Source organism: Nelumbo nucifera, chromosome 4 (genome assembly GCF_055504915.1).
Source record: "Nelumbo nucifera cultivar China Antique chromosome 4, China Antique-T2T, whole genome shotgun sequence".
Classification (NCBI taxonomy): Eukaryota; Viridiplantae; Streptophyta; class Magnoliopsida; order Proteales; family Nelumbonaceae; genus Nelumbo; species Nelumbo nucifera.
This window is the reverse complement of record NC_142652.1, coordinates 68264957-68337045: the sequence shown is the minus strand read 5'-3', so window position 1 is coordinate 68337045 and position 72089 is coordinate 68264957. Positions and strand designations below refer to the sequence as shown.

The following is a 72089-nucleotide window of genomic DNA, read 5'->3' as shown; positions in this document are numbered from 1 at the left end:
CCACACTGCATGTACCTCAGGTCTCACCCTAGCAGCTGAGACAACCTACCCCAACCAACTTGGCGGCACATCAGTGTCAGCCTTGGCAGGATAAATCTCCCCAGATCTATCCAATGGCTGTAAAAATTCTAAACTAACACGAGTCTCACATGTGTCTAATTTAAGGGTATAACAAAGAAACACACCACAATAACATGAATCAAATATTTACTTTACTTTATTCATTTACAATAAATGTCATAATGTACATTTTTCTAATTGGAGCTAAGGGCATACCGTGTCTAACAGGGACCCCGGTTATAAATCTTCACCCGAAAAGGTAGTGGTGGCCATGCACAAGGCAAGTTCCCTTTGAATGGTGATCCTCTCCTTGTACTCATTAGGATTTGTAAGAACATAACTAAGAGCACGTCGAACCCTTCTAGCAATTGTAGTTATATATACAGACTAAATTGTGTTGGAATTTCATTAAGTTGGTTAAGGACTTCATCAATATCCATAATTTTTCCATCTTTACTTGATCCTAGTTTTGGTGATTCATCCTCTTTTGGGGATACATCTTCCGCATGCATGGTGTAACATCTTACCATATGCACCTCCGCACATTCTCTGGAAAAGAAGTTTGCTAGAATATACTCTCATAGAGTGATTGGGAAGCGGGGTGTCTATTATAAGTTTTTCCTTGTTAGCTCGCATGTTGACTGAGCAAAAATACTTTTCTCCCTCACTTTCTTGCTCTTGGGTGGTATATGTGATTGAACCCTTCTAACTTGCTTAGGTTGCTCACAAGGTAGGTTAGGTAGACATGTAACACGATGCTTCCATCAAGTAACAATAGTCCAACCCTCATCATCTAAAAGTGATATGATAGAACGGGGTGAAGGAATTTCCTCCAAACTAAGATCTTGCACTTGTATTTAGCTTAGTAGTGCCCCTGATGTAGGATCACATACAATGGGGTTAAAAGTACCAAACACTATTTCGTATGGCGGTACGACTTATGACTGGTGAGTTTCTAGGGGGGACTTAGTATTAAGGGACCTAAATGTGACAGTTGTCATGTTGGTAGCTACTGTATCCTCATTTATATCTAACTTAATCATCCCTAATTTAGTCAACCACATTATTTTGTCTTTGAGAACAAAACACTTTCCGACTGGGTGACTGATTTTCCGATGGTAGCGGCAATACTTGGGGTGGTCAGTCTGCCCTTCTTCTTCTGGGCACTTGCAGTCAGGTAACTTTATTAATTTATGGGCTAGAAAAGCATCTAGCATCCCTAGCACATCGGATTCTGGAATGGGTACACCTTTGCATCTAACTCCTTAAGAGTGAGCTTTGGTTTTTCCATTTCTTGGCGAGCGATTGACTTTGTCTCTTCCATTCCCCTTTTGCTCCCAGAAACCCTAAGAGGGGCTGTTGAATTTGTTAGAACTTCCTTTAGTTTAGATGCCTTTACCTCCCTTTTTCCATCTTTCTTCTTTTTCTCCTTTCGAAAGTCTTATGATCATTGCTCTCCAAAAGTGGCTAAGCTAAGCTCCATGTCATGGGCACGGGTAGCTAGTTCTTTGAACATCTAGGGTTTTATTCCCCTCAGGATGTAATGTAATCCTCAATGCATACCCCTAATACAGGTATCTATGGTGTACCAATTGAATGCGTTCCCTCGTGGGGATCGCACAAACTATTTTACCATCAAATCGCCATAGGTTTCAGCATTATTACATGTCTCCACAAAGTGTGCAATGTGTTTCCTAGGGTTACCTTTCTTGTTGAAATGTTGAAACTTCGGGGGTTGGTACCTTAATGGCATAGGCACATGATCAATGCGCTTAGTGTATGGCTTAGTATACACTGAGAATGACTGTGGAACAGCCCCATACTGAGCACGTATTGTATCAGCTATCATGTTTTGGAGTTGCTGTATTGAGAGGGAGGTGACCAAGGCTTGTTGGGCATCTCGTATGTTAGTACACTCCGACAACTCCTCTCGAGGAGGGTCTACTTGCGGGGTGAATGATAACTCTGTATTTTGATGCCTTAAGGGCATCAATTCAGGGGTATTTTTGACCTTAGAGAAGTTAAATTGTGTCATTTTCCCAGTTAATTTCAATGTTGTGACCTCTGAGGGTCACTATGCAAATTCTATGCAAAACTGAGAAGTTTTCATTGCTGAAATGCAGATTTTGGGAAGTTGGTGTGAAGTCCAGTTGAGAGAAGGGTGTTTTTGTGAAAATCTGAAAGCAGGAGGGTGCCTCCTATCTGCTAGACTCAGTTTCGCGCCCCTCCTACTATATTAGCATGCTCCCCTTGCCATAGAAAACCCTAGGGCGCCTTTTAACCCATTCTTTTCACTCTTAACAAACCCTAGCCACCCATAACTACTAAATCCTCACCTTCCATCCCTTCTAATCTCTACCATCCATTTTAGGGCACTTTCTTTTTAGCATTCTAACCCTAGGAGCCACTTAACTTCTAATCCTCATCATTCAGCTCCCCGCCATTAAATCTAAGCCATTCCCACCATCTAATATCTTAACCATTCAATCACTTATTCTTTTAATCTTAACCCTTCAACCCTAGATGTTCTACTCTACACCCTCTATTTCTGGGTGCCCAAATCTCAGCCCTACATAATATTGGGTGCCTTTTCCTTTTATTTTCAGCCATAGAATCACCCTAAAACCATCTTATCCATCCATTAGAAACCCTAGGGCACCCATATTTTTGCTAAAACCCAGCTGCTGCCCCCCTTTCTCTCTAATTCTAGTTATATCCACCATTCTCTATAAAAAGGACCCCAGGGGCCCTGGAAAAGGGGTTGGTCAATTCACCCAGTTAACAAGGCTAAGGTTTATTGGGGAGTTCAAGGGTTGTAGAAGGGGGGACGCCTAAATCTTGTCAAGAGGGGTTCTTGCAAGTTATTCAACCAATCTGTAACTACCACCACTGAATCTGATCAACCATTCTTTTCTTTTGTTTATTTTATTTTCTGTTATGTTTATTTCTGAAATCTTTTAGATTTAATTCTTTTTTGTTTCTCTGTTTTGCAGATTTGAATTCATTCGGTTCAAGCTAAGGTGTCTCGAGGGGTTAGAGGGTTGTAGAAAGGACGGACACCCGGTTCTTGTGGAGGGGTTTCTGCAAGTTGTTTGGCCGATCTACAACTACCGCCACCGGATCTGGATTCTGGATCATTTTTTTATTTATTTATTTTATTTCCTTTTTTGATTCCCATACTTTATTAAATTCTGATTTTTATTTATTATCTTGTTTAAATTCGAAACATTTAATTTCAGAAATAATAGATTTTATTTTCATATTTTTGCCATTCCCGATTACATTCTCTTGTTCGGATCTAAGTATATATTAAATTTTCACTTGCTTCCCTGTGGATACAACCCGTTCTCACCCATTTACTACGTTAGTAGTTGTTTGAGAAACAAAAAAAAAATTATAAATAATTAAACTGGTGTTCCGAAGTGGTTAACGACACGCTTCCGGACACACTAGTGAACCCTGGTGGGTGTGAAGGCCCTAGCTGGATGTCGTTGTCTGCATTTGTTCCATCCAATTCATGAGAGAAACAATCTAAAAGTCCTTATCTTCCATTGTCTTTGTTAACTTAGCGATGGCTGCAGCCATCTCAGCGAGTTGTTCTTCCACCGTAGTAGCTCCCGTCATCATGATAGGTGCTACTAAAGTGTAGGAGCAAGTCTGCATGTAATCAAACCCTCTAGTCTTAGGAGAGTTAGGACAGGAGCCAGACCTTGACCCGATACTCGATTCCGCGTCCGGTAGGGGTATTCCTCCACTTGGGTACTCAAGCAGATTTTTTATGATGATCACTTTCATCGAGACTACCCCCTTCATATTAACGTCCCTTGCTGTTGCCAACCTTGAAGGTCCCTTTTTGGCATTTTGGAATTTTGAAGGGACCCCTTGAGTTCCATAGAAGGCAAGAGGTGCAACCAGTTGGGAATCCTCAGACCTTGTCATAAGGCAGATGGTCGGCCTCTCGTAATTGGAGGATAAAAATGCACTTGATCTGGATGAGCTAGAGCTATATGTGGTGTTTTTCTTGTTCCCGGTGACACTTGAAACGGTTTTCTTTGGAGCCATGCGTCCAAACCGTTTGTCAAAAACAAACTTGATGTGTTTACTTGAAAGACGAGAGGAAAGAGAGGTCCCACCAAGTGTGCTAGAAATTTGTCAACAAAAATTTTGTGCGTAAATTTGGAACACAAAGAAAATGTGGACAATTTCAAAGAAATTTAATTTTTTTGCATAAATGTAAGCGGGATACAAACTCTTTTTTTCTTGACAAAGAAAACCCTATGATTCTCTTGTTTTGGACAAAATCCGAAACCACAACTAGAACTTGCAATTATGAGGAGCAAATAACGCCCAACCATGTGTGAAAGAAAATTTCCTCATGCTCAATCAATGATTAGAACGTGAACAACTGAAAGCAATATCCTCGCTTGCAAAATTGGCAGAAGCCTTTTGGATCGCAAGAATTTGAAAAATTGAAATTTCTCCGGTCCATGTGGTCTGAAGTTGCAGCAATTTTGATGCTCCGACAGTTGAAGAGTTGGAGTCTTTGTTCTTTCTTCCTTGATCTTGGTGCATCCCCGCCCAATTCTTCATTCAGATCTGAATCAAGCATTTAATTTGGGGGACCCACAAGATTAGCTTTAAATAGTTGTTGGCAAGATTTCCTCCACGAATATTGGTGTAATCCGATCAAGATTGATTGGCAAAACTTGCTGAAATGGCTAATTGGGAAGAGTTTGACCCCAAGATTTTATTAATTCGGTTAAGCTATCCCTCTTCATATCTATTGGCCAGCCATCTTACCTTTTCTATAGATTCTCATTTAAGTTTGATTGCCATTTAATTGGGCCCCACTATGCTGAATTTGTTAATTAATCTTGTAGGATGTAGTATGCCGATTTAATGGGGCTCAGCATGTAGTGAAGGATCTCATTCATTTATTGATGAATTGGATTAGTGGGCCCTTACACTAGGTCCCATCATGATGGGCTAAACATGCACGCCATCAAGACTTTGACATTTCCTTCTCATTTTTTTTAATAAATAAATAAATATATATATATATATATATATAACATAATTATACATTATTTATTGATAAAATGTGTATTTGTACATATATATACATACACACATAGGTAAAAATGGTTTGGTCTCTGGGTTGGTTTTTAAAACATCAATAGGCATTATTGGAGTATTACTTTAAATTTAGCTATGAACAAGATGCATATTTGGATGAAATTAGAAAGGCCCAAGAAATTTGTGTTGACTTGGTTACTCAGTATCAATCAAAGTTTAGTGGTGGTAGCTATGAGTTTAAATCTTCAATGGCTACGACTTCTCAATTAGGGATTGTTGGTCTTGATAAAATGAATTGCATGTGGAATTATGACTTGTATATGGCTTCGAAGAGTAATATTGCATATGTCAAGTCCAAGTTAGATCAATATTTGGAGGAACTTGTTATATTTAGAACGGTTGATTTTAACATATTGAAGTGGTGGAAGATAACAGGGATTAGGCATCCTACTTTGCAATTGACTGCTAGAGATTTCTTGGTTAATCCATGGGTATTGTGGCTTCAGAATTTGCTTTTAGTACTAGTGAAAGATTTGTTAGCCCACATTGTAGTAGACTTCATCCAGATGCATTGGAGGAATTAATGTGTGCACAAGATTGGTTATGGGCTGAAATACAAGGTATTTAAGTATTTTAGTATGATTATTTAGGAAATTTATATATTTTATAGAATGCATGGCTAATTAACATGAATTGTTTTTTTATTAGATACTTGTTCCACCACTTATTTAGGATGTTACACTTTTTTCGAAGATATAGATATAGATGACGTAGATCAAAATTTATTTGTTTTCTATGCTATCTTTATTTTTTTGTCACCTCTCTTTAAGTATACTAAATTTAATTAATAATGACTAAATTAAATTTTTGGTTTTTTATAATATTGTAGCTCAAAGAATCATGTTGCCACAATGCTTTGAGTTGAAGGGTAGTTTTTGAATAAAGGAATATTGAATGGAGATGTTAGGCACTTGAGCTCACTTTGATTTTACTAGTTTTTTATGGAATATAAATTAGATTGTTATGCTCTTATATTTTTCTTGAGACTTTTGACTAAATGTGTTTATTTCTTAATTAGTTTCTCATGGATTAATTGTTTTTTTTTACATTTAAATATTTTTTTGTCACATTTAAATAATTTTTTTGACATTTACAAAGAAAATCATGTATAATGAGTATCAAGTTTATAAACATTTAGGCGAATATGTATGAGTCGAAACATAATGGGTTGAGTGAGTTCTTCTTAACGAGTATCAAGTTTGCTGCATTAAACTGATCAAATGAGTCATTAACCAAGTTAACTATCTTTTTGTAACATAACAGATTGGAAGAGAAAGCAACCAATTTAAGAAATGTACTTACAAGTTTGTTCCCTCCCTGTTGCTCTGAATTCTTGGACAATGTTAGGCTATTAAGGTGGTATGAGGTTTGCATCACCCAAATAGATTCCTGATAATCCTTCCAAAACATGTTCTTCTTCCATGGAGTATATAATCAATCAATCCAACTTCAACTTCAAACATTAAGGAGCTCACAACATCCTTAACATCTTATTTAGTAAAAGACAAGGCAATACATCATTCAATTCAGCCATTTCAACAGTTATCAAATAGCCACTTAATTATTAAGAATACTATGTGACCCTAATAGGTTCTTGACTGTTCTTTCAACACTTACGCTCCTTCCATAGAGCATTCAATCATGCCCTGTAAAATTTGGTACATTCAAGGTTCCAAAACAATCAGATGCCTCGATAAAGTTTGTTCGTTTATGTCATTGTAATACCGATTTTATGTGTAAGATCATACATATTTTGCTCAATGTGTTGGCGGGGATGCCGGGGAGTGGTGCCCCCGTAGGGATGGGGATAGCCTTGTCCCCACCCCGTTGCCATTCCTGCAGCTTCATCTGATGCGAAGGGGAAATATAACATAGGGAAGAAAAGGGTAGGAAGAAATCGCCAGTGGTTAGTGACGTTGGTAGAGGAAAAAGGGAAAGATAAGAAGGGGGTAATAGATGAGGAAAATGCTTCGGTTGAGGTAGGGGAAGTGGTGCCTTTGAAAGCATAAAAGGATGAAAAGAAGGGTAAGAGGCAGTCCTTAAAGAGTAGTGAGGAAAGGGATGCTGCGGGTGAGACCCCAACTAAGAGAAGGCAAGCCCATGTTAAGCCAACATAGGGGGTCATCCCCCCAACAAAGGAGGAGGCCAAGACGAAAGGCATGACAAAGGCCAAGAGGTCTCCGTTCAAACCGGCCAAGGAGCAGCCTAGTGTTACGGGCGATATTATTCTTGAGCAACATGTTATTTCCCCTATTGAAAAGGAGAAAATCTATGAAGAGGCCAGGGTTTAGCTAATGAGTGATAAGGGTAAAGAAAAGGGTGTCCCTCAACATTACAACAATGAAAGAAAGCACCCACGTCAAAGCGATGTACATTAGAGGTATTGTCTTGTATAGATAGAGTTATAGTTATTTAATTTGCTATGATGATTATAGTCTTTCACTATTTTGCTATTGCATTTCAAGAAACAAAGACTGAAGAGTCCATAGAGGAGGGGGAATATTGGCATGTCTTTCTAAGAATGTGGCCAAGGAGAGTGGTGAAGGGATGAGAGATCCATCATATGGATGGCCGAACCTTATAGGAAGGTAGGGCAAAATTTCAAAAATTTCTCTCTCTCCCATATGGGAATCGCATTCCCTGTTTTAGAAAATCTGCATTTTCAAGGATCAATCTTGAACGAAAAACCGAACCAGATCTGAAACCAAAAGGTAGGAGAGAGAGGTACCTGATACGAAAAAATAATATCTCCCAATGAAGGTGTTCACACCAAAGGAAAACTCCAAAGACTGCTCCCACTGAATATGACACAGCGTAGGGTGGAGTAGAATCAACAGGTTCTTCACAAGAACCGAATCCTTCAGCAAAAATTCGATGGAGGGTATGTGAACACAACTTCAGATCAGTTTTTCTCCAAAAACTAATATCAAGAACTCTTCTTAATCGTTTCTACAGTGGAGATCGAACTGGCAATGGCGGCAGCGGGAGGAGGGTGAAAGAGCAGAAGATGGTGCAACCTTACTGTAGTTGTCTTCTCTCTTTCTGTGATCTGAGATCTATTGTGATGAGATGAATGGAGGTTTGCCCTCCTCCTCCTTTTATAGCCTTCAAGAGAGCTCCTAATCTCGTTAGGAGTTTCCTAATCCAAATCTGTATTTGGATCAGGACTTCTATTTAAGAGATAGGGATGACTCCCTATCCTATCTGCTGATCCAAATCCCAGATCCGCCCCCTTCTTTAACTAATCAAATTAGACCAGTTCGAATTGGGCTTTAGGCCCATTAAGTCTATGTACTCACTAACCTTCCAAACTGCTGCCCAGTTGGGTTTCCTTGGACGGCGTGGGACCCAAATATTGATCTACACATCAACCACATGGGTTCAGCCTAGCCTCTGTTACAAGGCCTGGCCTAATTCACTGTTATGGGCAGTGAACTCCTGAGCCCATCACCATGGGCTCTTAATGGGCTCAACACTTACACTAAGTGGTCCCTGGGCCAAGCCACCTTATAAAAACCCAATGATTGTGGGCAGATGCAAGATTAGCCCGTCAGGTATTACCCTCAATGGTCTTACACTTAACCTCTCAGCCCATAATGATCAAACCCTGCCCGACAAGAGAGGACCTCTCCCTCGGCTGCAAGGAACAGTGTTGCACTCTCTACTCACATGGATCTCGGTAATTAAAACCTTTTGCAAATATTTTGAACCGTAATATATATGTATATCTTTATATAAATATATTTTGCAAAAATAAATTTCAACAATTGAAATCGGTTTCCGGTAGCTTTGGTTTCCATTAGAGAGAGTGCATCCCCGATCATTACCTTTGTCCGACAAAGGGGCTGATCCTGTCACTGTGATCACCCACTCAGATGAATTCTTAGATTGTCCCAACATACCCAGGTTTTGACCCCCTCTAAGGATCTCACTGATTGAAATATCAAAGACAGCCCAATCTGACACCTTGTGCAGTATCATAATCGAGTCTAGGGGTCCGGTGTAACATTCCAGTTTTGCCCACTAATCACCAAGGTCCAGGGCAATACTGGAATTCTGGTCCTGTTCAGGGTTTCAAGTAAACCTACACTGCATGTACCTCGGGTCTCACCTTGGCAGCTGAGACAAGCTACCCCAACCAAATTGGCGGCACTTCAGTGTCAGCCTTATCAGGATAGATCTCCCCAGATCGATCCATCGGCTGTGAACATTCTAAACTAACACGAGTCTCATATGTGTACAGTTTAAGGGTATTACACAGAAATACACCATAATAACATGAATCAAATATGTACTTTATTCATTTACAATAAATGTCATAATGTATATCATTCCGATTGGAGATAAGGCCATACACTGTCTAACAGCTCCCACTTGCACTTAGGTCTAATCTGGTATAAGCCAGAGTCCCATACTTTCCACGTGTTTCTCAAACACTTTCTGTGTCAGTGGCTTAGCCAATGGGTCTGCTACATTCCCTGCTGATGCTACCTTTTGAATCAGGACATCCCATCTTCCAATTATCTCCCGCAGTACATGGTACTTCCTCTCGATGTGCTTCAACATCGAGTGGGCTCGTGGCTCCTTACCCTGAGCGATAGCTCCATTGTTGTCACACAACAATGGAATGAGTGATGTGTTGGATGGAACTACTCCCAATTCATGAATGAACTTCTTTATCCATATGACTTCTTTGGCAGCTTCACTTGCGGCATTGTATTTGGCTTCGGTTGTGGAATCTGCAGTGGACCCCTGTTTGCTGCATTTCCAGCAAACAGCACACGATCCTATCGTGAAAACATACCCAAATGTAGACTTTCTATCATCTGGATCTGACTGAAAGTCGGCATCAGTATACCCCTAGATCTGTAGTAAGCTACCATCGAAACCAGACAAAACTCTTTTGTCCTTCGAAGGTATTTAAGTATATTTTTTCACAGCGGTCCTGGGTTGGCCTAGAATCTGCTTACCACACTCACTGACTGAGAAATGTCAGGACGAGTGCACAACATGGCATACATGATGCTCCCTACGGATGAGGCATAGGGAACACCTTTCATGCCCTCAATCGCTTCGGGAGTCTTGGGAGACATCCCCTTGGAGAGAGTGACTTCGTGCCTGAAAGGAACATTTCCTTTCTTGGAGTTCTCCATGTTGTATCTCTTGACTATTTTGTCAATGTAAGCAGATTGGGATAATCCTATTATCCTCTTCGATCTATCTCTATAGAGTCGAAGACCCAGTATATAGGAGGCTTCTCCAAGATCTTTCATGGAGAATTGCTGTGAAAGCCATACTTTCACCGTAGTCAAAATTCCTACATCAATCCCAATGAGTAGAATGTCGTCTACATACAGAATCAAGAACGTAACCTTATCCCCACTGGATTTCTGTAAACACAGGATTCATCCGGATTCTGCTCAAAGTCAAACTTTTTGATAGTAGAGTCAAACCGGATGTTCCAACTCCTTTAAGCTTGCTTAAGTCCATATATGAATCTATTTAATTTACATACCATGTGTTCCTGACCCGTAGCTATGAAACCTTGTGGTTGCTGCATATGGATTTAAGCATGGCCACCGGAGAAAAGGTTTCCTCATAATCGATGCCCTATTTCTGAGTATACCCTTTCACCACCAGACGATCTTTGTATGTCTCAATCTTACCATCGGGGCCCTTCTTCCCCTTATAGATCCATTTGCAACCAATTGCTTTTACCTCGGGGGGCGGATCTACTAGAGTCCAAACCCCATTGGTCTTCATTGAGTTCATCTCAACTCTCATGGCATCTACCCACTTTAAGGAATCTATGCCCAACATAGCTTCCGTATAAGTCACGGGATCCTCCTCACTGGTCGTAGCTTCCACCAGGTAACTATCCTGGTCATAGCTGAAACGAATTGGAGGCCTGGATACCCGGGTAGATCTTCTAGGTTGGGCATTACCTGAAACTTGTGGGACAGCTCCCACTGACCCTGAGCTCTCCTCATCAAAAACAACTTCCTGACGATGATTGTTCAGGATGTAATCTTCCTCCAAGAAATGGGCATTTCATCTAAATAACACCTTCTGTTCTCCTGGGTCATAGAATAGGTAACCCACAGATCCCTTGGGGTAGCCTACAAATAGGCAACGACTGGTCTTGGATTCCAATTTGTCCACACTCGTTCTTTTAACGTGTGTTGGACAACCCCAAATCTTCAAGTGTCTTACACTTGGTTTCTTTCCGGTCCAAAGCTCATAGGGAATCTTCGGAATTGATTTGGTTGGAACCCGATTCAGTACGTATATCACAGTCTCCAATGCGAAACCCCAAAAGGATGTGGGCAACTCTGAGTGCACGAGATGTGACTGAACCATATCCAATAAGGTCCTATTCCTCCTCTCTGAAACACTGTTTAGCTGTGGTGTAGCAGGAGGAGCTAACTGTTATACTATCTCATTGACCTTTAAGTAGACCCTGAATTCGTTAGAGAGATACTCGCCACATTGATCCGATCGAAGGGTCTTAATTTCTCTCCCTAACTGTTTCTCGACCTCTTGTCTAAACTCTTTGAACTTTTCAAATGATTCAGACTTGTGTCTCATTAGGTACATGTAACCATACCGAGAATAATCATCGGTGAATGTAATAAAATACACGTGCTAGTTACGAGTCCTAACACTCAGGGGACCACATACGTCAGTATGTATAAGGTCAAGCGTGCCTGTACATCTTTTAGGCTTACTGTTAAATGGTCGTTTCGTCATTTTACCCTGAAGGCAAGATTCACAAGTGGGAAGATCTTCTACAGTTAGAAAATCCAAAGGACCATCCTTTACCAACCTTGTGATACGATCTATATTAATATGGCCAAGTCGGTAATGCCACAGGCACGTAGGATTAACTGTATCACGGATTCTTTTCTTGGGGATATCAACCGACGTAGTTTCGGCTATGTTAGTTTCTAGAGAAGGATGGAGAACATAGAGACCATTCTCAAGTTCTCCGTATGCGATTAATTTTTTATTTTCTTTAATAGTAATCATATTACCAAAAAGAATAGAATATCCATCTGCACACAATTTTGAAACAGAAATCAAATTTCTTCTCAAATTTTGTACATAAAGACAATCTTTCAGTACAATTGATCATTCACTGAAAAATAACTCTATGGTTCCTATAGCCGTAGCTGCAACACTTGCAGAAGTCCCCAAGTAAAGAGTTACTTCTCTGTTACTTAATCTTCTGCCTATCCTGAACCCCTGCAGTGAGTTACACGCATGAGTCGATGCCCTAGAGTCAATACACTAGGAAGCAGAAGTAACCAACAAATTGATTTCTATGACACAGGATTTGGAATTACCTTTCTTGGATTCCAGGTACTGAGGACAATTCTTCTTCTAATGGTCGGTCTGTTTGTAGAAGTGACAAGCATCTGATGCTCTGTCCTTCTTCTGCTTCTTGAACTTAGTGGCTTTCTTCTGGGGTTTCTTCTTTGCCTTCATCTTTTTCTTGCCCGACTTGCTAGCTTCAACAAGCACAGTAAGAGGCTCATCCTTCTTAATCAGTTATTCGGCCCTATGCAACATATTGTTGAGTTCCTGAATGCTGACATTCAGTTTGTTCATGTTGTAATTCATGATGAATGGATTGAAGGAAGGAGGCAAAGAATTCAGAATGGCGTCTACCTTAGTGACATGGTCCAGCCCGGATCCAAGAGCCTTAAGTTCATTGATATAGCCCATCATCCGAAGACAATGGTCATGAACCTACTGGCCCTTGGACATTTGCGCGGTCATGAACTGTTTCAAGACCTTTTGCCGAGTAGAACGGTTCTGCTCTTCGTACATTGTCTTTAGATTGTCCAATATGTCATTGGCTAGCTCGATCTGATCGAACTGCCTCTGTATCAGATTGTCTAGGGAGGCAATAGTGTAACACCGGGCCAGGGAATTTTTCTCTTCCCATTCTTGGTAGTCCCTCCTGCGGGCCTCAGAATTCCTATCTCCCGGACACTCCGGGGTAGGGTTTTTTGCCACCTTGTCCAACTTCTCAGAAGTTAGGACCAGCATAAGGTTACGGTACCAGTCAGCATAGTTTGGTCCTTTCAGATTGTTGTCATCCAACAGCTTTGCAAATTGTTCGTTTTCCATTTCTAGTAAAAAGAAAACATAAGTCCACAACCTAATTTGATCCATGTTATCTACATAGATATGGCTTTTAATCTATGTTCCATTTCCATTTATTCATCTCTGAGATTTCTCTACTATCTCAGTGACGGAGACAACGACTTATGTCTCTAGAAATGTGGGAAATCACATAGGGTGCATGGACCCAACTGTTTCAGCTGCATAACCCCACCACCTTTCTGTGAATGATCATATCCACTCATCATATGAGATTTCTCTTTGGCCTCTGTCAGACAAGGTTCATTGCCATTTTAGGTTAAACCTTTCTGTCCAGTGAGTGCTCACCCATCATATTTGTGAACGCCAAGGTACCGTGAGAGAGTCTTCCATTTTAGAATAGGCCCCTCCCACATCGGTCTATGACGCCCCTATCATCTTATGAAACATTCCAACAGATCCAACAGCAAATGGATAGCCCAATTTTATGGTGCATTTCCTCATTACTGAATGACCCATCTTCATGCTAATGATGGAAGGCCTTTACAGAGTTCATCATATGAATCTCCCTATCACATGCACTCATATTTCAGGAGGGAACAAAAGTTATGCCCTAGTTTAATTTAGGTCAAACCAAAGTGGCTCCCACTGACTTTCATAAAGCCAGATTTCGGTGGGCCTTAAACGGCTAGGGTTCTGCACGGTTCCTCTTTAGGGGAGGTGTAGAGCCCACCATGAAGGGAGAACATCCAATGATCTTTAGGGACACCATGGCAATGATGTGCATTCAGCCATGGTGCGCGCAAGAGCCACTATCGTATCTGCATGGGCCAAGTACTTATGGCCCATGTACGTTGCACATCACACATCCATACATCACATGCAAGGATAGAATTGATCCAATCAATTAATATCTGTAAAGCCCATTATTAAAGCCCAAAATTATCCATAATATTACTGATTAATATTATCTAGGTATATGGGTTGAATAGCATTAAGCAGTTCAGCCCATATAGCTTTTCTGCAGTTGGTGGGCTTTAGCAGTTTTAACTCCTTAAAACTGTGCCTTATAGGTGTGGCCAAATTTAGTCTTACAATTAAACATCAATCCCTTGACCCAAAAGTGGGAAATTAGGGCTGAGAACAGCCCCCATTGAACCACAGATTCGGTCCAACTAGTTTGGTTCAATCTGGTTCAAATGGGTCTAGGGTTTGATTTTTAATTCAAGAATTAATTCAATAAAACGATCTGAAATTAATTACCGATCAAAGACAATCAAAAATCAGTAACAGGGCTGTTCGCACATCTCCCAACCTGCAAAACGGATGTTAGATCACAGTTTGCAGTTTCATAAACTTTAAATCGCAGCTAGCGATTTCTTTATCTACGAAATCTCCTTCTCCTGCGCATCCAGCTTCGATCTTGAAATAAAATAAATAGAAAAACCCTAATTTTCTTTTAATATTACATCAGATCGAATTCCTATACATTCAGTCTAAAAATAAAAAAAAAATATATTAATTACATACCAGAAAGTAAAATCTGCAAATTGCAGATATCCTATGCCAATAAAGAGTTCGATCTCTTTTGTACGAACAACCCATAAATCAAGAAAATTATAAAAAACAATTCTAAATATATTTCAAATTTATAAAGAATTAATTTCATATCATTTGCCCTTGATCTGGGAAACAATTTCCCAGAAAAACCACAATCTGCGCAAATCGGGTAGAACGCCTTCTGCCCATTTGCGCAGGTTCAGATCTGATCTATTTCGGTTCAAGATTTGAACCATGGCTCTGATACCACTGAAGGGATGAGAGATCCATCATATGGATGGCCGAACCCTACAGGAAGGTAGGGCGAAATTTCAAAAATTTCTCTCTCCCATCTGGGAATCACATTCCCTGTTTTAGAAAATCTGCATCTTCAAGGATCAATCTTGAACCAAGAACCAAGATCTGAAACCAAAAGGTAGGAGAGGGAGGTACTTGATACAAAGAAACACAATCTCCCAATGAAGGTGTTTACATCCAAGGAAAACTCCAAAGACAGCTCCCACTAAAGATGACACAGCGTAGGGTGGAGTAGAATCAGCATGTTCTTCACAAGAACCAAATCCTTCAACAAGAATTCGATGGAGGGTATGTGAGCACAACTCCAGATCAGTCTTTCTCCAAAAAATGATATCAAGAACTCTTCATGATCGCTCCTATAGTGGAGATTGAACTGGCAATGGCGGCAGGAGGAGGGCACAAGAGCAGAAGATGGCACAGTCTTACTGTAGCTGTCTTCTCTCTTTCTGTGATATGAGATTTGTTGTGATGAGATGAATGGAGGTTCGCCCTCCTCCTCCTTTTATAGCCTTAAAGAGATCTCCTAATCTCATTAGGAGTTTCCTAATCCAAATCTATATTTGGATTATGACTTCTCTTTAAGAGATAAGGATAAGCCCTTATCTTATCTGTAGATTAGATCAGCCCCTCCTAATCTTATTAGGAGTTTCCAAATCCAAATCTGTATTTGGATCTGGACTCTTTGAGTGGATAGGGATGACTCCCTATTCTATCTGTTGATCCAAATCCCAGATCCGCCCCCTTCTTTAACTAATCAAATTAGACCAGTTCGAATTGGGCTTTAGGCCCATTAAGTCTATGTACTCACTAACCTTCCAAACTGTTGCCCAGTTGGGTTTCCGTGTATGGCGTGGGACCCAAACATTAATCTACACATCAACCACATGGGTTCAGCCTAGCCTCTGTTACAAGGCCTGGCCAAATTCACTGTTATGGGCAGTGAACTCCTGAGCCCATCACCATGGGCTCTTAATGGGCTCAACACTTACACTAAGTGGTCCCTGGGCCAAGCCACCTTATAAAAACCCAGGGATTGTGGGCAGATGCAAGATTAGCCCATCAGGTATTACCTTCAATGGTCTTACACTTAACCTCTCAACCCATAATGATCAAACACTACCCAACAGGAGAGGACCTCTCCCTCGGTTGCAAGGAACAGTGCTGCACTCTCTACTCACATGGATCCCGGGAATTAAAACCTTTTGCAAACATTTTGAACCGTAATATATATGTATATCTATCTTTATATAAATATATTTTGCAAAAACAAATTTCAACGATTGAAATCGGCTGCTGGTAGCTTTGGTTTCCATCAGAGAGAGTGCATCCCCGATCATTACCTTTGTCCGACAAAGGGGCTGATCCTGTCACTATGATCACCCACTCAGATGAATTCTCAGACTGTCCCAACATACCCAGGTTTTGACCCCCTCTAAGGATCTCACTGATTGAAATATCAAAGACAGCCCAATCTGACACCTTGTGCAGTATCATAATCGAGTCTAGGGGTCCGGTGTAACATTCCAGTTTTGCCCACTAATCACCAAGGTCCAGGGCAATACTGGAATTCTGGTCCTGTTCAGGGTTTCAAGTAAACCTACACTGCATGTACCTCGGGTCTCACCTTGGCAGCTGAGACAAGCTACCCCAACCAAATTGGTGGCACTTCAGTGTCAGCCTTATCAGGATAGATCTCCCCAGATCGATCCATCGGCTGTGAACATTCTAAACTAACACGAGTCTCATATGTGTACAGTTTAAGGGTATTACACAGAAACACACCATAATAACATGAATCAAATATGTACTTTATTCATTTACAATAAATGTCATAATGTACATCATTCCGATTGGAGCTAAGGGCATACACTGTCTAACAAGTGGTGATGCACAACTCATTAAGCTAGAGGTAGGTGTGGAAACAAACTAAGTTTTTCACAAGCTAAGTTGGCTCAGTTTAAATTGAGATTTGAGTTGAGCTCGGGCCTGATATATATGATCATTTGCTAATCAAGTTGAGCTCGAGCTCAATGATGCTCAACTTGTGAGGCTCATAAGCCTAATTGAGCCTAATATATATAATAAATAAATTTATTATATGTATAATACATACATACATGCATACATACATACATACATACATACATACATACATACATACATACATACATACATACATACATACATACATACATACATACATACATACATACATACATACATACATACATACATACATACATGTAATAATAATTTTTACTATATAATAATATGTTTATATATAATATTTTTATTTTTTATATGTAAAATAAAAAATAAATTTTTATATATTTAATTTTTATTTTTTATAGGAAGCTTGGCTTACAATCGAGCTTGAGCTCGAGCCGAGCTGAGCTTGAACTTATGAGCCTTTGAGCCGAGCCGAACTCGAGCTCAAGTTTCTAGCTCAAATAAAAAATAATTTTTTATATATTTAATTTTTATTTTTTATAGGAAGCTTGGCTTACAATCGAGCTCGAGCTCGAGCCGAGCAGAGGTTGAACTTATGAGCCTTTGAGCCGAGCCGAATTCAAGCTCAAGTTTCTAGCTCGAGCTTAACATTGTTTTGACAAGCTGAGCTCGAATTTGCAAGTTTTTAAGCCAAGCCAAATTCGAGCTCAAGTCTCTAGCTTGAATTGAACTCTCTAGCTCGAATTAAGCTTGAGCTTGACATTGTTTTGACGAGCTGAACTCGAATAGCCAGGTATGTAGCTTGACTCAGCTCGAATAGCCACGTATGTGGCTTGATTTGGTTCGAATTGCCAAGTATGTGGCTCGACTTGGATGTAATGAGGTAGGTTTGGGTCTTATGATATTTGTTCTTTACCTATTATGCTTGTTACTAATGTTTAATAGTTCTAGGTTCTTGTCATGCACCATTTGCTATATATGGTTCATCCTGCCATTGCACACTAGTTGATGGCGGCATTGCAATGGCTAAATAGAGGTGATGGTAATGCGAAGCAGTCACTGCTTGATCTAGCCACTGGTTCTAAGAGGGATGCCCACAAATGAGTCATCATCAGTTGTATTTGGTGATGCGATGTGAGAAGCACAAGGATAGGTCATTCTAGCAGCAGTGTCATCCTCAGATTGTGGCATCCCAAGCAGCAAAGAGTCAACCTTGGATGTTGAATATGCAAAGGTCCTCTGCGCACTTTGTGAGGAACACCAACACCATGAATTGGTTTCGCTCTCGATAGACGTTAAGGACCCCATGCGAGGAGCAAGGCTAGAGTAGGGTGAGGGGAGCACTAAAAGGGGCAAGAATATGGATTGCTAGGGCTCTTGTAGTGATCTTGGGATGAAATTGTAGAGGGCTTCGAGCTTCCCTTCTTTATAAAGGAAGAGGAGCCAACTATAAGAGGAAGTGAGGAAGAAGACAGAGGAAAACTTTTCTGCTTTCGGGAAGGTGGTTAGTTTGTTATATCTAATACAGGTAAGCAACTTTGAGTTTCGCCACATGTCGATGAGAATCTCCTAATATCAAGAATTCCACCCTTAGAGTCCACATGTGAGCACATTCATAGCTATGGCCCCTTCTACAATCTCACCCATAGTTCCGTGGTGTGATGTCTCTCATGGAAACACTTAAGTGTTTGGGAGTGGCATTACGAGTGACTTGATGCCATGTTTACATCACGTCATTTAAATAATCTTTTGTGATGTCAGATTAGGCATCGGGGTTGATGCGATGGCACATGAACTCTATCGCAAGTGCAGCATTGAAGATGCATTGTGGTGTTTTGCGATTCGTTATTCGTGCTATTGTGTCCTAAACTCCCTATTGTCATCTTAGTGTCTCTTCTGGTAGTTGTGTGTTCAAAGTGGCATCACTAACCAATGAAAGGATCAGTGTGATATCAAAACCGGCATCATAGGTTTTCTAGGGTTTGGGAGAAGTGTGAGTCTTCAATTTTGGTTCCTGGTTATGCAATTACATTTGCTCTAGCAATGGATAAAACCTTCATCGTAGGTCATCCAATAGTTATCTTTATGTTATCATGACTTTCATCGCAAGTTCTGTAATAGTTGCCTATATGTGCTTACACCCGACGTAAGTTCATTTATGTTCTTTTATTTTCCAAGTAAATAAGAAAATGACTTTTTTAGTCATAAAAATCCATTATTAAGAAGGGTCATTTTATCCCATCCAAGTGTTGGTAAATTTTTCCTAGGTGGAAAAGTTACTTACCACCTAAGAGATGGGCAAGTGATACCTCGAGAAAATAAATTTTCAGTGTACCCCACATAATCTGAAAAAAGAACATGAATATATTGGTTAGTGGGAACCAAAATCCCATTGACTAACTTTCTCTCTCTCAAAATGTAAAAAGAAAAAAGATAATGAACCCTTAAGGTGGCTGCCCCTCCACTTGGAGTAAGGTTTGGGTTAAGAGGAAAAATTCAGATAATGGTAATACTATTTGCAGCCCTAATTAGACTCTTTTAATTATTGGTTAAGGCCCTGATCAATATTTGATGCCATGGACAAGATGGATTTAGTGGATTGTCCCCTGACAAGACTTCAAAATGACCTACCGGAATTCTGAATTTACTACCAGTTGATGAATCAATTTTTTGTGCTAAGTACCTCGTCATTTGGTCTGAGTTGGGGGCAGATTAGGTGTCGAGTTAACTGGGTCAAGCTGCGCAGGTTAGGTGCCGAGCTGACTGGGCTGAGCTAGGCAGGTTAGGTGACGAGCTAACCAGAGTGCCGATCTGCCTGGTGGCGAGCTGGATTGATTATTGAGCTTCGTAGTTCTTTAGAGACCTGCAAGGAATCAATGTCAGAGGACCCAGGGTGGCTAACCCAGTGAGGTCGCTTCGATGCTTAAGTCAATATTCTCATAGTAATCTGCGAGCTAAAAATCACAAAGTATGAGAACTAGAATATGCTTACTTGCCCCCCTCATGTCATTGGGGTTGGTGCCTTTATATAGACATTGTTTGGCGTGGGCTTCATGCACCATATCCGAGATTTCCGAGAGTTGGCCTAAGTGGTCAAAGATTCCTGGAGGCAACCGCCTTGCATGTTGACCACCCTTTGGATCGTTCAGTACGTGGGCCAACTTCCAATGTTCGTGGGAGTGTTGGGATATGCATGCCGAATTTGTCAGCGAGCATGTCTCCCAGGTCGTCAGGTCGGCGCTTGTGCCAGGTCGGTGCCTACGCCAGGCCGCCAATTCGACGTCTGGGCCAGGCTTTCAGCTCGCGCCAGGGCCAGGCCGCCAGGTCGCACCAGGGCCAGGTCGCACATTAGAGCTACGGCTGTGCTACATCAACCTCGTTAGTGACGTCGGTTACCCACTCTTACAAGAAGCTACTAGGAGCTCGACCTACGGGGGAAGCACTACTGACTTTAGGTCACCAGCTCGCATGGAAGCCTTGGAAGGCTTGACTGGCAAGGGTGTCCATGCAGTCTGTTGGCCGCCTACTCCCGCGGAAGCCACGAAGAGCTCATCTTTGTAGAGGGTACCTCGCGAAGAGGACTGATGAGGCTTTATCCGAGTTGAAATAAAGTTGGTAGAGCTGCTTAGTCTGTTGGACATCAACTTCCTGCAAAGTCTTTGAGTTCATAAAAAATGGAAACTAGAAAGTGAGAGCTTTTAGTTTCTAAAGGTGAGAACTTAGCTTTCTGGAAGAAGAGGACTTAGTCTTTTGGAGAATGAGAACTTAGCTTTTTGTAGCGTTTCCCAAAGACGATGCCAATTGATGAATTAATTTTTTGTGCTAAGTACCTCGTCATTTGGTCTGAGCTGGGGGCAGATTAGGTGCTGAGTTAACTGAACCGAGCTGGGCAGGTTAGGTGCCGAGCTGACTGGGCCGAGGTAGGCAGGTTAGGTGACGAGATGGCTGGGCCGAGCTAGGCAGGTTAGGTGACGAGCTGACCAGAGTGTTGACCTGCTTGGTGGCGAGCTGGATTAATTGTTGAGCTTCGTAGTTCTTTAGAGACCTGCAAGGAATCAATGTCAGAGGACCCGGGGTGGCTAACCCGGCGAGGTCGCTCCGATGCTCAAGTCAGTACTCTCATAGTAGACTACGATCTAAAAATCATAAAGTATGAGAGTTAGAATATGCTTATTTGCCCCCCTCATGTCATTGGGGTTGGTGCCTTTATATAGGCATTGTTTGGCATGGGCTTCACGCACCATATCCGAGATTTATGAGAATTGGCCTAAGTGATCAAAGATTCCCGGATGCAACTGCCATGCACGTTGACCACCTTCCGGATCGTTCGGTACGTGGGCCAACTTCCAAGGTTCGTGGGAGTGTTGGGATATGCATGCTGAATTTTTCGGCGAGCACGTCTCGTAGGTCGTCAAGTCGGCACTTGTGCCAGGTCGGTGCCTGCGCTAGGCCGCCAGTTCGGCGCCTGGGCCAGGCTTTCAGCTTGCCCCAGGGCCAGGCCGCCAAGTTGCGCCTAGGCCAGGCTTTCAACTCGTGCTTGGGCCACCAGGTGGGACACCATCAACTTAGCTAAGGCAAGTTGTTGCCTAAGTGGTTTCGGGTGTCACCTATTTGTTCCGAGGTACCATGTGTCACAATATCATTGGAGGGCCAAATCCGCCCTCATCACTGGTCATGGGCTCATGGCTACGAAGGTACAAAGAAAAAAATAATTGAACATTTTATGTTTTATGACAATAATTATTAATTATAAAATTTACTTCAGTCATTAGAAAACTAAAGGAGACATAGAAGTTAATTTGTTCCGAGAAGGTCCCATAAACGGCTCCCGTTTAAAGAAGTTGAGATAAACGGGTTTAGGGGTAAGTGGGTAATCAACATGAAATTGAGATTGTATATTCTCCTTAATGTAATTTCACTTTTTTTTTGTTGTATTAATCATTCATAACTTTCCCATTTACCCTTCAGCTAACACACCAATGATCCAGTCCTCCATTGGTAATGTACTTTCACTTGAACGTAAAATCATAATACCTCATCAGAATGTGTGCCAAAAGCAAAAAAGCAAAACAAAAAAAAAAAAAAATCTAGAAGATTTCTTGGAAGGCCCAAGGAATAGAGAAAGACGGGCAACGGGGCAATGGAAGGGCCCTCCATTGGTTTGGAACAACTACTTTGTTGATTATGTACTGCGTAGGGACTAGGCAATGATCAGCAGCAATTTAACAATTTTAGTTTGGACTTTGAAGCAATTAACCTCGTTTTGCTTTAGTTCTCTGTTTGTTTTTTCATGGTTGAATTTGATCTGAAGACTTTCATTTTTTTATTAATGTATGTTTATCGTTTTTATTTAACATCCATTTTTATTATTTAATTTAAGAGATTAAATTAAGTTTTATTTTTATGGAGATGAGAAACAATTATTTAGTTGTTTTCTATTTAACTATCCTCTTTTGAAAGAGTAGTTTGACACTTGGCTAAACTTGAAGCCTCCTTATTGAAAGTAAAATTAACCATTATCAACTTTTTTTAGAACGATTTGAATTTTGTCTAAAAATGGGAACAAATCAATTCTGAAAATGTTATTTCCTGAATTAATAGGAAGCCGTGTGTCTGAATAGGGGAGCTAGTTGCAGTTGCACCAGGTCAAAGCTGTCATGTATGTAAGGCCCAAAGGCTAAACTGGGTTAGGCCATCTTCTCTATTAGAAGCCCAAACACTCTGGCCTAGCAAAAGTTTACATCCACCGGTTTTGGGTTGGACCCATTTAAATCAAAATCAATGTGGATGAATTGAACGGACCAATAAGGCATATTGAAGTGGACCAGTCCAGATTTAATGGTCCAAAGCATTTATTAGATTGGATTGAACCTAGTCCATCCATAATGGATTTGTATTGGATTGGATCAGATTAAACCAATATCCAGTCCATTTATAGAAGATAGGAATACAATCATCAATGGACCAGGTTTGTATTGAAACAAATTTAAATTAAAATCAATTTAAACAGATTGAATGATCTAGACATTGAATTGAATTGGTCCAAAATGGTCCAAAGTATTCATTAGATCGGATTGTATTCATATTGGACGGGACCGGATTGGACGTACTTGGATCCAATAGACACCCCTACCCCTACAGGTAAGCCTATCTACTATCAACCCAGTATGAAGTATGAACTAATCCCGCAAATGCACACCGATGCATACAGCAAGGAAGGAAAGATGCTTTGGCAATTAATTGGCATTAAACCAAACTAATTTCAGTAATTAGGTGGGCTGGCACAATTGGATTGGGTAAACCATCCGACCCATGAGCTGACCCACCACCAATCAAAACCCTTCTCGCTTCTACATGTACTCCAAACCCCTCCCTTTCCCTTTCTTTCTTTAAGGAATCCAAGGATGGGTTCACGGTCCACTTCTTTATCAACAATCATTATGGAGTCAAAAGGCTGAGGAGGAAAAAGAAAATAAGGGAAGGGATTTGAATTCAAGGTTGAAGGTTAAGTCAAGAGAACTGAAAACAAGAAAAAAGGGAATAAACTGTAAAGAAATGCTTAACAACCCTCACTTCAACCTCCACGTGTACCCACAAAATAAAGCCCAAATTAGTTGTCTCATTTTGTAATTAGTAGGAAAAACACATTAAAAGAGTACATCTTACTCTTTAGTCTGTGTATCTTATCTTGGTAGATCTGGAGGGAGGAAATTCCCAGATTTGATATAAAGAAGTCAAGTGAAAGGTACTGATCGTCCAAATTGCTTTCGCTTAGTGGTGTTTCTAAGGGTGTTGGCTATAGTGTCTCTCTCTCCCAAAATTTGAACACGTTGACTTGACGACTGCAGCTTTGTCCCATTTGTTCTTGCAAAATTCTTCAATTCTAAGCTACGTTCCAAGGGTGGGTGGGTGTGGATGTTTGGGGTTTGTTTGTAGATTGCTGCTGTACTGTACATCGTCTTTGTTGTGTTTGTATTCAACAAAATAACTGGAATTACTCTCTCGTGACTCGTGACTCGTGACTCGTGAGATGATATTTGCTTGTTTAGTTTAGCGATACGAGCTTAACAAATCTGCCTATAGTAAGGCTAAAATGGAACTATTTTGTTTTAATTAGTTTTTTTATGGAACTAACTAGTTTTCTAATTGGTTGGAGAATGCTTCTCAGCAGGTGTCGTGTAGGGGTGAGAAAAAAAACAGAAAATCTGAACCGATCAAAACTGAACTGAAAAATCGATTAATCAAACTGGATGGTTTGGTTTCGGTTAACCAATATAAAAATCCAGCGGTTAATCGAACCAACCACTATACATATATTATATATATTTATGTATATTATATATATTTTATATATTATAAATTAATAAATATGTATTATATATAAATATATATTTATAATATATTATATATTGTTTATTATTTAAAATATAATTGATGAAGGATGATTTGGCCCGACCTATGAAACGGCGACACGTGGACGCTGACTCAGCGTAAGCGACAGCTCAGCATTGTGGTCCAGTACGGCTAAGTGATAGGCCCATAAAGCAGCTCGCTACATGGTAGCAGGGTAAAGGAGGGGCTCGCTACAATGCGAGCTCCGGGTCCCCCGAGCTACCTCAAGGGATATTCCGAGGCAAAATTTAACTTGCGAGCTAAGAAAGCCAGCTCGCCCGAGCTCCCGAACAAGGCAAGTCATCCGAGGACCAATTCTACTAAGGGTACTTCTGAAGTATTCGAAGCTCATTGCAAAGTAGCTCGTGAATGGGCCGCACGAGCATTCCTCAGGAAGCTTCTATTTAATAGGTCGTACCAGTCAGACTGGGCCACGTCCCTAACTGACGGCGCAGTCCCTGTCCTTTCGACAGTCTGCGCCCACGTCTCTCAGTAGGCGGAGGCGTGCCTGTCACTTTGGGGACGTGTCACTCGCCCGGGTAAGGAATACGTCCCAACGGCCACCTGCGCAGCCCTAGTAGGTAACGGCTGTGGCAGGGACCCAATGGCGGTTATGCCCGATCTCGCAAGAACGCTCTTATAAAAGCCCTCAGGGCAGAGGATAAACTTCTTCTTAAGACCTCCAACCTCTCGAAAATAGTGATAAAGCGTGACCTCCACTCTTAGCTTTCGTTTCTCTCTTTACTCCCCATACACAATACTAACTTAAGCATCGGAGTATTCCCACCGGGCAAACCCCGGGAATCCTTCCTTTCATCTTCTCAGGTGCCACTGGTTGCCAACAAGGAGCCAGTCAGCCGCCAGCTAGGAGTGCCCAGATCGCACCACATCATTTGGCGCCATCTGTGGGAATCGCTTCAAAAGGCCTTCCCCTTTAAATTCTTTCAGTTAATTATTCTTCCTTGAAACAACCCAGCGCTCATGGCTTCCTCTAGCAATGTCAGACGAAGCACGAAAATGGGTAACTCTAGGGAGCAACCCCAATCTCCTACTGTCTGTATCGGACAGTTCATCGTCCCCCTCTCAGTGGACGGAATCCCCAGCTTGAACGTGCCTCTCACAATGGCACCTGTCATCGCCCCACTCCCCGCTACACTTGGAACGATGTTCACCGAACCCTCGGTCGTGCCCCCAGCGGCCAGCCCGAACCAGCTGGAGGATTTGATGCAGTGCATGAAAGCCATGTAAGCCCAAATGCAACAGTTCCAACAACTTCAACTCTATCAACAGCACGTGCTGCACCAGGTCTCCCAGTACCAGTATCAGCAGCAGTTCCCTCAGCTGCCCCAACCCCAGCTTCAACAGCCTCAGCTCCAGCCTCAACACCTGGTCTCGTAGCAAGCCAAATCTCGCTGCCAGAGTGAGCACTCCGACCGAGGAGAGGCCCCCCAAAATCTCCCAAAAAACTAGGCCTCCCCCCACGGCAGACGGGAGAGACCGGCTACCCTGATCTCACCGCGGGTGGATAGGTCGGGAGGACCTCGGCTCGGCAGGTCAATGTCGCCTCGACAGTCAAAGTTCGGAACCCCGATCCTTGAAAACCGGTTCGAGATCCTGGCAATAGACTCTAAGCAGGCCCCTTCTGTCCGCAACCATCACCAGCGGACCGGGCTACTCCCGGCGCAAACCTTTCTGGACAGCGCGGAGGTGAGCAGCACGAACGCCGAGCCCACCAAGAAGCAGAGATGTCGTCGCCGAGCTCGCCGATCTGTCACCCACGATTTGCCCGAGCTCATGGGCAAAGAAGAGGTAGGCTCGGCCGAAGCCAAGGCTCCCCTCCTCTCGGTCCCGTCCCCCCTGTCCTCTGAACTCTTGGCAGTCCCGATGCCCAAGGATTTCAAGCTTCCCCCTCTTGACAAGTATGACGGGTCGTTCGACCCGAATGATCATGTAGACGCCTTTCAGTCACAGATGCACCTAGCGCAAGCCAGTGAGTCATGCATGTGCGTGGCCTTCTCCACTACTTTCAGGGGAGCAGCCCGCACATGGTACCGGAACTTGGCACCTGAGTCAATAAGAAGTTGGGCGCAGTTCGCACAAGCCTTCACGTCCCACTTTGTCACCAGCAAACAGTGCCCGCGGACTGAAGAAAGCATCTTCAACGTAGCCCAAAGAGAGGGAGAGTCCATCCGAAGTTATATCAAGCGGTTCAACGACGCTTGTATGCAGATACCGTGCCTGGACCCCGCCGTACGCCTAGCAGCGGCCAAGAAGGGCGTAAAGCACAAAGAGTTCAAGTGGCACATGGTCGTCAACCAACCCGCGACCATAACCGAGTTTCTAAAGCTTGCGGATAAGTTCATAGTCACTGAAGAGGGATCAACCAGAAGGGTGAGGGCGCACCCAAAAAAAGAAAGAGAGAAGGGGAACCTTCCAATCAAGAGGACACCCGAAGAAAAAAGGAAATAGTTCGGGGTGCAAAGCCGGGTCAGTTGTTCCGAGCTCCTGCACCAGATCGAGTTGACTACACCCCACTGAACGCAAAGCGGGCCAAAATCCTGATGGCAATCAAGGACGCCCCGTACGTGAAGTGGCCGCCCCGTCTGAGGGGGAATCCCAATGAAAGAAATAAGAGTATGTATTGCAGTTTTCATAAGGACCATGGTAATAGTACCGAGAGTTGTAAAAACCTCTACGACGAGATAGAGGAGTTCATCCGTCACGGATATTTGAGGAACTTTGTACAAAATAATAATAACAATAATAAAAGTAATAGAACAGGTCGGCAAGGGGAGCATGGTAAAGACGCTCCCGAGTCCAGTAGCAGGCCGGCCGAACAACCACAGAGACAACCTCCAGAGGAGAGGCCAGTTCGGGGAACCATCCACATGATAGTGGGAGGTTCGATCGTTGCAGGGTGCACCTCAACGGCAGCTCGGATGTCGGTTCGCGAGGTCACCCGGGAGGAGCAGAACCCCCCAAAGCGGCCGAGAACGGAAGAGCCAATTTTCTTCACAAAAGACGATGCGCGAGGGGTCCATTATCCCCACAACGACGCACTCATAATAAAGCTAAGAATCAACGACTTCGAGGTTAGGCGCATACTTGTCGACTCGGGCAGCTTGGCTGACATACTCTTCAAAGTCACGTTTGACCAGCTCCAGCTGTAGAGAAGCGACCTGAAGCCCGCAGACACTCCTCTGGTAGGCTTCAGCGGAGAAGAAGTCCGGCCCCTTGGGAAAATAACAGTACCTGTAGAGATCGACACATGGCCTTGTGTGGTCAGATTCGAACACAACTTCCTAGTGGTAGCGACCCCCTCTCCCTACAATGCCATAGTAGGTCGACCGATCACCCATGTCCTACGGGCGGTGGTCTCCACATACCACTTGGCTATGAAGTTCCCAACAGACTTCGGTGTGGGAGTAGCGCGGGGCGACCAGCTCGAGTCCCTCAAGTGCTACGTTGCCGCCCTAAAGGGAAAAACCAAGGTGGCCGATTACCTTGAACTAGAACGACCCACGGAGCAAGGCGAAGAACGAGCCGCACCCACGGAAGAAACAGTTGCGGTCCCGACCTCAACAGCAGGCCCAGCTCGGATGCTCCAGATTGGCGCTTCCGTCCAGGAGCCCCTACGATCCGAACTGGTAAGTTTTTACTTCAAAATTTAGATAATTTTGCATGGTCCGCAGCAGAAATGCCCAGTATAGACCCCGAACTCATAACTCACAAGCTGAACACTGATCCTGTAGTTAGGCCCGTTAGACAGAAGAAACGCAACCTAGCCCCGGAACAGTGGAAAGCGGTTGACGAGGAAATCGAGAAGCTCCTCGCGGCGGACTTCATAAGAGAAGTCCACTACCCAAGCTGGGTAGCCAACCCCGTCCTGGTAAAGAAGGCCAACGGCAAGTGGCGCATGTGCGTCAACTACACCGACCTGAACTGGGCTTGCCCGAAAGACTGCTTCCCGCTCCCCAGAATCGACCGTTTGGTGGACGCGACCTCAGGGCATGAGTTGCTAAGTTTCTTGGACGCCTACTCGGGCTATAACCAGATCAAGATGGACCCGGCGGACGAAGAAAAGACTGCCTTCATCACTGAATTTGGTCTGTACTGTTACAAGGTTATGCCCTTCGGGTTGAAAAACGCAGGGGCAACCTTTCAAAGGCTTGTAAATAAATTGTTTGTGCCGTTAATTGGCAGAAAAGTAGAATGCTATGTAGATGACATGGTCGTCAAAACCCAATTCTCACATGAATTAATACAAGACTTGCATTCTGTTTTTGGAATTTTGTGTAAGTTCAATATGAAATTGAATCCAAACAAGCGTGTATTTGGTGTAACCTCGGGTAAGTTCCTAGGATACATCGTTAACCGGCGAGGCATTGAAGCCAACCCGAATAAGGTTAAGACCATCTTAGACATGAAACCGCCCCGGAAGCCGAAGGAGGTTCAGAAGCTCCGCCCATACTTCCAAGCTCATACTGTTATCGTTCTTACTGACAAACCTTTGAGGCAAGTATTGCTTAAGCCCGAGGTCTCTGGTCAGTTGACGAAGTGGGCCATTGAGCTCAGCGAGTACGACCTCCAGTACAAGCTGCGAACTGCCATTAAGGCTCAAGCCTTAGCAGATTTCATAGCCGAATGCACATTCAACTCCGAAGTTCCCAGGTCGGTTGAGCGCGAGGCTCCCACCTCGGGTGAGCCCGAAGCTCCCGGGTCGGTCGAGTCCGAACCCCGTGAAGTAGTAGCCAGTGTGGCACCTCTCCTAGCTCGTCCAACCGCGAGCTGGGATGAGGAGCGATGGATCCTTCACGTAGATGGCTCCTCGAACCAACAGGGCAGCGGTGCCAGAATAGTTCTGCACGGCCCAAGCGGCATGAAACTGGAATATGCGCTACGCTTCGAGTTCGAGACGTCTAACAATGAAGCAGAATACGAGGCGTTGATAGCCGGACTAGCCTTAGCCAAAGAAGTAAAAGCCAAGCACATCGTTATCTGCAATGACTCCCAGCTCGTGGTCAACCAGGTCACGGGCGAGTATGAAGCTCGCGAGCCGACCATGGTCGCCTATTTAGCCAAAGTCAGAGAGGCCCTGCTCAACTTCCAGTCACACTTCATCAGACAAATCCCTAGGTCGGAGAACACCGTGGCCGATGCCCTGTCCAAGTTAGCCAACACTAGCGACATCACCATGAGAACCGTGTACATAGAGGACCTGTCTCGGCCTAGCATTCTCGGGGGGCAGAGGAAGTCGCTCCCGTCGTTCAAGCAAAGCCGAGCTGGATTGACCCACTCATGAGCTTCTTGTTACACGGGACCCTCCCTGCAGAGCGCAATGCAGCCAGAAGGGTGCAACGTCAAGTAGCTAAATACGTCATGATAGACGAGCGGCTATACAGGAGATCCTACACACTCCCCTACCTGCGTTGCTTGCGACCTACCGAAGCCGAACTCGTACTCCGCGACACCCATGAGGGTCTGTGTGGCAGAAACTTGGGGGGTAGGGCCCTCGCCCAAAAAGCGCTTCGACAAGGGTACTATTGGCCAACGATGAAGGCAAATGCCATTGAACTCGTTAGAAAATGTGATAAATGCCAGAGACATGCCAATGTCCACCACCAACCCGCTACCGACCTCAAATACCTCACCAGTCCGTGGCCCTTTGCACAGTGGGGCATTGATCTACTCGGGCCATTCCCGCCAGCAACGGGTGGAAGGAAGTTCTTAGTGGTAGTAGTGGACTATTTTACTAGGTGGGTAGAAGCCGAACCCCTCGTAACAATAACAACCCGAAATGTCCAAAACTTCTTTTGGAAGAACATCGTATGCCGCTTCGGATTACCTCGAGTATTGATCTCCGACAACGGTAAATAGTTCGAGGACATCAAATTTCAAGACTGGTGCCGAGACATGGGGATCCAATAGAACTTTACTTCAGTCGCACACCCTCAGGCAAATGGCTAGGCAGAAGTCACGAACAAAGCCATCCTCCGCGGACTAAAGGCACAGCTGGATCGATTTAAAGGATTGTGGGCAGATGAACTACCCAGTGTCCTATGGGCCTACCGGACCACGGAAAAAACCGCCACGGGAGAAACACCCTTCAATCTCACATACGGCACCGAAGCAGTGATCCCCGTAGAGATTGAAGTACCTACGTTGCGCCTAGAAGCATACAGTGATCAAACAAACGAAGATGAGCTATGCACCAACCTCGACCTACTCGACGAAGTAAGGGATCTCGTGTACATTAGGACCGCAGCCTACCAGCAGAGAGTAGCTCGGTACTACAACGCCAGGGTTAAGAAGCGGAACCTCCGCGTTGGTGACCTGAACCTTCGTAAAGTTATGGTACCTGAACCCGGCACTGGCAAACTCGGGTTCAACTAGGAAGGTCCTTACCGAGTGAAACGAGTGCTCGGGGAAGGAACATACGAGCTCGAGACCCTCGAAGGGAAACAAGTACCTCGAGTGTGGAATAATGTCAATTTGAGGCAATATTATCTATAAGAAGTGAGTAGGCCACGAGCTACTCCCAAAGCCTAAGGGCCAGAATACCGAGCTAACATGACCTCGGCACAAGAAGACCCCAATCGCCACTTCGGCTTAGGAGAATCCAAGAGCGGACTATGGGTCCCTCCCTAAGCCTAAAGGCCAAAACACCGAGCTAACAAAGACCTCGGCGTGAAGAAAGACAACTACCTCAATGGCGAAGGCAAAGTATGAAAAATTAAAGGCATAAGCGGCTCGGGTTCAAACCCTACGAAGCATAGCCTGTCTCGATACGTCGGTCGAACTAAGGGATAACCAACCAATGCTTAGTTCGGACGTACGTAGTAATCACTTCGCGATATGCCACGGAGGCCCTAAACGTGACAAATAGGGAGAACGCCTACCGAAGAGCCATACTTTGGGTAGGTAACTTCAATAACCCAAATGATGAGATCGCTTTAGCAAAATAAAAGGAGTTCATCATACTCAGAAGAGGGGAGAGACTTTCATTGTCAAAAAAAAAAACAACAAACAAATGCAGTAAAGGAAAATAACAAGTGCAGCAATCGAGCTAAACAGCTCGGGAAAGGTTTGATCATCATGGGGCACAACCGCCCAACCGAAAAACTGGTGAAAGACCGGGTTTACGGCACCCCGAAGCCACAGAAGCCCAGAGAAACGCCACCTCAAGGATCCGCCTCCTCATCCTCCGGAGAGTCAAGCTCCTCTTCATCCGCTTGGTCTGCTATCTCGGGGGACAGACCCTTCATAGTAATGCCGTCGAGGTTAAGCCCGGAGAACTTCTTCCGAACCAGCCACCGGCAGAGCTTAAACCCTGAGCGGTACGAACCCGAGCCATATTCTGCCTGGAGGTCATGAAATTCCTGGGAGTCTTTAAAATCCCAGACTGCTTTCTCTCGCTCAGCCTCCACCATCTGGTCAAAGTTTCGGGTCCGATTCAGAAGAGTGGACTCTAGGTCCCGCACCTGTTGCCTAAGGAGCTCCCTCTCCCCCGCCATCCTCGACGATTCCTCCCTATAGCGTGCGCTCTCTTCAGTAAGCCGAGCGATTTGAGCCTCCTGGTCATGAACGAGCAGCTCATGAGACTCGCTCCCCTTGCAAGTGTAATGGAGCTCGCCCCGGATTCGGTCGAGCTCGACCTGGAGCTTCTGATTGGAAGCACGTTGGTCGAGGGCGTCGACACGATGGATGTGCGTCTGGAGAGCCATGGCATGGATGGCGGAATTTACCTATCAACAAAAAAGAAGATCAGAAGACAGCGAAAAAGGGCAAAACGAGAGGGAAAAAGGGAAAAAGGCCACTTACCACCATGCAGTGGGCAGAGGCGAACGCAGAGAGATCCCCGGGCTCCATGTTTCCCCACTGAGCTATCTCGTCATTATTGATTGCCTTCCGACTCCTCCGGCGAGCTACCAGATAATCGTTTACCCCTTCCCAGTTTCCCACTGGGAACCGGGGGTAAGGACGGGGCTGAAGGGGGTTAAAGGGGGCCTCCCCCGACAGAGAGGGCTCGCTTCCCCCAGGGTTGACCCCACTAGTCCCCTCAGGAGGGGGCATTGATGAAGGATGATTTGGCCCGACCTATAAAACGACGACACGTGGACACTGACTCAGCGTAAGCGACAGCTTAGCATTGTGGTTCAGTACGGCTAAGTGATAGGCCCATAAAGCAGCTCGCTACATGGTAGCGGGGTAAAGGAGGGGCTCGCCACAATGCGAGCTCCGGGTCCCCCGAGCTACCTCAAGGGATATTCCGAGGCAAAATTTAACTTGCGAGCTAAGAAAGCCAGCTCGCCCGAGCTCCCGAACAAGGTAAGTCATCCGAGGACCAATTCTACTAAGGGTACTTTTGAAGTATTCGAAGCTCGTTGCAAAGTAGCTCGCGAATGGGCCGCACAAGCATTCCTCATGAAGCTTCTATTTAATAGGTCGTACCAGTCAGACTGGGCCACGTCCCTAACTAACGGCGCAGTCCCTGTCCTTTCGACAGTCTGCGCCCACGTCTCTCAGTAGGCGGAGGCGTGCCTGTCACTTTGGGGACATGTCACTCGCCCGGGTAAGGAGTACGTCCCAACGGCCACCTGCACAGCCCTGGCAGGTAACGGCTGTGGCAGGGACCCAGTGGCGCTAATGCCCGATCTCGCAAGAGCGCTCTTATAAAAGCCCTCAGGGCAGAGGAGAAACTTCTTCTTGAGACCTCCAACCTCTCGAATATAGTGATAAAGCGCAACCTCCACTCTTAGCTTTCGTTTCTCTCTTTACTCCCCATACACAGTACTAACTTAAGCATCGGAGTATTCCCACCGGGCAAACCCCCGGGAATCCTTCCTTTCATCTTCTTAGGTGCCGCTCGTTGCCAACAAGGAGTCAGTCATCCGCCAGTTAGGAGTGCCCGGATCGTGCCACATCAATAATATTTTATATATATTAATAAATTTTTATTATGTATATTTTTATAATATATATTGTAAAAACAAAAAATTAAAAAATTGACGAACCAAACTGGCGATTAACCGAATTGGTCAACCAATTAACCGACTAGTTTTGGTTCAGTTCCGGTTACCGGTTTTCAAAAAACCAATACTACTGGTTTAGTTCAAGAAAATGCCCCATGATTCGATTAACCGAACCGTGAGAACCCTCGTGTCATGTGGCCAATATTAGTTCTAAATTTGGACATTCTAGCTTTACCTAGGAGTGTCAATGGATTGATTTTAGGTTGGACCCATCCAAATCAAAATCAATTTAGATGGATTGAACGGACCAATAAGACACATTGAATTTGACCGTCCAGCCTTAACTGTCCAAAGTATTTTATTGGATTGGATTGTACCTGCGTTCATCCATACTGGATTTATATTGGATTGGACAGATTGAACCAATATTTGGTCCATTGATAGCTTTAGGGATGGAAACGGGATAGGATCAGATTCGAATTAGGGTATATCTGAATCTAGTTCGATACTATGAACACCAGATCCAATCGGATCTCACAAACAATGATTTGAATAATTTGAATTTGAATCCGATGAGGAAGTCGGATATTTGGATCTGATTTGATCCGATTTAATTTTGTAAAAGAATTAATAAATTATTGAAAGAAAAATAAAAAATAACAATTTAAATAAATAAAAACAAAAAAAATGAGTATCTTTTCAACTATATATAGATTGGGTCCTCTTGGATCGGATAGGGTGTGATCCGATTTCTGATCGGATCCTATTATCCGACCCGATTTGATCCAAAGATCTGAAATGGGGATATATGAATCCGACAAAGTAGGATTGGACTTCAGATCAGATCGGATTAGATCATGATCCGATCCATTTGCACTCTTAAGAATATAGGTGTCAATGAATCGGGTTTGGATTAGAATAAATCTAAATTAAAACCAATTTGAACATATTGGACGATCTAGACATTGAATTGGACTAGTCCGAATGGTCCAAAGTATTCATTTGGATGGAATTATGATTACTGGAACACAATCTTGAACATTTAAGATATGTTTTGTTTGAAAGAAACTCAAAATATTGGTATTTTGTCCATTTATTTCTTTCAACTCATTTTTTAGGTTTTACATGGTGTTTGGTTTTGTGGCCATTCATTTTTTAGCTCATTGCCATGTAGGCATTTATTCCAAAATGTTATTTGGTAAAACTATTTATTAAATAAATGTTTTCTTAGTTTTTGTGAGAATCAACCATTGGAATTAATACCATTTTTAATATTTTCCAACACCTAATCATTTATTTACTACTGAGCTTATGTGGCACCTAATGGAGTCTAATGGCTCTAGCCGTCAAACAATACTAAATAAACGTTTATAAACCAATTTATAGTTTTCAAGATAAATCCAATACAAAACATTTATTAAATAAACGACCACAGTACTAAACAACTTATTAAATAAGCATTTACTAATAAGCTGGCTTCATTAAAGAGGAATGATAATCAAATAGCCCAATTATTCTCACCCACTAATGGATTTGTTATGGGTGTTTTCAAAAAAAGAAAACGAAAAAACAGAAATGAATTAGAACAAGTTGAAAAACCAGTTCCCGGTCCGTTTTGTTAACCATCTGGTCTGGTTCCAAACCATTTTATTTAGTCTCTACTTTGAAAGTGGACTGTAATATTGAAAATTTGCATTTGAACTCGATTGAATTTGAAGACCTCATATTCAATACTTCGAATTTGAATCCTAATATACTCATATTGGGTTCGGATTTAGTCCGATTTTAAAAGAATAAAAGGTTAATTATTTTTCAACATTCATATATAATAAACATAATGTAAATATAACATACTAAATTTATTATATATATAAATTCATATATAATATTATATATATAACATACCAATCGTTGACTAAATCGGTCGAACCATTTAGACCGTCACTTAGCCAGGATTCCAAGTCCAGTTCAGGCAAGACTCGTCAGACAGTAAAAAACTGTTGGACTTGGTGACCGAATCGCAAGTTGCACAATCAATGCATGCAAAACTTTCGGAAGCCATAGCTTTGCACTTCAATGTCCAATTGAGGTGATTTTTTTTTTAAATTTGGGTAACTTTTCAAGATTTGTGTCCCAAGGGCCATAGGCACCTTACCCCACTATTTTTGCAAAAAAAACTGTTTTCTGGTCTCAAATTATAATTTTTATTATTTTTTTATAAATAAAAAAATTGAAAATTGAATTAAAAACATAAATTAAATATAAAATAATACACGTAACATATCTAAAACATATTTATGCATTATTTATTATTAATATATATATATATATATATATATATATATAGACGTGAACGGTTCAACCCGGCCAATCGAACTGATGACCCACGACCCGGAGGCAAAAACAGTTCAGCCTCCGGGACGGTTTTTAAAACATTGCCAAATACTCATAAATACTTGTTACGATAATCACTTATTTATCCGGATAATCACTCTCAAACAGGGGCTTTGCAAGTTAGCATCCCTTTGAGCTTGAGCCACTGAGGGTTTGGTTGGCCTAAATTCCTAACGCCTCTTCCCACTTCCCAGTTCTCAAATCTGTTGTACTGGAGGCTGTAGCCTGTAGGAGTGGTGGCCCACCAACGCAAGTTGTCCAAAGACCAAAATCATTCTCATCTGACCATTGATTTAGAAAATTGTGTTGCGGGAGTGAAGACACATGTACTCCATGCAAGGACCCTGAAAAAGTATCAGTGAGTAGGGGAGTAGGGATTCTCCCCCCTACGTAATCTCAAATCTAAACCATCCAATTCCGATGGAGGGAATTAATCAGAGGACGCATAAGTACTGGCACGTGAGTTACATATTCTCATATTCTCCCTGCCGCAGCTACTCAGTACTCGTCACGACCATCACAACCATCGTAAGAATAAGATAACGCCATTCACATTCACATTCACCCACATATAACGAGTTCGGATCTGTTACTCACACCGACCTCACATGCACATCCCGCCATGCATCGGGAACAATGCAAGGTGAGATGTACAGGTGAGGCCGGTATGAGGCGCCCTGAGTGAGTAGCAGATCCGGTCTCACATATAACGTTTTGGCTTTCACACGAAGATGCCCTTCCACCTCGGAAAATTATAAAAGACACATGTGAAGCTTAATTGATGCGAACCCGCTACCAACGACGACAAGTTCTTTTCACCTTTTATCTCAGCTCAGGTACGGCGTTTTCTCTCTGCACAACAGAAAACCCCAAAATTCCTCTTTCTTCTTGTTCTTCTTCGTTAGTAAATTATTTTTTATCTCTTTCTGTTGCAGAAATGAAGGTTTGGAAATGAGATTTAGCTGAAGGATAAGTAATTTATGTTCGACTCTCGGGCTTTTTAAGGTATTAAACTACACATCTATTTTTCTCTGACTCTGTTTTCAGAGTATAGTCTCATTGCACATCTGGTATATAGACTATTTTGTGAATATCTGCATGTTTATAGAAGAATTGGAGAAATTTGGTCTGTTGTTGGTGTTTTTGTTGCTGTGATTGAGCTAAGTTTCTGGTTTAGTTGTTCTCTGTTATTTTCTTGTTATGTTTCTGCAAGTTTCTGGCTTAGCCTCACATTGAACTTGAGAACACACGCTCTGTTTTATTATAGGTTTGTTTTTTCTTTAATATTTAAGACATGGATGTTCTTTCCTCCCTATGACAAATTGACAATCTCTCTATAATTTCTCTTGTCTGTTACATTTACACAAACTTCTGGCGGAAAGTTTAATTTCACGAAAAACCGTTCAGAATACCTGCATTTGCTGTTCGTTGTTTCTTTTCCCCTTAAATTTATTTTGTAACGGTAATTTATTGTCAGTTGTTAATCGTAGTTTCAATATCATTCATTTCATGGAATTTGCAGTGACTTCTTTTACTATCTGAAAAGTGATCGGTTTCCGGTACCCTGCTCATTTATCTGAAAACAACATTCGTTCTCAACATTCCCTTTCTCTCGGTTCTTTGCATTGGCTAAGGCTGTGTTTGGTTGCAATGTGAATTTATTTATAATAATGCAAAACTATGGTAGTGTAAATGTTTTAGTGAAAAGTTTTAATTTATTTTTATTTGAAAATTTATTTTATTTTGTTTGATTGCCATACAAATGAAATAAAATAAGACTGAAAGCAAAATAAAGTAAAAGGGAAAATTCTCTATTAGGACTCTCTATTTTGGGTCTAGTGCAGGAGAACTTTAAAATGCAGCAATTCAGTATCCAAACTTTCAAAACATGTTAATTCAATACCTGCCATTGATATGTCCATTAATCAGTCATTAAGTGGCATTTAAAAAGACACAAATACGCTTAGAGTGCCATCTAATTCTTTTTACCAACCATTCAAACATGGACAAAAAATGAATAGTCCCAAATTCTTGCCTCTTCTATTCAATGAAGTTGGGGTCACCAAAATGTCCACTCCGACGTGACCCCAACTTTCTTAAATAGAAGAGGCAAGAATTTGGGACTTTTCATATTTTGTCAACATATGGATTATTGATAAAGAGAATTAGGTGAGACTCGAAGGGCATTTATGTATTTTCAAATGCCACTTAACAGCTGGTTAATGACATATTTGAAAGTCCGGGTACTGTATTATCACATTTTAAAGTTTGGGGACCAAAGTGACACTGAGCCCAAATTTTCCTTACAGTAAAATCCAAAACAAAATTAAACTAGAATTTGCATTCTTTTCATTTGCACTCCATGAATTTATACTAGTGCAAATAAAATTGCAATGCAACAAAACAAAGCCTAAGGAAAGAATGAATGAATCAAGTAAAAAGCAACAACCACTTCAACAAACTCCTGCACGTGACCTCACGTTAGGGATCAAAGGATATAAAAGAAGAATTAGAGATCTGCTACTACAGTACTGACTTTGCTTTACATATTAATTAAGGATTTTCCATTGTGTTTTTAGAGGGGATTGGTCATTGGTGACCGGTGAGGAGGGTACACCAGCAATATTTAATAATTTAAACGGGTATAAACTATAAAGAAAATTAAAGGGTGAGAATAAAGGAGAGAGTGACATTAACATTCATGAACAGCAAATGAGCTTGCTTTTACTTGAGTAAAAGCAACACATTCTTGATGTTTGGGGAGCGTTGGGGAGGGATGGAAATAAGTGCGAAAGTGATGTGGATTTGATGGATAGCACTCCTAGACCTAAGGTACAATAATTGATTGCTTACATTCTTATCTCAGTGTGAGTTCGTGGTATGGCTTTGGGCCTTTGGAATAAGCCTCCCTGTCTGGGCCTTAACACACCGTCCTATTTCTTCACCTTGTCATTGCATTCTCTTTTCTTTTCTTGTGTTGTGTGGACTATGGAGATGGGAGGAATGGGTCATTGGTGCTTGTCATGAGCTTTGCTTCATTTTATTTTTTATTTTATCAGTGGTTACTTTTTCTTGTGCTTACAGATTTTAGTGCCAGAGGTAAAAAAAAAAAAAAGGCTTTTATAAAGCTTAAATGAGTTAAATCAATCTGTGTACTGTGATGGTAGGGGGTGGGATATGATTATCCAATATCATTAAAAGTGGGATATGGTCATCCAATATCATTAAAAGAAACCCATTGGACAACCATTCCATCTACGATTATCGCACCTTTTTGGTTGCCCCGATAAAAAGTTCTAAAAAACTTTTGCTTTTCATCCTTTTGCTTTAATTCTTAGTTTTAACTTGTAACTGGTGCAAAGTTGTTTTTGATCTTAAGAAGCACATGGTTAACAATTTTAACAACTACAGGTCTGTCTCCAGCTGTGCATTGACACTTTTAAAACGCCACTTACTATGTTCTCTAGCTCTAAATAAATCCTCAAGAAAGCCATCTCCTGTAAGGGGTGTTGGATCCATTCAAATTTCAGAACCTGAACTCACCAAAATGGTGTTTGGAGTGTTAAATGCTTTTAAGCGTGCTTTTCAAATAAGTGCTTTTAAATAAGCAATTTATGAGTGTTGGTGAAAAAGCTCATGTTTCAAAAGCAGGGTAGTATAGGTATTTTGAGCACTAAAGGATGGATAAAAAAGCACAATAGACGCTTCTTTATGAAAAAGCACAAAATTTCGGCTTCTTCAAACTGGGCTTATTTTGGTAAAAAAGTACTTATTGGGCTTTTTTTACCAAACGTCCAAATCGGCTTTTTCAGGTCATTTTGGAATCTTTTAAGCACTTAAAAGAAGCATTCCCAAACATGAGCTAACTCGGGACTGGTTGACCCCTGACCCTGTTCCTCTTTTTGGTCTGAAACTTCCTAGTTCACACTTAGAATTTAAAGAAATTTTTTGATATATATATATATATATATATATATATATATATTACTTTTTCACATTTGTATTGTAGTGTTTCTATATTCATACTATTTATTTATTTATTTTGTTTTTTAATGATACTCCAAGATTTTGAGTAAAATAAATGGCTAAAATCCCAAATCCACCCTATATTTTGCATACATCATGATTCTACGTTGCTAAATAATGACCATAAAAGTTAGCAAGCATTGTTACCCATTTTATCTTTGGTAACAACAGTTATTATACATCATGAGCTTAAGTTAGAAAGCATTCTGCTCAAATAATAAGGGTACGAAAGCATAATAACCAATAACTGTTCACTGACCCCTTTAAACCTTCTTTGAAAATCAATTATACCAAACACTTCTCTATACAAAATATCGGTCACTTCCCTCTTCCCTTGGCATCCCTTTTACCCCTTTGACATAAAATTTGCCCATTGTGTTCTTACATCTTTTGTTTTTCTTGAAGCTCGGTTTAGAAAGAATACAAATACAAATATGTACAATATAAATACAATATAAATACATACAAAATAATATAAAATACAAGATTTTGCATTCTACATGTTTGTATTGCTTGTATTTGTACTCCTTTCAAACTGAGCTTACGAGTCATTCTACTGCAATAATGAGTTAAAAGACAAATAACAAAAAGGCTGTCTCCATTTCATTATGTAACAGTGTACAAAATAAGTTCTTCTTTGGATTTTGTTTTGGTTTCTTGGCACTTTCTGATGTCTCCATCAGTCTAATTTATTGACCTTTTTTGAGCATACCCATCAAAAAAGAAACCCTTCCCGAGCACGGTTGTAATTTTACAACCCACTTGCACAGTTAGAACTTTCCAATCCTTATAGTCCAAAGACCAACGCTTGCTCTAGAGTGTTAAGATCCCATATACATATGAGAGAAAGAGAGAGTCGGTCTATTTCTAGAACTCTTTTAACCTTGAATAAAGTTTTAATTCAAATTCAATAATAAAAATATATAAGAATTGAAGAATGTGAAATCATGGATATATAATAGAAGATGAAATAATTTAGAAGAAAGTGTCAACTAGCTTCTTGGTAAGCTCTCTGGCTGTGAGAGGAAAAGTATTTTATATATACAGAAAATAATTTTTAATTCTTGGATATTAAAAGGTAATTCCCGTGCTGAAAACAGTGAGATTGTGCTGACTTACAAATATACTCTTCTGCATTCATATGCTACTGGACCCACTGTCATGTGCCTTGGGAGGAGTAATATATTTGGTACTGTTGTTTGTTTTCATTATTTCAAAATAGTCTAGTGTTACTTGTTATGAAGTAAAATAAAATAAAATAAAATATTTCTATAATAAATTGATGAATCTTCTCTGTTCGTTCTCTGTACAAGTACTGCAAGTTTTAGTCGTCATAAACCGAATCAAGGTTCAATGATTGCACATTAATCTAGGCTATCGTTGTTTTAAATAAAAGGTTCAAAGGCTGTTTATAAAGAGACTTTTATAAAGACTGTTTATAAAGAGACTTTTGAAACACAATATCACATGTGTTTCATGCAAAGCACCGGATTAGTTGCACTTGATGGCTGTGTTAGGGCTGTTTAAGAAACGCCCCACATCAGCCATCAAGTGTATATGCCCCACAACTATTCCAATATTTCACTTGCCTACATTGCTGACATGCGGTGGCTTTTGGCTTTCTTAGGTGAGCTTTTCAAGTTTTCATGGGCATACTTAACATATTTGATGAAAAAAATCCGGATTTTGTACTGTTCTCTTCAACCTCTTTAGATATATATAACTTATCTAGAGAACCTCAAAACAGCCGGCTCAGCCCTCCCAAATGAACAATTGGTTAAACAGCTGTTGAGACAGCCATAAGTGCAGTTAATCCGGGCTGTTTCCAACCCCATTGCGCATTAGCTTTTCTCTAATTTATGAGAAAGAATGACTCTTGAAGAAATTAAACAATAAGATAGAGACGCTATGCGTGCATCTATAATGGAACAAACATCTGTGACTGTACTGAATTGGTTGATTGGTTGCTTGTGTTTTGCTGTTTTTCTTTTTCCTCGTGAGAAATTTCTCTCAACAGTTTCTAGTTGGCTAATCAAATTTTGCAGTGATACGACTGACGCTTGTGATGCAGGCATCGTCATCCTGTCTGCAATTATTCCCTTCTGAGGTCATCACCCTTCCCTACCGATGATACTGTGATGCTTCCTTAGGGACGGCGATTTTTGGCCCTATCTGCTAAAGAATTACGATAGCCCCATGGCCCCCATCCAGGTTTTAGCCAGCGGAATCCCCCCTTTCCAACATTCGACATTTTGTCCCTTGAAACATAATAAAAACAGATGGTGTTGTTAGATTAGATCATAGATGACCTCGGCCCTGGGAAAACCAATCTCTAGATGGGCAGGTAGACTGGTAGAGCCGTAGAGACCAACTCCCACCCTTCGATTAATGTGACTTGTGCGGATACAGGGTGGGGCTAGGGTTTGAGCTAGATTCCAATCCGACAAACAAAGGTAAATCGAACCTTAGACTCTGAGTCTGAGTGAGTGATCCTGATCCTTCATAAATCAAAACCAAAATCCGTGGTATCATCCTTAAGATAGCCGACAAATTGACAAAAGTTAACAAGGTTGGAAGTTGGGGGCTTAAGCGTGACTTCTAAACCAACCCTTGCTCTGTTGCGCAAGTGGACCGGGAGGGCGGCCCCGCCTTTAGGCCTAAGACAACTTGGATCATAATTTACCCAGGCTAATGAAGTAATGAATGAATATATATGTATATAATTTCAAGGACAGATGTGTTCCAATTGGCTTCCAATCCAATCTGGGGTCTACAGATGGTTGAAGGTCAATAAGACTTCAGTGGAAGTTCGGAAGGACCCACAGCCACAGTAGCTACTCTACTGTGGAACCAGTGTCTCGTGAGTGTGTTACTGTGTTGTACCGTTGTACTGTGTAATGGTCGTGGGCAAGTATTAGATTGATGTGTCCCATCATTTAACCAACGGGGCTGGTGTCTTAGATGGGACCTATCCAACTCCACTGCGAGGTATTGTTGTCAGACAAATCCAAATCTGATGAGAGGAAAGCGGACCCCCTTCCTCTCGTGAATTCAGAATTCAGGGCTGTGCAAATGGCCAAATGCTCTATCTGATCTATCTAGTATCTTCTTTCTACAAATAATTATTTATATTTTTATAGAGAACCCAAAGCCTCTCTCATGCATGCACAGATCACTGTACTCGTTGATAGGACAGTTGTGGAGGGTTTTTCTGTCTGCCAAGTTGGTTCAATAACTTCCCTGCCTGGCGTATAGCTTTGTTTGGCACTTGATCGTCCTCCGGTCCCATTCCAGTTTAATGTCGGACAGTTGGTCAACCCAACCCCACAAGCTCACTACCTCATCGCTTCGCGGCTTTCACAAACTGTTCCACATTTTGTCCTCACAATCTCTTTCCTTTCGTCTCTGCAGGTTGCAGGCTTGCAGCAACAACATTAGGGGTATTTTTTTTTCTCATCAAACGCCCTGAATTTTTCGTTCCATCAACTTGCTTGAAGGGAGACTGCTATCTCAAGGGAGGCATACGTTGGAAGAAATGAAACAAGAGATTTCAAAAACAACGACATCAACAACTGAAGGCAAGCCCAGCTCCTCACAATCCACAACTCCATCCCGCCTCAGGACCTCTTCGAAAGCCAAGAGTTCCCCAAGATCAGATGCTCGTAATGGGGTCTCACCTAGCCTGAGACCAAGGCCTAAATCGGTTCCCCTGGACCCAAATAACAACGGACAAAAGGTCAGAAGACCTCTTGGCTTCAACAGGCCAAAATCTAACGAGGATGCTGGAGGACCCCAAAAGGGTGGAGAGTTGGATGATGTCAAAATTGCGGTTCCCTCTGTAAACCGTCCTCTTGCTGAGCATTTGACCAGGTCGCGCCGACGTGTTGATCCCAGCTGCAAGAGGAACGAGGATGACCCAGATGGGAAGAGAAAGGAATTGCAGGATAAGCTCCTTGCTAGCGAGAATTTGGTCAAGGATTTGCAATCTGAGATGTCGGCCTTGAAGAGCCAGTTGGAGAAGTTGCAGACCTTGAATGTAGAGCTGGAGTCACAGAACAGACAGTTCGCTGAGGACCTTGCCGCTGCTGAAGCCAAGATTTCAGCTCTTGCAACCCGCAACAAGGTAAGAATAAAACGCCTAAGCTGATTTCTTGGTAGTTGCATATAAAGTAGTTCGACGGGAGCCTGAACTTGGATTCTTCTTCTCTTGTTCACGCATTCTTAGGCCACATTTCAAACTTGTGATGTTCTTCGAAGATGCTTGTATGTATGACCCCCATTTCTGAGTAGATGTTGAATTTTGATTTTTATGAATCTTCTTTCAAGAGTTTTCAAGGATCACCTGCTTAATTGAAGGAGAGAGGTTGAATTTACTACTTTCTGTTTTATGCTGACTTTTGATGGCTTTTAGCTGGTCACAAGTGAACAACAATCTTCTGGTGTCAAAGGAAAAAATGTTCTTACACATTCATCAAAAAAAAAAAAAAGTTCTTACACAAGTAACGGAAGAGCACAGAACACATCTCATTATTTTTTTGAATTTGAAGTCTTCCAACAATGAACCTTTTTCCTTTTTGCTACTGTGATGATTTTAATTTTAGTAACATTCCATGTCAAGTTTTTTCCATTCTAGTGTTCTTTTCACTTTAGTAATATATCATCTCTTGGATGAAGAAGGAATCTATTGAAGAAAAGTTCCAGAGCCCCAAATTTAAAGATGTTCAGAAGTTCATTGCCAACAAGCTGGAACATAGTAGATCAACAGAGGCCATCAAGGATGGAAGCACTGTTAAGTCGCCATCTATAATACCATCACGTCCTGTAATGAAAGCTTTAGACGCACAACAAAAAGTGTTGGTGAATTCTGTCCCCTTGCCTCCACCTCCATCCCTACAACAAAAAGTTCTACTGAACTCTATCCCTCCTCCACCCCCACCCCCACCCCCACCTCGTGCACCATCAAGATCAAGTAACCCACAAAAAGCTTCATCACTTGTGGAATTCTATCATTCATTAACAAAGCATGAGGGGAAGAAGGATACTTCAGGACCTGGGCGTTGCAGTAATCCCATGGTCAATAATGCACATAACAGCATAGTTGGAGAAATTCAAAATCGTTCAGCTCATTTGTTAGCTGTAAGCATCTGCAATCCTTATTTATGTTTTTTTTTTTTTTTTTTTTGCTGATTGGTGTCTGTACTATTGAAACCATTAATGACCACCTCTTAATGTAGATAAAAGCAGATGTGGAAACAAAAGGAGAGTTTATCAAATCTCTTATTCAGAAAGTTCAGGAGGCTTCATATACGGATATAGGGGATGTCCTAAAATTTGTGGATTGGCTCGATGGTGAACTCTCTTCATTGGTAATGTTGAAAACTTTTTGCAAAATCAAAGAAGAAACTGTTATTTTTTGTCTTGCTTATGAAGAGGAAGCTAGAAAGAAATATGGAATATTTATTATGTGGCATAGTATTAGATAATTAAGTCATAATAGTTGTTGGTAAAATAATGTTGCTTTGAAGCATCTTTGAGGGTGATGATGGTTGTTGCCACCCTAACACTCTTAATATCTGCATCAATATCCAATTGGTAACCAATCCTTCAATGGTCAACACACATATGAAAGAGAACATTTAAACCTTTTATCCAACCTTAAGATTTTATTTACATGGCTATTGAAAAGTATTTGCTGTTCTAGAGTCAAGGTGCATTTGTACCTGCAAATGTTTTCCAACAACAGGTCCTTGCTTAATGAATGCTAAAGATTATATAAGAGCTATCTCAACGGCAGGTCCTTGCTCTTGTTGTATTCAAAGCCATAATATTACCCTCTTTCCAATTATGATGCTGCTAGATGCAGCTCAGGGGAACATGATGGGGCAGATTACTGTCATTTGGCTAATCATTAGTTTATTGTTGTTTCTTTCCCTAATATCGTGTATGACATATTTGCTAAGACCCTAGTTTTTTCAGTGGGAGTGAATGCCCAAAATTCCCATAATAAGAAAGCTGTAACAGGTTGAGGGAGAAGTTATCAACTTTTTTTTAGTGGAATATAATCACTAGAAGAGCAACAGGAACTATTCCTTCATTTTAGGATATAATTTTTACCTGGAGTTTTGAGACTTGGCAGGCAATGCTGCACCGTTTGTACAAGCACAGAGAAATGCAGCATTACACTGTCAATATTCCAGAGAAAATCTTCTCCTGTGAAATTATCCATATGCTGAGAAGGGGATTCCTACTTGGACAGCTGGGCTGGAGGACAAGGAAACCACCCCAACACACATATGAAAGAGAACATTCATATATATGAAAACTTAGTCTATTATTGATGGTGTGTTATGTTAGACCAAGGAAGTTTTCCATCCAAGCCTTAAAACCTTCTGTGTTACTAGTGCATTGTTCATCCTGTGTTGTATAGGCTGATGAGAGGGCTGTGCTAAAGCACTTCAATTGGCCTGAAAGGAAAGCTGATGCCATGCGTGAAGCTGCTGTTGAATATCGAGATCTTAAAAGATTAGAAAGTGAACTTTCTTCCTATAATGATGACAACAGCATGCCTTGTGATACTGCCTTGAAGAAGATGGGTAGCTTGTTGGATAAGTATGTGAAAGAAAGGAAAGTTTTATTTTGCTTAGTTAAAATTTTCTTTTCTGTATTAACTATAGTTCTGATTTGCTCCTGTGTGGTGTGTGGAAGGTCTGAGCGGAGCATTCAGAGGCTGGTTAAGCTGAGGGATGCAGTTATACTCTCTTACCGGGATTGTAAAGTCCCAACTGATTGGATGCTTGACACAGGAATGATTAGTAAGGTATGTTTATTTTGATGCCATTTCCTTTCAGATGTTTATTGTTCTACTTTTGCAAATATGTCTATGATTCTTTCCTTTCTCAGAAAGACTAGGAATAATCTTTGAATGTTTGATTTCATAATAGATAGAGGGAAAAACTATTTGGTCATAACCTACTCTGGAACATATCCAGAGCTGGTATAATTTCTGTTTTGATAACCTTGATTTTCATTTTGCCACTGTCAACAATCCAGTGTCCCAGTTGCCCATTGGTTCCACATTTATACAGTTTTAATTTTAAAATTTGTTGGATTATCTTTTTATTTTATGCTTTTTAGCACTTGATTGCTACTAACAATGATAACAATAAGTTATGATCCAGTATTTTAATTAAACATGGACTTTCAAATACAGTGTCCATATAAATACTGTTGGCTGTTTTCATTTCATAATGTTGTGAACTAGTACCTTTAGCTTTCTAAATCCTTGCAAAACTAATGATTATTACAACTAATAAAACAAGAAAAGTTGTATGGAGGAAATACATGGATGTAACATGAACACTCCACCCATTACCATATTAGAGAAATTTTATGAATACTTCTCAAAGAAATGCTAGTATCCACTTTAAAAACATCAACGTTCCTCTTTTTTGCTTTTTTTCATGACAGTATGCTTTCACCTGATTTGTTCAAGGTACGTCATCTTGCTTTTTAAAATAGAAAGTTCAGAATTCTTGGTCTACCTACATTATTACATTGACATTCCAAAATAGATTGCCTTCCATATTTCCATGTTGTGTAATATAGGCCTCTTCTCAGCCATACAAATGCCACATGTCAGCAGTTGTGCTTGGCTCTACATTAAAAAAGAACGGACTGAATGATCACAGAATTTAATATTTTCTAATGTACACATTTAGATGCTGAAATATGTATCTTTGTGTAACTTATAGTCTGCCTCCATATTTGTGGTAACTTTTACACCTATTCTTGCATATCAACAATCAATTGAAAACTTTAATATGTGCATGATATAGTGTTATAGTCTTAAGGTTCAATTCTGATTAGTTGTTTGAAACATTTAACCTAGACTAAGTGTTGCCACCTCTTTAAACTTAAAAAATGTTAATCCAAGAGAGATTGCATTTCTACCATTTTGAACATAATTTCTTCACTTTTAACTAGTGGGTGGCACATGTAGTAGTTAGGATTAAGGCTGACTGGGATTTGGTTGACTTGGCAATGAAATATAGATGTGGTATTAACTTTATCCTTGGAGTTCGGATTAGGAAAGATGAAGAAAGAGACAATAGCCAGGGTTTTATATAATGTTTAATCACCTTTCAGCTGTTATCGTTGTTTACAGTCATTCACCTTTACCATTTCATTTAGGCTTTAAATTTTAAAGTAATATTTGTTATTTCTTGCTAAACCAAGCAGAAAGCCTATCATATTTAAACTAATAAAAGTACAGAAAAGAACTACAAATTTTGGCCACTTTTACTGTTATGATATTGAATTACTTTTTCAAGTTCAACCTCTATTACCCTCATTGTGTCCATTTCTTTTAAGCTTTCATTTTCAGGTTTATGTCAATACTCAATAAGGTTCTTTTTGTCCTTGTTGGATTGACAACATTGATTTATTTGTGTTACTTTGTATTCCAGAGCTAAATTGTTTTATAACATACTCTGTGCCAGTGCCATTTCTATCATCTGACCATCATTTTCTTCTGTCAGTTTTACTTGGCAATTCTGTCAAACTTATCCAATATCTATCCTTGATCTTTGTACAGATAAAGCAGGCCTCTATGAAACTGACCAAAATGTACATGAAAAGAGTGTCACTGGAACTTGAATCAATCCGGAATTCAGAGAGGGAATCTACACAGGAAGCTCTTCTGCTTCAGGGTGTGCGTTTTGCTTATAGGGCCCACCAGGTATGTCATGAATTTTGTTTGATTCTCCTGTACAGATTAGGGATACCAAGAACAGTCAGCAATATATAATTATCAGGAAATTACTCGTGTACATTTAAGCTATGTTTGGTTTGAAGGAAAAGGTAGGGAAAGGAAGGGAAAGACAGGGAAACCAATACAAGGTTTGTAAAGGTTTCCCTACCTTTCCCTTCCTTTCCCTACATTTTCCTTCAAACCAAACATAACATTAAGGTATCTGTTGGGCAGACAGAAAGGATCTAGGTAGCAATCAATATGGTGAACATGCAAGGGACGGAACCAGCATTATATGGGGTCTCAGCTGGTGGATCTTCCATGCCAACAGAAATTTTGGCTTTGCAATCCTAAATATTAATGCTGCATTCAGTTCCCTGGAAAATAAGTTAGAAATAACAAGTTGTTAAGGAATTTCATAAAATATCACAAGGATTTGCGCACAATTTTCCCTTCCTCACTAGGGGGAGAAATGGAAAGTTGTTGGGAAGTTCTTTTCCTATTTCTATTTTAATTTTAACTGTCAGAGAATAGAACATGAAAGGAGAAAAGATCCCCCAAATTCTGCACAAGGGTTTTAACTTCAAGCACTCAAAATTGTATTTGAGCTGTGAAGTCGACCTTAGGTTGATTGATTGATTCCATTACAGTAGAAGGGCCATTTTCCCAATATTGATCCCAGATATCCAGGATCTTTGGGAGGGTTGAACTGGATACAGGCCTAACCTTCATTGTTTTCATGCATGAAGTGGCCCCTCTCATTCTCATTCTCATCAGCCCAAGATTTTACAACTGCACCAAGCAATGATCCTCTTTATATTACAGTCTGAAATGTATTTATCCAGCTATAATGAAATTGAGTAGAACTCTATTTCAAACCCAATCTTTAGAGGTGAACTCAATTAAGTTCTTTATTCATGCATCACAATGAAGGTTAATTGCAGCCATGCAGTCCTAATTCAGTTATTTCTATTCAATTGTGTAGTTTGCCGGAGGGCTTGATTCAGAGACGATGTGCGCTTTTGAAGAGATAAGGCAACGTGTTCCAACACATTTGGGAGGGTCTCGAGAATTGCTGGCAGGCATAGCATCATCATAGAAGACAATGGGGACCATGGAAAGTAGAATCAGAAGTAGGAGCAAGTGAAACTTTGTCCTATGCATGGTTAATCTACGTATAAACAGGAGGTCGAAAGATGCAAACCGTAGTAAAAAGATAAGATCAATCAATAGAAAGCTTTGTTTTTTTTTTTCTTCCTTTTCCTTCTATTTATTCATAGTAAATCACACACTATATCATATAGCAACACGATGTAGTTAGTACATTGTTGCTCATTAGCTCTTGTACTTCGATGCACCTGCAAGTAGGTCAGTGGAAAAGAACTAATATCAATAGAGGAGAAAGACATTTTGACCAACCATGGAACTCCAGCCATGATATTGGATATAGATTGTGAATTCTAACATTTTTTTTTGTGTGTTTGGATAATGATATATACGAGGGCAAATGGTCTAATGCAGTGATGTAAAATTGACATGGAAATGGAGCTGTTTTTCTGTACAGGCGGTGGGTCAGTGGTCAATCGATAACATCATAATGAAATAATAAAATATAAATAAGATAAAATGGAATGTATATATATATATATATATATATATATATATATATATATATATATATATATATGTATTTATGATATTAAATAAAATTAAGTGTGATAAATATCAAAATTATCTGGTTTGAAAACAAGTTGTTTTGCAAATTATGTTTTGTTTTTATTTCCAAAAACATCTATTGTTTTTGGAAATAAAACTAACTTGTTTTTCTCTTTGAAAACAAAAATAGAATTTAAGAATGTATTTGTATTTATTTTGCTGATATGGCAATTTCAAAAACAAATAAAAAATAAAAACATTATTGTATAACGCCCTTTAGAGGGTTGGACAATGTGAATGTCTTTTTTCTCCCTAAGGCCCGGTTTGGAAGGAGTACAAATGCAAATATTTAAAGTTCAAAACCTTGTATTTTGTATTATTTTGTTTGTATTTGTATTATACAAATTTGCATTTGTACTCTTTCCAAACTGAGCCTTAAAGCAAAAATACCTGCCATGTTATCAAAAACAATTTTGTAACTAAAGATGTAGATGTATGCATCCTTTCCTCCTCAAATGGGTTTGTAAATTTGGAGCTGGACATGTACAAGACATTTATTTCCAGGGCTAGTTTACAAGCCATAGCCAAGCCGATGAACTGTTTTGATTCATCTCCATTCTCCGCTAAACATCTACTCTCAGCTATCTGAGTCTGGCTTATAAGCAGTAAGAGAAATAAAGTGTCAAATAATGCACTCATTACCAAGTAGGGTCTCGGCCCCAATAGACATCGATTTCTATCAGGGCAAATGTATGTTTACACCATTCTAACAGCTTTTTGCAATCTTGCAATGGAAATATCTCCCCATGAAATAAAGCACACAAGTACAGAGATATTCAATGCAAGGCAGTAAAAGTAGCTCGAATGGGCTTTGCCCTGACTGAAGCCGAACTCGCCCCACTAAGGCTGAAAGGATAATCCAATTGAGTGGTGGCTCGATTGGCATGTTAGTTGGGAAGTCTAGTGGAGATGCAAATTCAAATCCCGCTATTACCACTACCTTGAAAAGTTAGTGTGTTGTGATAAGTACTAATTCGTTTCTAATTCATTTCTTCCATGCAAATATTATTCGTTGCTTTCACTGAGGTCTCATTCGTTCGCCGGTATCTTGGCATGAGAGGGGGAAGGCTTAAATTGGCCAATCGACCAATTTTGTTAAAATGTATCCTAAATGTGCTAGCAGAATGCATGAGTTTAGTGTCCGGCTTTGCTATGTGCAACTTTTCTCAGTTTCCTAGAATTACTAATAGGGTTGCACACCGCCTTGCTATGATGGCTTGTTGGTATTTGATGCGGCACGATCCGGGCACTCCTAGCTAGCTGCTGACTGGCTCCTTGTTGGCAACGGACGGCACCTGAGAAGACGAAGGTGAAGGATTCCCGGGGGATTTGCCCGGCGGGAATACTCCGAAGCTTAAGTTAGAACGCTGGGGAGGAAGAAAAGAGTATAACAGGCTAAGAGTGTAGGTCGCGCTAGATCGCTGTATCTCGAAATTAGCTCGTGAGCAAGTGAGATACTTCAAGTTCAGATCCAAATCCGAGAGTGAGAGTTCTCCCCTTTGATTAAAGGGCTTTTATAGGGGCGTTCTTGTCAAATCGGGCTTAACCGCCACTAGGCTTCTGTCGCCGCCGTTACCTGCCAGGGCTTTTATAGGGGTGATCGTTACAATGTATTACCCGCTTGGATGAGTGACACGTCTCGAAGGGACAGACACACCACCATCTGTCGAGAGACGTGGGTGCAGACTGTCAAATGGGCAGGGACTGTGCTGTCATCGAGAGACGTGGTGCAGTCTGACGGGTACGACCTTGTTAGATAGAAGCTTCCTGAGGGCGTCGTGTTGCCTAGTCGCGAGCTACTTTGTAGCGAGCTCCTAGGGATACTTTGAGGTGGCCCTCATCGTGGTTGTCTTTGGGGCAGTTCTTTTGCCTAAGTGTTGGAGCGACCTGGTTACCCTAGCTCACGAGCTGAAATAGTCTTGGAGTATTCCCTTCTCAGTAGCTCGGGGAACCTTCCCCCTACAATGAGCTTTGGCGTAGCGAGCTGTTCTATAAGCTTGTTACTTAGTTGCAATCGGGCTGTGGTGCTGAGCTATTGCTCGTGCTGAGTCAGATCCACGTGTCATCGTCTCAATGGGTCGGGTCAAATCATCCTCCATCAATTTTCCCCCACTCTTTGGGCTAAGAGTGCTACCTTAGCGTGAGGACTTCATGAAGTGTGACGGGTTGTTTGACCGAAGTTCAAACTTGGTTGACTGCTCATATTAAATGTGTGCGCGGGAATCAGGGGATTTCTAACTTTTCGAATACCGAAAAACGTGCTGAAGCGGCTCTTAACTTTGGATGTCGTGCAGCTGCCATTACTTCAATCATGGGAGGCGTGCAGCCAGTCACATTTCGGTTTCAGAAGGCGTGCGGTCAGCTTGACTGCGAATCATCAGATCTGCCTCAATCTGGCCCGTTGATTCGGAGGCGCAGTGACTATAAATAGGAGGGCCCCCTGGGCCTCATTTTCTTTCACGCTAACTTGCTGTCTTCAGATTCTGAGGTCGCGCATCCATCTAGTTTGCCCGAGCTCTTCTATTCACACCATTTTGTTTTTTTCTCGGTGTCCTAATCATTCTGTCAATCATGTCTGGGTATCCGTACCATGTTTATTCCCGGGACGGTAACCAGGACGACGACGCTCCCTCGAGCTCAGGGGGAGCTTGGGAGCAGGTTCCGGAGGCTCGAGAGACCTCCGGTGATGTGGCCTCTACTTCTCGGGGGAGGGAGCCCAACACCTTTGGCCCCTCCTCCATGACGGTGGAGAGACTCAGGTCTCTAATCCGTTACTTTCACCTTCCCGGGGACCTCCTCTATAGTATCCCCACTGGTAACTTTCCCTGGGAACATGGTCCCAACAATATAGTGATTTTCCAAGAGCAGCTCGAGGCTGCCCTGCGTCTTCCCCTGCACCCCCTAATAGTGGAGGTGTTAAACCATTTCAACGTCACCACCGACCAGCTCCATCCCAACGCCATCCAGAACATGGTTGGGACCATTTCTTTGTGCTACGAGTATTGTCTTCCCCTCGACCTTGATATTTTCACTTCTATTCTCTGCATCAAGAATGCCGCTCCCGGATCTCCTCCGGAAAAGCGTTTTTACTACCTCTCCCCCCGCCGCGGCTATAAGCTCCTGTACGAGCTACCGAACAAGATTCCTGCCTGGAAGCGGGACTATTTTGTGGTCCGTAACCCCGAGGGGTGGCCCTTCCCAACTTCTTGGAGGTGCGCCATCCAGGACCCCGGGGCCGAGTTGGACCCTGAAATTTGGAAAACGATGTTGTCCTGGGCATCAGAAGGCTTCCTCTATTCGAACTACTTGACTGAGGAGAGGCTCGCACAAGCTGGCCTGAGTCCGGGTAGGTTGCCTTTTTAGGTCGCATAGTGCCTTGTAAAAATATCATGTCTATACATATATTTCCTTTTTTACTGGACTAATACCTTGTGGTTTTTTGGCAGCCACCATGTCTAGTGTTGATGTGCGCTGCCTTCTCTCGAGCAACCAAAAGCGCAAGGTGGAGAGGTCGCGTCCTGACCGGACTTCCAACTCTAGGGGCACTGAGTTCGGGTTTGCTGAGCTAGACTTTACTTCTCCACCGCCTGAAGTTCCACTACCTCCATTTGAAGGAGGTGCTGGCGGAGTTAGCCTCGAGAAGGGTGAGCTCCCGCAGCAAGGGGTGGTTCCCCCTGGTCCTTCCTGTCAATTTCCCTACCCGCGTCTCCTAGTGGGGAACTATGAGGGTGTTAATGATTACGTTGTGGCCAGGCGGAAGAGCCGGAGGGCGATTTGCAACGAGGAGATCGCTAAGTGGGGGGAGATGGAGTCCGGGGAGCTCGCCGCGCTTGCTGCCTCTCATTGTATGGTGGTAAGTAGTCCTTCCCCTCTTCTTGTTTTTTACTTCCTTTTGCTGTCCTCTGACTTTAGTCTCTTGTTGGCAAGTGAACTCCGCCATCCACGCCATGGCCCTCCAGATGAACATCCACTATAGCGACGGTTGCAATCAGAGGGTCATCGTTCAAAAGCTCCAGGGCGAGCTCGATCGGACCCGGGGCGAGCTCCTTCACACTCGCAAGGGGAGCGAGTCCCAGGAGCAGCTCGTCCGTGACCAGGAGGCGCAAATCGTCAGACTTTCCGAGGAGAGTGCACGCTACAGGGAGGAGTCGTCGAGGGTGGCAGCGGAGAGGGAGCTCCTTTGCCAACAGGTCGGGACTTGGAGTCCACACTTCTGGACCGAACTCAGAACTTCGACACCATGGTGGAGGCCGAGTGGGAGAGGGCGGTCTGGGACTTCAAGGACTCCTAGGAGTATCACAACCTCCAAGTGAAGTATGGCTCGAGATCGTACCACTCCGGATTCAAGCTCTGTCGCTGGTTGGTCCGAAAGAAGTTCTTTGGGCTCAACCTTGACGGCATTACCATGAAGGGCCTGGCTCCCGAGACGACGGACTAGGCGAAGGAGGAAGAACCTGACTCCCCGGAGGATGAGGACGAGGTGGAGGAGGTGGACCCCTGAGGCTGGCGGCTCTGCTTTTCTGTTCTTCTGATTGCTGGTGGCTCCCGGGTGCCAGAACCTGGTCTTGAAAAGATCTTCTTGGGCAGTTGTGCCCCCCCCCCTTTTTTTTGTTTATCTCTTGTTGAACTTTCTCGAGCTATTTAGCTCGTCTTTTTTTTTTTTTTTTGGAATGGCAATGAAATTTCTCTTTTTCTTCTAAGTATGGTGTGCTCTTTTATTTTTTTGCCAAAGCGTTCTCATCACTCGAGCTATTAGAGTTGAATAACCGAAGTAGGATTTTTCGGTAATCGTTATCCTGAGCTATCCCTTAGTGTTTGAGGTATTTTTACAGTATACTCTGAAGTAATCACCATGTATGCCCGAACTGTATGTTCGTAGGTTATTCCTTATCTGGTCGAACCAATGTACTGAGACGAGCTATGCTTCATAGGGTTCAGACCCGAGCTGCTTACGCCTCCAATATTTCATACTTTGCCCTCACCACTGAAGTGGCTAAGTCTTTCTTGATGCCGAAGTCTTAGTTAGCTCGGTGTTTTAGCCCTTAGGCTGAGGGGGTGACTTATAGTCTGCCCTTGAAGTTTGCCCATGCCATGGAGGCGACTAGGTCTTATAGCGCCGAGGTCGTGTTAGCTCAGCATTTTGGCCCTTAGGCTCTGGGAGTGACTCATGGTCTACTCAGTAGTTTGCCCATGCCATAGAGGCGACTGGGTCTTGTTGCATCGAGGTCGTGGTCTACTCAGTGGTTACAAGTAATATTTCCTTAAGTTGACAATATTCAATGCCCGAGGTACTTGTTTCCCTTCAAGGGTTTCGAGTTCGTATGTTCCTTCCCCGAGCACCTGTTTCACTCAATAGAGTCCTTCCCAATTCGGTCCGAGCTTGCCAGCGCCGGACTCAGGTATCATAACTTTACAAAGGATCAGGTCGCCGACGCGGAGGTTCCGCTTCTTGACCCTAGCGTTATAGTACCGAGCTACTCTTTGCTGGTAAGCTGCAGTCCTGATATATGCGAGGTCCCTTACTTCGTCAAGTAGGTCGAGGTTGGTACGTAGCTCATCTTCATTTGCCTTGTCGTCATATTCTTCCAGTCGTAGCGAGGGAACCTCGATCTCAGCTGGGATGACTGCCTCGGTGCCGTAGGTGAGGTTGAAGGGAGTCTCTCCTATGGCAGTCTTCTCTGTGGTTCGGTAAGCCCATAGAACACTGGTTAGCTCGTCCACCCATAATCCTTTAGCTCGGTCTAACCGTGCCTTCAGTCCACGGAGGATAGCTCTGTTCGTGACTTCTGCTTGACTGTTTGCTTGAGGGTGTGCGACCGAAGTGAAGTTCTGTCCAATCCCCATGTCTTGACACCAGTTCTGGAATTTGATGTTCTCGAACTACTTACCGTTATCAGAAATCAATACCCGAGGTAACCCGAAGCGGCACACTATGTTCTTCCAAAAGAAGTTCTGGACGTTTCGGGCTGTGATCATTACAAGAGGTTCGGCTTCTACCCACTTGGTGAAATAATCCACTGCTACCACTAGAAACTTCCTCTGGCCTGTTGCTGTGGAAACGGTCCAAGTATACCGATGCCCCATTGCACGAAAGGCCACGGGCTTGTGAGATACTTGAGATCGACAGCGGGTTGATGGTGGATATTGGCATGTTTCTGGCACTTGTCACACTTTCTGATGAGTTCAATAGCGTCTTCTTTCATTGTTGGCCAGTAGTATCCTTGTCGTAGTGCTTTTTGGGCGAGGGCCCTGCCCCCCAAGTGTTCACCGCACAGGCCCTCATGAGTGTTGCGGAGTACGAGCACGGCTTCGGAAGGTTGCAAGCAGCGCAGGTAGGGGAGCGTGTAGGATATTCGTTACAGCCGTTCGTCTATCATGACGTATTTGGCCGCCTGACGCTTTACCCTTCTGGCGGCATTGCGATCTGCAGGGAGGGTCCCCTGTAGCAGGAAGCTCGCGAGCGGGTCAATCCAGCTCGGCTCTGCTTGAACGACAGGAGCGACCTCCTCTACCCCCCCGAGAATGCTAGGCCGAGGCAGGTTCTCTATGTACACGGTTCTCATGGTGTTATCACTGGTGCTGGCTAACCGGGACAGGGCGTCGGCCTCAGCGTTCTCAGACCTCGGGACTTGCCTGATGAAGTATGACTAGAAGTTGGGCAGAGCCTCTCTTACTTTGGCAAAGTAGGTAATCATAGTTGATTCGCGAGCTTCGTATTCTCCTGTGACCTGATTAACCACGAGCTGGGAATCACTGCAGATGATAATGTGCTTGGCTTTCATTTCTTTGGCTAGAGCTAGCCCGACTATCAACGCTTCGTATTCTGTTTCATTGTTAGATGCCGCGGACTCGAAGCATAGTGTGTACTCCAGTTTTGTGCCACTTGGGCCGTGCAGAACTATTTCAGCTCCGCTGCCCTGCTGGTTCAAGAAGCCATCTACATGAAGGATCTAGGGCTCCTCATCACAGTTCGCGCTCGGCCTAACTAGGAGAGATGCCACACTGGCTGCTACCTCACGGTGCTTGGGCTCAACTGGCCTGGGAGCTCCGGGCTCGCCCGAACTGGCGGCCTCGTGCTCAACCGGCCTAGGGACTCCGGAGCTGAAAGTGCACTCCGCAACAAATTTGCTAAGGCTTGGGCCTTAATAGCAGTTCGCGGCTTATATTGGAGGTCTTACTCACTGAGCTCAACGGCCCACTTCGTCAGTCGACCAGAGACCTCGGGCTTGAGTAAGATTTGCCTCAGAGGTTTGTTGGTGAGAACGATAATAGTATGAGCTTGAAAATATGGATGGAGCTTTCGGGCTGCAATAACCAGTGCATACGCTAGTTTTTCTATCTCTAGATATCTTGTTTCTGCTCCCTACAACACTTTACTAACATAGTAGATAGGTCATTGGGCCCGATCTACTTCTTTTTTTAGTACCGAACTGACTACTTCGTCACTTTCTGAGATGTACAGCTCTAAAACATCACCCTCTTCGGGCCAGGTTAAGACCGGTATGCTAGCAAGGTACTTTTCGAGCTCGTCAAACGCGAGCTGAAAATCTTGGGTCCATTCAAACCCTTTGCTTTTAATTGCTTTAAAGAAAGGTAGGCAGCGATCTACTAACTTGGACATGAAGCGGCTCAGGGTGGCTATTCGGCCATTCAGCCTTTGAATCTCCTTCATTTTTCGGGGTGGTCTCATATCTAAGATGGCATTTATTTTGTCCGGGTTGGCTTCAATGCCGTGCCAGTTTACGATGTATCCCAGAAATTTACCCGAGGTGACACCAAAGACACACTTATTCGGGTTTAGCTTCATATTGAATCTACACAGGATTTCAAAAACTAAATTCAAGTCTTGTATTAAATCTCATGAGAACTAGGTTTTGACGACCATGTCGTCTACATAACATTCTAATTTTTGGCCAACCAATGGCTCAAACAGTTTATTTACAAGTCTTTGAAAGGTCACCCCGACATTTTTTAGCCCAAAGGGCATAACCTTGTAACAGTACAGGCCAAGCTTGGTTATGAATGCAGTCTTTTCTTCATCTGCTGGGTCCATCATGATCTGGTTGTAGCCCGAGTAGGCGTCTAGAAAGCTCAACAACTTCTGCCCCGAGGTCGCGTCCACCAGACGGTCGATCCTGGGGAGTGGGAAGCAGTCCTCTGGGCAAGCTCGGTTCAGGTCGGTGTAGTCGACGCACATGCGCCACTTACCGTTAGCCTTTTTCACCAGAACGGGGTTGGCCACCCAGCTCGGGTAATGGACTTCCCTAATAAAGTCGGCTACAAGGAGCTTCCCGACCTCCTCGTCGACCTTCTTCCATCGCTCTAGGGCTAGGTTGCGTTTCTTTTGTCTAACGGGCCTAACTACAGGATCAGTATTAAACTTATGAGTTATGATGCTAGGGTCTATGCCGGGCATTTCTGCCGTAGACCATGCAAAAACATCTAAATTCTCAAGTAAAAAGCGTACCAGTTTAGATCACAGAGGCTCCTCGATGGAAGCACTGATCTGAAGTGTCCAGTTTGGGTCCTCCGCCGAGGCTAGGATGGAGATAGTCTCTTCTATGGGCGCAGCTCGCTCCTCGCTCTACTCCGTAGGTCGCTCCAACTCGAGGTCATCGGCCACCTTGGTTTTTCCTTTAAGCGCGGCGACGTAGCATTTGCGAGACTCAAGCTGGTCACCTCGCACTACCCCGATGCCAAAGTCCATGGGGAACTTCATGGCCAAGTAGTAGGTGGACACCACAGCCCATAAGGCATGGGTAATCGGCCGACCTACTATGGCATTATATGGGGAGGGGGTTGCAAGCACAAGGAAATCGTGGTTGAGCCTCACTATGCAAGGCCAGGTGCCGACTTCCACAGGTACTGTTACCCTTCCCAGGGGCTGAACTTCCTCTCCACTGAAGCCTACCAAGGGAGTGTTCGCAGGCTTTAGGTCGCACTCTTGAAGCCTGCCACAATCGAACCTCCGACTATGACATGGATGGTCCCCCGAACTGGTCTCTCTTCGAGAGTTTGCTTTTGCGGCTGTTCCGCTTGTCTGCTGGATTCGGGAGCATCTCTACTCTGCTCCCCTTGCCGACCTGCTTTATTATTATTATTACTCTGTACAAAATTTCGCAAGTATTTACGACGGATGAGTTCTTCTATCTCATCGCGAAGATTTTTACAACTTTCAGTGCTATGATCGTGATCTTTATGAAAGCTACAATATAAATTTTTATTCCTGGCGTTAGGCTCGGCCTTCTGCCGAGGTGGCCACTTCACGTACGAAGCGTCTTTGATCGCCATGAGGATCTCGGCCCGCTTCACGTTGAGGGGTGTATAGTCCCTTTCTGCTGTTGGAGCTCAAAAAGGCTGATTTGGCTTTGCCCCCCGAGCTTGGTCCTTCTTCTTCCTGTTGTCTCCCAGAGATGGGGGCTCGGGCTCCCTCTTTCTTTTTTCTGGGGCCTGCTCGCCCTTCTGGTTGATTTCCTCCTCTGTTCCTATGAACTGATCCGCAAGCTTGAGGAACTCGGTCACGGTTTTGGGTTGATTGACAACCACGTGCCACTTGAACTCTTTGTGGGTGATACCTCGCTTGGCTGCGGTGAGGCGAACTGCGAGATCCAGGTCGGGTATCTGCAAGCAAGCGTCATTGAACCGCTTGATATAACTCTGAATGGACTCCCGTTCCTTTTGGACTATGCCGAGGAGGCTTTCCTGAGTTCTCGGGCACCTTTTGCTGGTGACGAAGTGGGAGGTGAAAACTTGCACAAACTGCGCCCAGCTTCTTATCGAACCAGGCGCGAGGTTACGGTACCATGTGCGAGCCACCCCTTTAAAGGTGGTGGAAAAGGCCACGCACATGCAGGATTTACTGGCTCTTGCTAGGTGCATCTGGGACTAGAAGGCGTTCACGTGGTCATTTGGATCGAAGGATCCGTCATACTTGTCCAGTGGGGGGAGCTTGAAGTCCCTTGGCATGGGGACAGTAAGGAGTTCTGGAGATAATGGGGAGGAAACTGAGAGGAGTGGGGTAGCTTTCACTTCACCTGAGCATACCTCCTCTTTTCCTTTGAACTCGGGTAGCAGTTTGGCGAGCTCGCCGGCGTCTTCGCTGCTGATTTTCTAGCTCGGTGTTGGTGCTTGATGCTTCAGTGTCACCGAGCTCGACAGGCTCAAACTGCTGGTGGTGTCTTTGAACCGAAGGGCCCTGCCTATAGTCTGCGGCTAGGACCTCGAATGGGTTCTCCGCAAGCGGGAGCTCGAACTGCGAAGGCCGGGGTGATACGGGCTTGGTTGGCTAGGAGGCCCCCGACTTGCCCACAAGCTGCTAGGCGGGGGTAGTTGGCCTCTCCTTCTGGCTATGGGAAGAGGCTTGACTCTTGGCGGGATCCTAGGCCTGGGAGGCCTCTCCCCGGCGAGGTCGTTCACTCCGGCGGGAGGGCTTGGTCTGCTTCATGGCTGGATGCCGAGGGGGAAGCGGCGGTTGGGCCTGAGGCAAAGAGAGGAATTGCTGCTGGTACTGGTACTGGGAAACTTGGTGCAACACTTGTTGTTGATAGAGTTGGAATTGTTGAAATTGTTGCATTTGAGCCTACATGCTCGCATGCATTGCATTAAGTCCTCCAACTGGTTCAGGTTGGCCGCTAGGGGCACAACCGAGGGTTCAGCAAAGGTTGCTCCAATTGTGGAAGGGAGTGGATCGACCACGGGTGCCACAGTGAGAGACACGTTCAAACTGGGGACTCCGTCCACGGAGAGGGGGACGGTGAACTGCCCAATACAGACAGTAGGAAGTTGGGGCTGCTCCCCATAAGCGTTCTGGTTGGTACCACGTCCGGCGTTACTGGAAGAAGCCATGAATGCTGAGTTTTTGGAAAAAAAATTGTAGAAGCTTAGAGGAAGGCTTTTAGAAGTGTTTCCCACAAACGGCGCCAAATGATGCGGCACGATCCAGGCACTCCTAGCTGGCTGCTGACTGGCTTCTTGTTGACAACGGACGGCACCTGAGAAGACGAAGGTGAAGGATTCCTAGGGGATTTGCCCGACGGGAATACTCCAAAGCTTAAGTTAGAATGTTGGGGAGGAAGAAAATAGTATAAAAGGCTAAGAGTGTAGGTCGTGCTAGATCGTTGTATCTCGAAATTAGCTCGTGAGCAAGTGAGATACTTCAAGTTCAGATCCAAATCTGAGAGTGAGAGTTCTCCCCTTCGATTAAAGGGCTTTTATAGGGGCGTTCTTGTCAAATTGGGTGTAACCGCCACTGGGCTCCTGTCGTCACCGTTACTTGCCAGGGCTACGCAGGTGATCGTTACAACATACTACCCGCTTGGATGAGTGAAACATCTTGAAGGGACAAGTACACCACCATCTGTCGAGAGACGTGGGTGCAGACTGTCAAATGGGCAGGGACTGCGCTATCAGTCGAGAGACGTGGTGCAGTCTGACGAGTACGGCCTTGTTACTGGAAGAAGCCATGAATGCTGAGTTTTTGGAAAAAAGTCTGTAGAAGCTTAGAGGAAGGCTTTTAGAAGTGTTTCCCACAAACGACGCTAAATGATGCGGCACGATCCGGGCACTCCTAGCTGGCTACTGACTGGCTCCTTGCTGGCAACGGACGGCACCTGAGAAGACGAAGGTGAAGGATTCCCGGGGGATTTGCCCAATGGGAATACTCCAAAGCTTAAGTTAGAACGGTGGGGAGGAAGAAAAGAGTATAAAAGGCTAAGAGTGTAGGTCGCGCTAGATCGCCGTATCTCGAAATTAGCCCGTGAGCAAGTGAGATACTTCAAGTTCAGATCCAAATCCGAGAGTGAGAGTTCTCCCCTTCGATAAAAGGGCTTTTATAGGGGCGTTCTTGTCAAATTGGGTGTAACCGCCACTAGGCTCTTGTCGTCGCCGTTACTTGCCCGGGCTACGTAGGTGATCGTTACAACATACTACCCACTTGGATGAGTGACACGTCTCGAAGGGACAAGCACACCACCATCTGTCGAGAGACGTGGGTGCAGACTGTCAAATGGGCAGGGACTGCGCTGTCAGTCGAGAGACGTGGTGCAGTCTGAGGGGTATGGCCTTGTTACTGGAAGAAGCCATGAATGCTGAGTTTTTGGAAAAAAAAACTATAGAAGCTTAGAGGAAGGCTTTTAGAAGTGTTTCCCACAAACGATGCCAAATGATGCGGCACGATTCGGGCACTCCTAGTTGGCTGCTGACTGGCTCCTTGCTGGTAACGGATGGCACCTGAGAAGACGAAGGTGAAGGATTCTCAGGGGATTTGCCCGATGGGAATACTTTGAAGCGTAAGTTAGAACGCTGGGGAGGAATAAAAGAGTATAAAAGGCTAAGAGTGTAGGTCGCGCTAGATCGCTGTATCTCGAAATTAGCTCGTGAGCAAGTGAGATACTTCAAGTTCAGATCCAAATCTAAGAGTGAGAGTTCTCCCCTTCGATTAAAGGGCTTTTATAGGGGCGTTCTTATCAAATCGGGTGTAACCGCCACTGGTCTCCTATCGTCGCCGTTACCTGCCAGGGCTACGCAGGTGATCGTTACAACATACTACCCGCTTGGATGAGTGACACGTCTCGAAGGGACAAGCACACCACCATCTATTGAGAGACGTGGGTGTAGACTGTCAAATGGGCAGGGACTGCGCTGTCAGTCGAGAGACGTGGTGCAGTCTGATGGGTACGACCTTGTTAGATAGAAGCTTCCTGAGGGCGTCCCGTTGCCTAGTCGCGAGCTACTTTGTAGCGAGCTCCTAGGGATACTTCGCGTTGCCTAATCGAGGTTGTCTTTGGGGCAGTTCTTCTGCCTAAGTGTTGGAGCAAGCTGGTTACCCTAGCTCGCGAGCTGAAATAGTCTTGGAGTATTCCCTTCTCAGTAGCTCGTGGAACCTGGAGCTCGCGTTGTAGCGAGCTCCCCCTACAGTGAGCTATAGCATAGCAAGCTGTTCTATAGGCTTGTTACTTAGTTGCAATCGGGCTGTGGTGTTGAGCTGTTGCTCGTGCTGAGTCAGATCCACGTGTCATCATCTCAATGGGTCAGGTCAAATCATCCTCCATCAGTATTCATGATGTTTTTACATGGTCTTCTACACTACCATTCTTGCAGCATCTGATTGATCTTGATTCTCCTTTGAGATTTTAATGGATACCTTTATTTTCAAAAAAAAAAAACACGATAAGCGAAATTTCTTGAGAGTATCGGTTACCTAAGAAACCTATACCCTCATGGAGAATGGATAAATTACTTATCCATCTATTGAAAACACTAATCTCCTCTTGCCTACCTCTCAACCCAAGTAAGTGAAAACATAGAAGAATGACTCGGATGATGATTATCCGAAAAACACTTGCCCAAGTAAATGCTCAAATGTGCTGAATCCCTACTGTCAATGACAGCTCAAAGCTCGGCAAGCGTGTATGGGTGCTGAATCTATAAGATAGATGATGTCAGAGGGCTGGGGTGATTTCCTAGGTAAGCAATTCCGACGACCGAGTAAGTATCGAGCTCTCTGGGGTGATAGAAAGCAATAGAGCAGAAATTAGAGCAAGAGAATGTGTGTGTCAATTAGTGAGATACCTTCTCAGGGTGAAGGATCACCCATATATAGACCTCGAGGCTTGGTTGCGATGTGTAGACCTTGAGGCTCGTTGTGACATGCCCGATACATTTGGGTTGTTAATGCTCATCTGCTCATTGCTTTCGAGATACGTCTACACAACGTTACGGGTGCCCTTGTCCGCTCTCCTGTGAAGTGGAGGGAAGCGGGCTTGTCGTTGCTAGGTAGGCGTCACATCCATGAATGTCTTGTGCCAGTTATCTAGTGCGAAGGGAGAAAAGGGAAATCATGCCACGTAGGTCGGGGGCATGCTGAGATTGAAGAGGTTCCTTAGACCAAGGATTTCCCATGTCGAACAAGTAGGTCGGGAACACAGAGTAGTGAAGTCGAACGTGTGCTTTGAGCCAATAGGTCATTTTGTCGAGGTGCTCTTAAGTGAGGTCAATGTTCGCTCGGGCTTCATAAGCTGATCTGTCAAGGTGCATTCAAGCAGAGTCTGACCATGTGCAATGCCGAGGTGTCATGCAATGGACTACCACATGACAATATGTGATTGGAGGTGTTAATCATCCCTCATCAATTGACCCCCACTTCTGAGCTCGAGGTGAACAACTCGAGTGATGGAAGTAGTTTGGTTCGAGGCGATTCTTGTTAGACACTCCGAAGTTGAGTTCTTGTCAAGTCATGTGGATTCATGCCACTTCAGTTCACTAGTTTATCGTTTGATAGGTCACGTTTTCTCACATATGTCCTTCACACAAAGATTATCTATCATGGATGCCAAAAAACACACTTAATTGAATTTGGACCTTGGGAAACAAACCATTGCACCCTTTTCAACTATCAGATTGGATGGATCTCAGTCGTTGGTGATTTGGGGTTTTTGCCTATAAATAGTGAAGCTAGGGGGTTCATTTTCACTTGTCTCCTCTAAAATTGCCTTGAAGCGAGGTCGGTTAGAGGTAAAGTCATCTTAGTTTTTTAGCATTCTTTGGGTAAGTCCTTTTTTCCTCTCTTTCAATTCAACATGTCTAGTCTGTCTTATCATTTTGGTCTTGAGGGCGAGGAGGTTAGGGCTCCGAGTTGCGGATGAGGGATCCTTGACTCAAGTCAAGGTAGAGTCCTCTGTCTAGGCATAAGAGGATTCCCCGGTATGGGAGCACTGAAGTTATGGGGAGCCTCGGCAAGAAATAGATAGGAGTCTGGGTCTACTCGCTTTACCCTTGTTGATCTCCAACAAATTAGGGAGTGGTGCAACACCACCAAGAACTTTAGGTTTATTCTCCTCAGTCCTAGTCAGCTCCCTTGCGACCAATGGACAGAGAGGTTTGCATTTACGAGTAGTCCTTCGTTTCCGATCTTAGGTTTTCCCTTCATCCTTTCGTGGATATGGTTTTGAACTACCATTCCATGACCTTAGGTCAGTTTCACTTGAACTCTATGAGGGTTCTGATTGGCACCATCTCGGTTTTCCACCAATTTAAATTTTCCCTAAACATTATGACCTTCGTTGGACTGTGTCAAATAAAGAAGTTAGCTAATGAGGATGACGTCTTTTACCTATCGCACTGATCTTGACCCAAGCTTCTAGGTGGTTTCCCTTCCAAGGTGTTGGACTGGAAAAGAAAGTTCTTCTATGTCACAACTGAAGGAGGGTAGCCCTTCTCCTCGAAGTGGAGGGTGACCATCTCCAACATGGGTGGTAGTGGGACCCTGTCTACTCCGAAGGAGTCACAGGTTAAGGATTTGGTCTAAAAGAAGTTGGAGATCGGGGATTACTTGGCCAAGAAGGTACTGGTTCAAGCTGATTTGAGCCCAGTGGGTAGGTCGCATTACACTTCTTAGATATTTACTTTAAATTAGTTAACCTTATGGGGCGATTTTACATGCATTGCTTTATGTAGGAGAGACGACGAACGTTGATATTGCTAGAGTCCTTACTATCCTTGAAGGGATGAGATATCCATCGTATGGACGCCCGAATCTTGCAGAATAGAATGGGTGAATTTCAAAAATTTCTCTCCATCCTATTGGGAATCGTATGCCCTATTTTAGAAAAATCATATTTTTCAAGGATCAATCTTGAACCACGAACCGAACTAGATCTGAAAAAATAGTAGGAGAGGTATATACCTGATATGGAGAAATAATATCTCCCAATAGAGGTGTTCACGCCCAAGGAAGGAACTAAAGACTGCTCCCACTAAAGATGGCGCAGTGCAGGATGGAACAGAATCAGTAGTGTTCTTCCCAAGAACCTGGTGCTTCGCAAGAATCAGCAGGACGACACGTAAGCACAGCTTCCTATCAGTCCCTTCACAAGAAACTGATATCAAGATCTGATCTTGATCACTCCCACTGAGAACAATAGATCAAACTGGCAGATATGGCAGCAGCAGGAAGGAGGCGACAAGAGAGATTTAGCGCAGTAAAGCTGAATTCTCTCTTCTGTAATTTCAGCTCTGAAGACATGATGTAAAGTGTATCAAAGGCTGCCACCCCTTCCTCTTTTTATAACCTTAAAGGGACCTACTCCTAATCCTATTAGGAGTTGCTGATCCAAATCATATTTGGATCAGAATTCCCTTTAAGTGATAAGGGTTAACCCTTATCTTATTTGCAGATTGGATCAGCCTTCTCCTAATCTCATTAGGAGGTTTCCAGATCTGAATCACATTTAGATCTGGACTCTTTGAGTGAATAGGGTTAAGGCCCAATCCTATCTGCTAATCCAATCTCAGAATTCGCCCCTTATTTAACTGATCAAATCAGCCCAGTTCGAAATGGGCTTTAGGCCCAATAAGGTTATGTGCTCACTTAGCCTTCCAAACTGCTGTCCAGTTGGGCTTCCTTGTATGGCATGGGGCCCAAACATTGATCTACACATCATCTACAAGGGCTCAGCCCAACCTTTGTTACAAGGCCTGGCCGAATACACTATTATGGACAGTGCACCCCCTGAAACCCATCACATGGGCTCTATGGGCCCAACACTTACCCTAAGTGGTCCCTGGGCCAAGCTACCTTGTAACACCCAGAGACTGTGGGTAGATACAAGATTAGTCCATCAGGTATTACCCTCAATGGTCTTACACTTAACCTCTTAGCCCATAATGATCATACACTGCCCGACAAGAGAGGACCTCTCCTTCGGCTGCAAAGAACAGTGTTGCACTCTCCTCTCACATGGATCCCGGGAATTAAAACCTTTTTGCAAACATTTAGAAACCGTAATATAAATACTTTTATATCTCATATAAAATATATTTTGCAAAACAAATATCAACGGTTGAAATCGGCTGCCGGCAATCTTAGTTTCCATCAGAGAGTGCATCCACGATCATTACCTTTGTCCGACAAAGGGGCTGATCCTGTCACTATGATCACCCACTCAGATGAATTCTCAGACTATCCCAACATACCCAGGTTTTGACCCCGCTAAGGATATCACTGATTGGTATATCAAAGACAGGCTAATCCGACACCTAGTGCAGTATCATAATCGAGTCTAGGGGTCAGGTGTAACTTTCTAGTTTTGCCCATCAATCTCCAAGGTCCAGGGCAATGCTGGAAATCTGGTCCGGTTCAAAGGTTTAATTAATCCTACACTGCATGTACCTCGGGTCTCACCCTAGTGGCAGAGACAGGCCACCCCAACCGACTTGGCAGCACATCAGTGTCAGCCTTGTCAGGATAGGTCTCCCCAGACCGGCCCACTGGTTGTGAACGTTATAAACTAACACGAGTCTCATAAGTGTCCAGTTTATGGGTATTACACAGAAACACACCACAGGAACATGAATCAAATATGTACTTTATTCATTTACAATAAATTCATAATGTACATCATTCTGATTGGAGCTAAGGGCATACAACTGTCTAACAATCCTCCCGAAGAAGAGGAAGGTCCCTAAATCTAGAAGCTCGCGAGCAACGGGTGAGGATACCTTAAAGGCCAGGTCAAGGGAGTGGGTGCCTCATGAGGTGGTACATATTGATGTCAAGGAGGTCGAGGAGCAGTAGGTGGAAGAACCATCCAAGAGGGCATGTACTAAGGACACTAGCTCGGTGGTTCCTACCGCGAAGCAAACCCCCTTTGACCTTGACAAAAATTGAGGTCGGCGCTTCGAGCATTCAAATCCACTGGGGAAAGCAGAGTCTAGATCAAGCGGCCTTAGAGAAGAGATCATCTTGCAACCCCAAGGTCGCTCTCAAGTAGAGCAAGGGAATCTTGCTCCCCAATGACCCTATGGAGATGGGGAGTCAACTTCCCATTATACATGGCTTTCGATTGGTCTGGAACCTTATGATAGTAAGAGTTTGTTTTGACAAGAATGAGTACGCCTCTAATGCCCTGAGTAAGGGCTCCAAGTTGTGTTGCCAGCTCGTGGCCTTGTTCTTCCCGGAGTGTGACCTAGGAAGTTAAAGCTATCTATCGCCATCGAGGAGATAATGAAGAAGGTTGATGAGGATGTGGATGATGACTCCGACAACGAATGTGAGGAAGAAAGAGAAGTGTTTAGGGGTAGCGAGGAGGAGGTCACCGACGATGTGTCCCCAATGACGCTTGTAGGTGTTACCCGAACCGTGGGCCTTTTTTTTGGATTGAACTGGTAGTACCGATTTTTGGAAAACCGGTAACCTGAACTGAACCAAAACCAATCGGTTAATTGATTGACCGGTTTGGTTAACCGATAGTTTGGTTCGTCGATTTTTCAGTTTTTTTACTTTATAATATTTATTATAAAAATATATAATAAAAAAATATAAATATATATAAAATATTATATTTTAAATAATAAATAATATATAACATATTATAAATATATATTTATATTTAGTTCGATTTCGATCGGTTCGGTTTTTCGGTTTTTTTTGCTCATCTCTAGATGCTTAACCACTTGCCTCTTTTCTTGGCTCTATGTAAATATCAATTAATGTACTTTGGGCCTCCAATCTTAGCTTTTATTCTTCCTTTTTTTGCTGCTATGTACTAGAAATAGTAATGAAATGAACTCTTCTTTTCATATACTAACTTGTGTAAACCTCTTCTTCTCTGTCTTTTTGTCTTTTGAATGGTTGACACTAATCCGAGCTAGTCAATTTAATTATAGTGTTTCCTAACTAGGACTCCGTAAAGCGAGGTTGCATAAGCGGAGGTCCCGTGAGTGGCATTCAGGTAGTTCGGCAATTTTCCACTTTAGCTATTTTGGCCACTCAAGGTCGAGTTACCCATCCCAATTCACAAGGTTGGACTAAGTTAGACAAATTAAATCAAACTGAAATAAATCGAGGGAAATGATGAAGTAAATTGAACTAGTAAGACGAGAGTTTGAAATTTTAAATGTAGTACCTTTTGAGGTTCTAGCATTCCATGTATAGCGTACCGACCTCCCCTCCAAAGTTCTAAGCTCGTACGTGTCGGGTTTTAAGGCCTTGACAACTTTGTAGGGTCCTTCCCAATTTGAACCAAGTTTCCTGAACCCGATTCGGGTACCATAACCTTCCAAAGTACTAGATCACCAACTCGGGAGCAATGTCTCTTGACTTGGGCATTGTGGTAGTGGGTTACTCGTTATTGGTAGGTCATAGTTCGAACTTGGGCTTGTTCTCGCACTTCTTTTAACAGTCTAAGTTTGTCTGGAGTTCTTCGCAGCTTTCATTCTCATTGTAGGTCTTTGATCTTAAAGTTGACACCTCAATTTTGATAGGGATAACTGCCTCAATGCCAAAGGTGAGGTTGAAAAGGAGTCTCTCTGGTGGATGTCTTGCTCATAGTTTAGTATGCCGATAACATGCTAGCGAGTTCTTTCACCATTGTCCCTTAGATCGTGCAAGTCGAGTCTTCAAACCGCGAAGGATGGTTCAGTTGGTCATCTCAACTTGCTAGTTGGCTTAGGGTAGGCAATTGAAGTATTGGATCCCCAGCTCGGCGCACTTGTCTTGGAATTTGATATCTGCGAACTACTTGCCATTGTCTAAGATCAGCACCTATGGTAGCCCAAATCTGCAAATGATACTCTTCTAGAAGATGTTTTGGACGTTCTAAGCTATGATGTTGCAAGGGGTTCAGCTTCCACCCACTTAGTGAAGTAGCCAAAGGCCATGACAAGAAACCTCCTTTGGCAAGTGGATGGTGGGAAAGGACTAAGGATGTCAATCCCCCATTGAGCGAACAACCACATATTGGTGAGGTATTGCAAGTTAAAGACTGGCTAGAGGAACATTGGCATGGCATTGACATCAGTCACATTGTTGGACCAATCGGATTGCATCTTCCTTCATGTTGAGCCAATATTAGCCTAGATGAAGTGCTTTCTAAGCTAGCAATCTAGCCCCCAAGTGTTTACTATAAATTCCTTCTTGGATCTCTTTAAGTACATACTCTGCCATGGTAGGTGGAAGACATCAGAGGTAAGGCAGAGTAAAGGACTTTTGATACATCTGATCACCGATGATGGCATAGTGGGTAGATTTGCACTCAATCTTCCAAGCTTCACCTTGATTGGCAAGTAGTGTTCCGTCATCACCAATGATGACGTAGTGGGGGCGATTCAACTCGTCTCCATCATCTATACCGAAGTGATTTCAACCTCTATCGCTTTCTTTCTACTAGTACATGGCAAGTCTTCAATGTGAACCATCCTCCAAGCGTTGTCCACAGAACCGGGTAGCCTTGAAAGCACATCAACCTATGCATTCTTGGGCCTCAGGATTTGGTGAATGGAGAACGAGTCGAACTACTTTGAGAGTTCTCGTTCCTTTGCCAAATACTTGATCATTACTGGTCCCCAAGCTTCGTATTGTCTGTTGACTTAATTAACGACGAGCTAGGAGTCACTATAGACCTCAATATTTTTTTGCGTTGATCACTTTGGTTAGGGACAATCTGACTACCAATGCTTCATACTCCTCTTTGTTGTTCGATGCTTTAAATATAAATCTAAGTGCGTACCCAATTGGAACTGAGCCACTTACGCAAAAAGTGTTTAAGAAACATGTGGATAGTATGGGACTGAGGCTTGTATCCGATTGGACCTAAGTGCAAGTGGAAGTTGTTAGACAATGTATGCCCTTAGCTCTAATCAGATTGATGTACATATACATTTATCGTAAATGAATAAAAGTACATTATTGTTTCGTGTTGATATTGGTATATTTCTATGAAATTACCCCTTAAATTGGACACTTATGTGACTTGTGTTAGTTTAGAATGTTCTCAACCGTTAGATAGACTTGGTGAGTTTATCCTGCCAAGGCTGACACTGATGGTGCTACCAAAGAAGTTGGGGCATCTTGTCTCAGCTACTAGGGTTAGACCCAAAGCACATGTAGTCACTACAAGAAAATAGAGTTGTAGCAACATTTTTCAACCTGGTTGTTTGGCGACTGCCGCTAAAAAGATGGATTTTTAGCAGTAGTTGATTAAAACTGCCGCTAAAATATTCCTCCCACCCTCTCTCACCCACTGAAAATATTCACGCCTCTCTTGCCCTCTCTCTCTCTCTCAATCATCCCTCTCTCACTCTGTCTCTCACTCAGTCGTCTCTCTCCTTTTCTCTCTCTCTCTCTCTCTGTTGTTCGTTCCTCTCTCGCTCTCCCTCGCTCTCAGTCATTCTTCTCTTTCTCACCCTCGCTATCAGTACGGTAATAGGTTTAATGATTCTTCTGGGATGTTAGATTTCTCCATTTAGTTTGAGCCCATCAAATTTCGATTAAGACTAAAAACATTTGCACCGTATACTCTAGGTAAGTCAAAACAAAAAAACACCAAATTTTTAGTTTATCCTTTTTTTGGAAATAAACAAGGTTGTTTTCTTCATCCTAGATTAACCTCAAATCCACTATTTTCTCTTTTTTGTTTGTCTGATTATCTTATAATTAATGAAAGAATAATCTATTTGGTTACAATGCCTTTCAAAAGATCTCTTCGGGAGCTCAGGGTGATGAGGGATGGAATTTCATGCAAATCGAGGAGAGGGGGAGAAGGAAAGGATGTGGGCAGCCATAGGAGATTGCATATTTGCCCTGATGTGTCACGGTTCCAAATGGATTTGATTGAACAGGGCCCGTGGGCTAACCTATCTCTGGAGTTACTTATGGATGTGATACAGAGAGTGGAGGATAGCTAGACATCGTAGCTTGCGAGGAGAAGTGTCATTGTTTGTGCGTTTGTTTG

General features: G+C 43.1%; 1 protein-coding gene across 4 annotated transcripts; it reads left to right on the top strand.

The window, feature by feature from the left end:
- Positions 1-36483: 36483 nt before the first annotated feature.
- On the top strand, positions 36484-50111 carry LOC104586048 (hydroxyproline-rich glycoprotein family protein). Of its 4 annotated transcripts, none has more exons than XM_010243148.3 (9): positions 36484-36706; positions 36806-36875; positions 43308-44019; positions 44571-45032; positions 45131-45262; positions 46324-46505; positions 46602-46713; positions 48490-48633; positions 49631-50111. In XM_010243148.3, exons 3-9 carry the CDS (start codon positions 43432-43434, stop codon positions 49742-49744), a joined length of 1734 nt encoding a protein of 577 aa, XP_010241450.1. In that variant the 5' UTR covers positions 36484-36706; positions 36806-36875; positions 43308-43431; the 3' UTR covers positions 49745-50111. The 4 variants fall into 4 exon arrangements, with proteins under 4 accessions (XP_010241450.1, XP_010241452.1, XP_088760102.1 ...); XM_010243150.3 differs by having other exon boundaries at positions 36486-36706; positions 44574-45032; XM_088903976.1 differs by lacking the exon at positions 36484-36706 and having other exon boundaries at positions 36723-36875; positions 44574-45032.
- The last annotated feature ends 21978 nt before the right edge of the window (positions 50112-72089 follow it).

What these genes read in the sequence shown, in the direction of transcription:
- LOC104586048 (XM_010243148.3), top strand. Translation starts at nt 43,432, where the DNA reads ATGAAACAAGAGATTTCAAAAACAACGACATCAACAACTGAAGGCAAG. An exon ending in ATGGTGAACTCTCTTCATTG is followed by an intron (nt 45,263 to 46,323) that starts GTAATGTTGAAA and finishes TGTGTTGTATAG; the next exon opens with GCTGATGAGAGGGCTGTGCT. An exon ending in ATGGGTAGCTTGTTGGATAA is followed by an intron (nt 46,506 to 46,601) that starts GTATGTGAAAGA and finishes GGTGTGTGGAAG; the next exon opens with GTCTGAGCGGAGCATTCAGA.